General features: G+C 43.6%; 2 protein-coding genes, 1 long non-coding RNA gene and 1 pseudogene across 8 annotated transcripts; 3 read left to right on the top strand and 1 right to left on the bottom strand.

The window, feature by feature from the left end:
• Positions 1–450: 450 nt before the first annotated feature.
• LOC129831415 (protein S100-A1-like) lies at positions 451–2,380 on the bottom strand. Its single transcript, XM_055894792.1, has 3 exons — positions 2,273–2,380; positions 1,120–1,285; positions 451–703 (listed from the first exon to the last, which is right to left on the bottom strand). Exons 2-3 carry the CDS (start codon positions 1,258–1,260, stop codon positions 545–547), a joined length of 300 nt encoding a protein of 99 aa, XP_055750767.1. The 5' UTR covers positions 1,261–1,285; positions 2,273–2,380; the 3' UTR covers positions 451–544.
• A 4,227-nt stretch (positions 2,381–6,607) lies between these two features.
• On the top strand, positions 6,608–8,438 carry LOC129830569 (protein S100-A1-like; annotated as a pseudogene).
• A 21,256-nt stretch (positions 8,439–29,694) lies between these two features.
• LOC129831418 (uncharacterized) lies at positions 29,695–34,660 on the top strand. The gene is made up of 2 exons (XR_008755715.1): positions 29,695–31,194; positions 33,854–34,660. It is a non-coding gene; the product is annotated as an uncharacterized LOC129831418 (long non-coding RNA).
• A 977-nt stretch (positions 34,661–35,637) lies between these two features.
• On the top strand, positions 35,638–53,906 carry LOC129831416 (tripartite motif-containing protein 46-like). 6 transcript variants are annotated; one of them, XM_055894795.1, is made up of 13 exons: positions 35,638–36,195; positions 37,487–37,558; positions 42,334–42,598; positions 42,727–42,880; positions 44,086–44,284; positions 44,377–44,523; positions 44,915–45,010; positions 45,536–45,789; positions 46,721–46,842; positions 47,725–48,063; positions 49,147–49,376; positions 50,838–50,905; positions 51,202–53,906. In XM_055894795.1, exons 3-13 carry the CDS (start codon positions 42,340–42,342, stop codon positions 51,665–51,667), a joined length of 2,334 nt encoding a protein of 777 aa, XP_055750770.1. In that variant the 5' UTR covers positions 35,638–36,195; positions 37,487–37,558; positions 42,334–42,339; the 3' UTR covers positions 51,668–53,906. The 6 variants fall into 6 exon arrangements, with proteins under 6 accessions (XP_055750770.1, XP_055750768.1, XP_055750769.1 ...); XM_055894793.1 differs by lacking the exon at positions 37,487–37,558 and having other exon boundaries at positions 35,638–35,878; positions 36,111–36,195; XM_055894796.1 differs by lacking the exon at positions 35,638–36,195 and adding an exon at positions 37,204–37,284.
• Positions 53,907–69,899: the final 15,993 nt, after the last annotated feature.

Consider the following 69,899-nt stretch of genomic DNA (forward strand, 5'->3'; position numbering starts at 1 on the left):
TGTGAAATGACATGGTGTCTTTACTGGGCAGTCTCCGAAACATTAATCCTAGTTCTGGACCACAACAAAAACAAGCTCAACAGCGATTATCCATTGAAATGGCTTTTTATAAAGGAGAACGGTTCATAATAATGGAGCAAGTTGAATGGCATCAAACACCTGGAAACCATGTGTTTGATACATTTGTTCCCATTCCATTAATTTTGCTCCAGTCATTAAGAGGCCGTACTCCCCAATTAAGGTGCCACCAATCTCCTGTGGCCTAATCTGTGTCCAAGAAACCTCCCCCAAGACTATTATGCATTTTTTTGTAGACAAAGAGAAACACACATCTACAATATTTTGTTACTCTAATTGAATTCCAATAGACTAGCTACAGTATAACACATGTACAACCTGCATCTATAACTACTTTAATGCATGCATGCACACACACAAAATAATGACAACTCCTTGGTCTTTGTGTTTAATGGACAGTGTGATCATTACAAAAGTGGAAAATTAGAACCCTTCTTTTCTCCACGCCCCTTCCTCCTCTCATCCCTCACTTCCCCATCTTCTTCTTGTGCATCTGGTAGCACTGTTCACAGGCGATGGACAGGCCCACAACGAGAGAAACAAACTCCTCAAAGTTCACCTCTCCATCACCATTAGAGTCCAGATCCTTCATGATCTTGTCTACTGTGGCTGGGTCCTTCTGAGACTGAAAGAAAGACAGGGACGTTTTAATAATACTACATGGAAATACTGTAAGTTCACAAACAGTACTAGGGGACAACAGTTGACGTCGCTACTCTTTATTGGGCAGATACATGACAAGTAGTTAGATTTTTTTTTTTGCGGACCACCTGACCAAGGAAAACTCTGGGCCTTATGACCTGGGCCCCTGAGTTTTTCCTGGTCAAGTCACGTGATCAGGAAAAACTCCAGACCCTAATCATAAATGTGCATGATTTCTGTACCAAATTATTAGGGAGTGCTTCTACAGCAAAATAGTATATAGTAATAGAGATAATATACTGTACGTCCCAAACGGCATCCTATTGCCTAAATAGTGCACAACTTTTGACCAGAGCCTTATGGTGCCATGTGATACACAGGCATAGTAGAGATGGCCACCTTGAGGAAGCCAGAGAGCTCGTTCTCCATCAGGTCCCTTAGCTCACGGCGGCTCAGAGTGTTGCCATTGCCCTCCTTAGCAGCATACTTGTGGAACACAGTGATCATGGACTCCATTGCGCGTTCCAGTTCTGATGGCATGGTTGCAGGTCTAAGTTAAGTTGCACTGAGAGAGAGAAATAAGATTTGAATGACAGGGTAGCAAAGCATTCATGTGACTAACATGTATCTTTATTCTGGCATCATTTTTTAAAACATATACTGTACAAGACGTTGACTAAAGGAACTATATTTCATGAGGGAATTTTGTAATCTGAATGTGTGTTTGAAATCAGCACCATGTGCCCTGCCCAGTCTATGAGTAATGCTCACATGAGTAATCCATAAAATCACCAACAAAAGTTGATCACAGCTTCACTACTAAGTTCTTGTCTCTCAAATACAGAACACAAAATACATTCACAAGTCAGATACAGAGAGCACACAGATCATGTGATTTAACTTTACCTGGTTGAATTAGAAGGGAAACGTAAGAGAGAGCCAATGAAAAAAGGGTGTGGTATGAGAGGAGAGGAAATGACTGAACTGGGAAAAAATGTCGTCCAAAACCGAGGAAAGTAGGGTAAAAGGAAAGAAACCACTCGCGAAAGAGGCCACAGTCAGCTCTTAACCCGTATTTCAGTCAATTTCTTTATTGTTATATAATATTACAAACTCAGATTCTTTTAGACCAAAAAAGTATAATGCACACAATTATAACTCTAATTGTTTAGCAAACATTCTAGGTTCTATATGTTGGACATGCTCTTTCGTCCTTACGACAAATGTGATTCTTTTAGTTATGAAACTATAAAGTTTGAAAATCTTTAAGGTACTACTGTAAGTATGGACTGTAAAAAGTGACTTATGTTGACTTATTTACAGATGAAAAGTATGACAACGACCCCATAGAAGACTGCACTTCAAAGCCAATCGCACAAAACCAAGAAGGACTTAAAGTATTTCAAGTCCGCTGACTAGTTCCAGAGTTGGAGGAAGAGATCGGATAGGATTAACCAAACTATTTATTCTGAAGCGACTTTTACATTCGTAGACATTTTTTTTACTACCAGTCGGACAACAAGAGTATACGTATCAGATGCTGAATTCTTACCGTTCACGAGTGTGGAGTTGGCGATTGAGGAGAGTTGAATCGTGCAGAGCTGAGAAAAATATTGCGTCTGAGAATTTATAGACAGGCGCCGCCCTGTACCCTATGCGCTGCCTTGAGTGAAGTAATGATATATTGAACAATATAGTAGGTCACATTGGTAAACCTTGCAAACACAGTCAACGAATAGTTCGCGTTGTGTATTTTAAATTAAAGTGACCTACTCATTTACATGACAAGTAGGCCCAATTTTTATTTTAGAAATTATTAATAGCCCTAAATTTGATTAATCTCCCACTTATAAAAGAGAATAGTGAACATTGAAAGTGAGGTAAAGACAAATAGACAGCCTAGTGTAAATGATAATCGATTGTAATGACAATAGTGCTTTCTCAAACAAGCCTATCATTATCAAATACAATTTTATGTCAACATGCGCCGAATACAACCGTGATATGCTTACTTACAAGTCCTTAACCAACAATGCAGTTCAATAAATAGTTAAAACATTTACTAAATAAACTCAAGTTTTAAAAAAATGACAAGAAATGTACATAACGAGGCTATATACAGGGGTACCGGTACCGAGTCTGTAAGAGGGTGCGTGCTGGTGGCAGGGAAGTCAGGCGCAGGAGATCGAACTTGGTATAACCGAGCAGTTTAATAAGTGCTTTAAAACTCCGAAAACCAAAATATACAAAATAATACCAGTGGGTACAAAACCCTTCGCGCACCAGAACATAACTTGCACATAGCTTACAAACAAACAATCACAGACAAGGACATGAGGGGGAACAGAGGATTAAATACACAACATATAATTGATGGGATTGGAACCAGGTGTGATACAAGACAAAACCAAAGGAAAATGAAAAGAGGATCAGCGATGGCTAGAAAGTCGGTGACTTCGACCTCCGAACGACGCCCGAACAAGGAGAGGGACCAACTTCGGCGGAAGTCGTGACAGAGTCAATGTGCGGGGTACAGGTTAATCGAGGTAATTTGTAAAGTGACTATGCAGAGATAATAAACTGCGAGGGGGGGTTCAATGTAAATAGTCCGGGTGGCCATTTGATTAGTTTAGTTGTTCAGCAGTCTTATGGCTTTAAGGAGCTGTTAAGGAGTCTTTTGGTCCTAGACTTGGCGCTCTGGTATGGCTTGCAGTGCGGTAACAGAGAGAACAGTCTATGACTTGGTTGACTGGAGTCTTTAACAATTTTTTGGGCCATCCTCTGACAACACCTAGTATATAGGTTCTTGATGTCAGGAAGCAAAATAATACCAATTATAGGCCTGCCTAACAAGCCAAGGAAAAGTTAATGCCATCCACAGAGGCAAAAAGGACATTATCTGAGTTTAATTCAAAAAAAGAAAAGCTGCGAAATGGGGAGTTGAAGAGGGAGGGCCAGAAAAGTAATGTTTGTTAATGATTTGGTGAAGTGGTAAAAGAGTATGATAGCAGTGCCTATGTTATGTGTGATGATTGTGAGGCGCCATACAAATTCGACAGTCACAAGACGGGGACTTCAAATAGGCCTATGGCACATCAAGGGAACCGTAGCCTACTGTTCAGATCCGTTAAATGGAAACTGAAATCTGGACACTGACTGTTGGTCCAACACCTCTCACATAGCCTTAATATGAATAATTTCTTGCAGTAAAATTATACACAAAATGTAGGCAACATCTTTACTCGAGTGGAGAAATATGAGAGAATGCGAAAGCACAGTCAGATACTGTCAGTAGGGGTGCTATCTTGATCAGCATCATAAAAGCAGGTCGTTTTTCAATTCAACCAGATATATGCATCCAATACAAACTGAAATCTTATCAGAAACATGTTGGGTCATTTTCACAGCTTTCTATTTCCTTGCAACCGGTCAAACTGATGTCATTTGGAAATTTTGCACTGAAAATCTTTTCCACAATGTTTTTGCTGTTGTTACATTTTCTCCCCAGTCCATAAATGTCTTAACTTCATGAAAAAAACAGATCACAGAGAACTGTACCGATGTCAACTCGTTTGAAGCATTTTATCTATCTATTTGTGACAATCTGGTGAGCAAGGGTTTATTTAGTCTTCTAGGGCAACTCATAAAGACAGAAGAGAAGCTGCATGTATTTAATCATAGACAAGTAAGACTAACAAATAATCTACCTGTCACGCCCTGGCCATAGAGCACAGGTGTCAAACTCATTCCACGGGGGGCCGAGTGTCTGCGGGTTTTCGCTCCTCCCTTGTACTTGATTGATGAATTAACATCACTAATTAGTTAGGAACTCCCCACACCTGGTTGTCTAGGGCTTTATTGAAAGGAAAAACCAAAAACCTGCAGACACTAGGCCCTCCGTGGAATGAGTTTGACACCCCTGCCATAGAGGCTTTTATTCTCTATTTTGGTTAGGCCAGGTTGTGACTAGGGTGGGCATTCTAGTTTCTTTATTTCTATGTTTTCTATTTTCTTCGTGTTTGGCCGGGTGTGGTTCTCAATCAGAGGCAGCTGTCTATCGTTGTCTCTGATTGAGAACCATACTTAGGTATCCCTTTTTTCCACCTGTCTTTGTGGGAAGTTGACTTTGTTTAGGGCACATAGCCTTGAGCTTCACGGTTTGTTTTGTAGTGTTTATTGTTTTGTTCGGCGTCTTGGCTAAATAAAGGAACATGTACGCGCACCACGCTGCACATTGGTCCTCTTTTTTCAAACGGCCGTGACACTACCAAAATGTCAGAAATTAAAGCATAAATATCTAAATCGGGGAGAAAAGAAATCCTGCACAACTGTCTAAAAATCTTTCCGCTGTCTGACGTGTAGCCTACAGCACATTTTGTACATTAGCGGGTTAGCTAATGGAAACCTCTCATGAACATAATTTAAAATAGATTCTTATGTTTTCCTGTACATTTAGATACATTTGAGAAAAGCAGAAGTGTATATCTGGCTGCACCACAACACTGCATGGTTAAATAGCACCATGTAAAGTGGTCCTAAAGTATGGGTAAAGTGGTCCTAATGGAGGGGTCCAGCAGTTTTATTGTGGGACATGACTTTTATTGATGAAATGGACCATCCAAAAGTTGTGTTTTTATGCCCTCTAGTGGAATATCTTTAATGACAGATTACTGTACTATAAGTGAAAGATTTAAAATAAAGTTTTAAATGTGGTTGTTTGGAACTGCAGCGAGAAGGGGAACATGATGAAATGTCAGCGTTCTCTTTATCTCTCCCATTTCATTGCTTTCTTTTTCTCTGTCTTGCTTCCTCTTTTCCCCCAAACCAGACTCTCCCTCTCTCTCTCTCTCTTGTGTGTGTGTGTGCATACACGTGTTAGACATAATTTGCTGACCAAAAAAGACATGTGCATATAAGGAGGGTCACCTAGCGACAACACCCAACTTCCTAATAAAAAAAACATTTTCATCCTACACCCTTTTCCCTCTCAATCTGCTCCAGGCTTGAGTGACATTTGCGGTTGCTTAGGCCCCTGGCCGCCAGGGCGAAGCAAGCCTCCCCAAAAATACTTGTATTTATGTGACAAATAACAGTGTCACAGGCCAGGTGCTCTTCTATATAAGCTCCTTCTCTTTCCACCCCCTCAGCACCTGACAGATTCTCCTATTCTACACACAGGTAAGACCGACAAGAAACAGAATACACTCTTAGAAAATCTTAAAAGATAATACAAGGAAGAGGTGAGGGCCCTGGCGGAGTAGTGCCATGAAAATAACTGCTCCTTCAACATCAACAAAACGAAGGAACTGATCGTGGACTTCAGGAGACGGCAGAGAGAGCATTGCTCGTTCGGATATTTCTTATATTTTTCGGATTTTCGTGTATTGTAAGGTATTACTGCACTGTTGTAGCTTGAAGCATAAGCATTTAGCAGCACCTGCAATAACATCTGTAAATACTGTATGTGTACGTGACCAATATAATTTGATAATAAGGTAGAAAGCAGGAACTTGTCAAATCCATTTTTTAAATGCTTTTGGGTTAGAAATCGTGATGAATGAATGTCATTTGGAACAGTAATCAACATGAGGTACGGTTGCGTGACTGGAAAGAATCATTAACAAAGGTTTTACTGTACAGTAATTCACTACACTACTGTGTCCAAATACTTGGAATATCTCCAACTGTTCATACATTTAAACAAGAGTTCAAGTCAGTAATTTGTGTGATATCATTGGTCTGAGTAAACTTATCAATTTGACATGTCTATTCTTGGTTTTGTAAGTGCTGACTTACTTAGTCCTCTTCATTCCTATAAAAGAACATAAGGCATTCCACCTGTAAGCTACTTATCTATTACTTATAATAGTTTCTACCGCCAGGATCCCCATCACCCTCAGACACCATGGCACAGCCCACACCTCTGGAAGCCTCCCTGGGAGCCCTCATCATGACATTCCACAAGCACGCTGGTAGTGGAGATGCCAAGACCCTCAACAAAAAAAGAGCTAACCAACCTCATGAAGGCAGAGCTGCCCATCATCGCTGGCGTGAGTCATTGCAACACCTCGGGACAGTTTCCCGAACAGAGATTAAGCCTATTGTCCTGGACTAAAAAGCACTTTCAATGAAGAGTATCCATTGAGCTAGCTAGCAGATTGTAACGGGCTAATGTGAGGCTCGCAGGCCTGAGCAATTCCAGTCCTCGGGGACTTGATTGGTGTCACACTTTTCTCCTATCCCTAGCAAACACACCTGATTTAAACAAATTGCCTTTTTAACTGAAGATCATGATTAGTTGATTATTGGAGTCAGGTGTGTTAGTTAGGGCAAAAAGTGTGACACCAATCAGGCCCCTGAGGACTGGAGTGCCCAGTCCTGCGAGAGGATAGGTACTGTTTGGCGTAGCACAGAGAATATTCAACCAACCTTAACTTGGCGATAGTATCTTTCTCGACTCGGCCAAACATGTATCTTCAGAAATGTCAGTGTCCAGTTGCAGGTGGTCTGTTTCAATTTAGAAAATGCTCCGTTATTAAAGTAAATGTTTTGCTCCATGAAGTAATCCAACAATGTGTACGCCACCGTCTTGTCTTTTTTCAAATCTTCTCTCATTGATCGAGACACAAAGTGTTACGATGACACTCACCTGTCTCAATCAATGAGAGAAGATTTGAACAAGAAAAGATGGTGGCGTACACATTGTTAGATTACTTCATGGAGCAAAACATTATAATATTTTCTAAATTCAAACAAACCAACTGGACTCTGACAGTTTGGCCGAATTGAGTTTAGGTTGGTCGAAAATTATCTTTGCTACGCCAAACAGTACCTATCCAGCAATGGCTAATGGAATATCACATTGGCCCGTTGCGATTTGCTAGCTACCACTGAGCATACTTTTTAATTTGAAATCTAGGTCTAGGCTTAATCTGTATCTGGGAAACTGCCCCCTCATGAGATAGTAAATGATATTCTAATGCCCCCTTTTGTTGTTAAAGAGATACTTAAGGATTTTGGCAATTAAGCCCTTTATTTACTTCCCCAGTGTCAGATTAACTCATGGATATTATTTTTATGTCTCTGCATCCAGTACGAAGGAAGTTAGAGGTAGTTTCACTAGCCAATTCTAACTAGCATCACCGCAATGACTAGAAGTCTATGGTATCTACTAGCATGCTAGCAGTTCCGTTAAACTGTACGCAGAGACATAGAAATTGTGCCAACGAGTTCATCTAACTCTGGGTTCTAGATAAAGGGCTTCAATGCCAAAATCCTGACGTATCCCTTTAAGTGTGTTGTGATTTGAATAAAAACTATTTAATTCTTTGTTTGATTGAACTTTGACTGATTCTATATTGCATGGAGTCTCAGCCATTCAGTGTGAATGACAATTAAATACAGAAATGTTAAGGTATTGTCTTACTTTACTTGTGATCCGACTACATGAAAAATCTGTCGATGTGCCCTTGAGCAAGGCACTTAACCCTAATTGCTCCTGTAAGTTGCTCCGGATAAGAGTGTCTGCTAAATGACTAAAATGTAAATGATCCTATATTACATTGGCATGAGCAGAAGGGTGGTCCTAAAGTGGATGACCTGATGACGATGCTGGACCAGGATGCTGACGGCTCCGTGGACTTCAAGGAGTACATTACCCTGATTGGATCCCTTGCCTACGCATGCAACTGTGCCCTGGTGAAGAGTATGTGATTGGATGTAAAGACCTGCCTGCTTCCATCTGCTTTGTACTGTGTATTACATTACATGCCACAATAATAAATGCCTGTTTAATTTTAATTTGGTGGTTCGGGTGTTTACTTTGTGACTTTTTTGTGTGAGTAAGGTTTTTGTTTGTAGAAAAATGTATTTCACATAGTTGCACTGGTTATACTGGTAGATGACTGAAACTGTTTACAATAAAAGTATAGCCTACAGAGGCAGGATCTTAATTTGATCACCCTGTTGCTGGAGAACTTTCCTGCAATGCAGGTTTTGTAGGATCTTAATTTGATCACCCTGTTGCTGCAATGCAGGAAATGTTTAACTTGTAGTGTATTTGAGGCTATACTATATTTGAGGCTTCTGAAGTTTAATTTCCATTTAGAAATTTCAGACTTGCTTTTCCCTTACGAAATCCACATAATTCACATTTCCTCTTACTGCAGGATTATTTTCCTGCTGTAGCAAACTGGCTCAAATTAAGATCCTACATCTGTAGCCCTAGCTAAATGTGTGGCTTTCTGATATTAAGTCAAAATCAGATATACAGGTTTCACATTTTCAGGAAAACATGCACATTATTTTCTGATATTGAGTAACTAACTAGCCAACAAGTTTGTCAAGTAGGCTTGTTGAAAAAGTGCTCTTATTTGTGCAAGCAGGTTGGGAAGGACTGACAGCCAGGGGATTGGGTAAATACCTCCCTCCCGGTGTCAATGCACACACACACACACACACACACACACAGAGCTACGGGTTGCATAACTCTACAATAAAAAGTCAAAAAGTATGTTTAGCTTTCAAAAACATATTGTATCACTGTGCCTTTCCACTTTCTACAGATATAATTTAGCCGTACTGTGTATAAGAATATGCATATGAATTGTTTGTAAATTGTACCATATTTGTTGTCTCTTGGTATCATTTCAATATGTAACTTATTTTATTTTTAAATTGAATGTAATTGTTATTGTCTATAACTGTTCTGTACTTTGTCATGTATTTGTACGTTTTTTGTGGACCCGAGGAAGAGAAGCTGCAGCATGTGCAGTAGCTAATAGGGATCCTAATCAACTAAACAATAATGAGACTGGTCCTCAAATACACCCACATGGATTCTCTTGTCAGAAAGTAGGACCCCAAGAATGCTGCTAAACCGAGCAATTGAGATATAAACAGGCTATAGTTTAGACCTATGCATTTACTGTGTTGTGCATGCCTGGTAATTAAATCAAATGTGAAATCAAATTGTATTTGTCACATGCGCTGAATACAACAGGTGTAGATCTTACAGTGAAATGTTTACTTACAAGCCCTTAACCAACAATGCAGTTTTAAGAAAACACCCCAAAAATAAAAAGATAATAACAAATAATTAAAGAGCAGCAGTAAATAACAATAGCGGGGCTATATACAGGGGGTACTAGTACAGAGTCAATTGCGGCGGGAATTGAGGTAATACGTACATGTAGGTGACTATGCATAGATAACAGAGTAGCAGCAGCGTAGAAGAGGGTGGTGGGTGGGGGACAATGCAAATAGTCCAGTTTGCCATTTGATTAGCTGTTCAGGAGTCTTATGGCTTGGGGGTAGAAGCTGTTTAATAGAAGCCTCTTGGACCTAGAATTGACGCCCCGGTACCGCTTGCCGTGCGGTAGCAGAGAGAACAGTCTATATCTAGGGTGGCTGGAGTCTTTGACAATTTTTAGGGCCTTCCTCTGACACCACCTGGTTTAGAGGTCCTGGATGGCAAGAAGCTTGGCACCGTGATGTACTGGGCCGGAAGAGCTACCCTCTGTAGTGCCTTGCGGTCGGAGGCCGAGCAGTTGCCATACCAGGCAGGGATGCAACCTGTCAGGATGCTCTCGATGGTACAGCGGTAAAACCTTTTGAGGATCTGGGACCCATGCCAAATCTTTTCAGTCTCCTGAAGGGGAATAGGTTTTGTCGTGCCCTCTTCATGACTGTCTTGGTGTGCTTGGACCATGTTAGTTTGTTGGTGATGTGCACGCCAACGAACCTGTTTTGATCAAGTTGCTGGACAGGTTGTTGTCCATGTATCACACGGTCAGGTCTCTGACCTTCTCCCTATAGGCTGTCTCATCATTGTCGGTGATCAAGCTTAACACTGTTGTGTCATCAACAAACTTAACGATGGTGTTGGAGTCGTGCCTGGCCATACAGTCATGAGTGAACAGGGGGTACAGGAGGGGACTGAGCACGCACCCCTGGGGAGCTCCAGTGTTGAGGATCAGTGTGGCATATGTGTTGCTACCTACCCTTACCACCTGGGGGTGGCCCGTCAGGAAGTCCAGGATCCAGTTGCAGAGGGAGGTGTTTAGTCCTAGGGTCCTTAGCTTAGTGATGAGCTTTGAGGGCACTATGGTGTTAAACGCTGAGCTGTAGTCAATGAATAGCATTCTCACATAAGTGTTCCTTTTGTCCAAGTGTGAAAGCGCAGTGTGGAGTGCAATAGAGATTGCATCATCTGTGGATCTGTTGGTGCGGTATACAAATTGGAGTGGGTCTAGGGTTTCTGGGATAATGGTGTTGATGTGAGCCATGACTAGCCTTTCAAAACATTTCATGGATCCAGACATGAGTGCTACGGGTCTTTAGTCATTTAGGCAGGTTACCTTGTTTTTCTTGGGCACAGGGACTATGGTGGGCTGCTTGAAACATGTTGGTGTTACAGACTCAGACAGGGAGAGGTTAAAATGTCAGTGAAGACACTTGCCAGTTGGTCAGCACATGCTCGGAGTACACATCCTGGTTATCCGTCTGGCCCTGCGGCCTTGTGAATGTTGACCTGTTTAAAGGTCTTACTAATATCGGCTGCGGAGAGCTTGATCACACAGTAGTCCGGAACAGCTGATGCTCTCATGCATGTTTCAGTATTTCTTGCCTCGAAGCGTGCATAGAAGTTATTTACCTCGTCTGGCAGGCTCGTGTCACTGGGCAGCCCTCGGCTGTGCTTCCCTTTATAGTCTGTAATAGTTTGCAAGCCCTGATACATCTGACGAGCGTCAGAGCCGGTTTAGTACAAGTCGATCATAGTCCTGTTGTCACGACTTCCGCCGAAGTCGGTCCCTCTCCTTGTTCGGGCGGTGTTCGGCGGTCGACGTCACCGGCTTTCTAGCCACCGCCGATCCACTTTTCATTTTCCATTTGTTCTGTCTTTGTCTTATCACACCTGGCTTCACTCAACCAATTACTTGTTTATTATTTAACCCGCTGTTCCCCATGTTGTGTTTGTGAGTGATTGTTTATTGTAATACGGTCCGTCTTTGTGGGCTCGTGATTTGACAAAAAAAAGGTTTGTCTTTTTGAGTAAAGTACGTTGATTACTCATATCTGCTGTCCTGCGCCGGACTCTCTACACCAGCTACACACAGGACCCTTACATCTGTATTGACGCGTTGCCTGTTTGATGGTTCGTCAGAGGGCATAGCGGGATTTCGTATAAGCTTCCTGGTTAGAGTCCCGCTACGTGAAAGTGGCAGCTTTACCCTTTAACTTAGTGCTAATGTTGCTTGTAATCCATGGCGTCTAGTTGGGGTATGTACATACTGTCGCTGTGGGGCAGACGTCCTCAATGCACTTATTGATAAAGCCAGTGACTGATGTGGTGTACTCCTCAAAGCCATCGGAAGAATCCTGGAACATATTCCAAGTCACTGAGATGCAAAACAGTCCTGTAGTTTAGCATTTGCTTCATCTGACCACTTTTTTATAGACCGAGTCACTGGTGCTTCCTGCTTACATTTTTGCTTGTAGGCAGGAATCCGGAGGATAGATTTATTGTCAGATTTGCCAAATGGAGGGCGAGGGAGAGCTTTGTACGCGTCTCTGTGTGTGGAGTAAATGTGGTCTAGAATTGTTCCCCTCTGGTTGCACATTTAACATGCTGATAGAAATGTGGTAAAACTGATTTAAGTTTCCTTGCATTAAAGTCCCAGGCCACTAGGAGCACCGCCTTTGGATGAGCATTTTCCTATTTGCTTATGTCGGTATACAGCTCATCGAGTGCGGTTTTACTGCCAGCATAGGTCTGTGGTGGTATGTAGACAGCTACTATCTCTAGGTAAATAGTGTGGTCTACAGCTTATCATGAGATACTCTACCTCAGGAAAGCAAAACCTTGAGACTTCCTTAGATATCATGCACCAGCTGTTGTTCACATATATGCATATATACATATACGCCCTGTGTCTTACCAGAGGCTGCTGTTCTATCCTGCCGATAGAGTGTATAACCCACCAGCTGTATGTTCTTAATGTCGTCGTTCAGCCATGACTCTGTGAAACATAAGGTATTACAGTTTTTAATGTCCCGTTGTTAGAATATACTGTACGTGCTTTCAGTTCGTCCCATTTATTTTCCAGCGATTGAACGTTAGCTAGCAGGATGGAAGGCAAAGGCAGATTAGCCACTCGTCGCCTGATCCTTATAAGGAACCCTGATCTTTTTCAGCAAAATCTCAGTTTCCTTCTCCAGCAAATGACGGGGATCTGGGCCTGGTCGGTAGTAAATCCCTCCCATCCGACTCACTGAAGAAAAACTCTTTGTCTAATCTGAGGTGAGTAATCGCAGTTCTGGTGTCCGGAAGCTCTTTTCCGTCATCAGAGATGGTAGCAGCAACATTATGTACAAAACAAGTTACGAACAATATGAAAAAACGAACAAAATAGCATGGTTAGTTAAGAGCCGATAAGTTTCAGCCATACCCTCCGGCGCCATCATGTGCTTACCAATATGCTGTGGTAAAACAGCAGGATACAGGATCAAAATAGTCTGTAGTAAACCAAGGTCACTTATTCTCTAGCTTGACCGTCGCTGGACCCGGGTTCGAGTCCCGGTCGGAGCTACCCCCGAATTCACTACATTGGTGTCAGAAGTGGGATGGCGCCCGTGAGGCCATTGGAGAGGCATGTACACATGAGTGAATTGGTATAGAGAAGCATGGGGACACGCCGTCCCGAAGGAAGGGGGTAATTTGGCAACATTAATCCAACACCTATCAAGAGATTTGTACCTCTTGGTGTAACGATTAGATGTTTGCTTGACAGTCACTGGACCCGTTGGGGATAACCCCCATATTCGCTACACTATATTGGTCTATTACTAACTGCAATCAACTAGCCTGAGTGACAATATATTTGTACTAACATGTCAATTCCATGTCACTCATTGCAAAGCCAAATTTGACAGTGCTAATCATACAAATATTATAGACCTACAGTATAGAGCCCCACAGTGGAGGTGTCATAATACCCTAAACAAAAGCCTACACAAAACACAGCTCTTATTTTAAGTGTTTCTAAAACCCCCTATGGGAAAAATTCATGGTAAAAAAGTGATTGGAACCATTTCCTTGTTTGACCACTAGGTTGTATGGGTATTATGAGTCAAACTGTGGGTATAGGCTAGTAGGACTGTGTGTTTGCAGGAGCCATTTTTGCCTACTTGTGTGGTTGTTGTGTTGTCTATAGTTTGTCTTTTGTATATTCCATTTTGTACACTAGAGAGCATGGGTCATTGGTCACATGCACTATATATAGAAAAGTATGTGGACAACATCTTCAAATGAGTTAATTCGGCTATTTCAGCCACATCAGTTGCTGACAGGTGTATAAAAACGAGCACACAGCCATCAATCTCCATAGACAAACATTGGGAGTAGACTGGCCTTAGTGAAGAGCCCAGCGACTTTCAACGTGGCACCGCTATAAACTCAGAAAAAAAGAAAAGACTCTCACTGTCAACTGTGTTTATTTTCAGCAAACTTAACATGTGTAAATATTTGTATGAACATAACAAGATTCAACAACTGAGACATAAACTTAGACATAGACATGTGACTAACAGAAATAGAATAATGTGTCCCTGAACAAAAGGGGGGGTCAAAATCAAAAGTAACAGTCAGTATCTGGTGTGGCCACCAGCTGCATTAAGTACTGCAGTGCATCTCCTCCTCATGGACTGCACCAGATTTGCCAGTACTTGCCTTGAGATGTTACCCCACGCTCTCCACCAAGGCACCTGGACGTTCCCGGACATTTCTGGGGGGAATGGCCCTAGCCCTCAACTTCCGATCCAACAGGTCCCAGACGTGCTCAATGGGATTGAGATCCGGGCTCTTCGCTGGCCATGGCAGAACACTGACAATCCTGTCTTGCAGGAAATCAAGCACAGAACAAGCAGTATGGCTGGTGGCATTGTCATGCTGGAAGGTCATGTCAGCATGAGCCTGCAGGAAGGGTACCACGAGAGAGGAGGATGTCTTCTCTGTAACGCACAGCGTTGAGATTGCCTGCAATGACAACAAGCTCAGTCCGATGATGCTGTGACACACCGCCCCAGACCATGACGGTCCCTCCACCTCCAAATCGATCCCGCTCTAAAGTACTGTCCTCAGTGTAACGCTCATTCCTTCGACGATAAACGCGAATCCGACCATCACCCTGGTGAGACAAAAAGTAAAGAGCACTTTTGCCAGTCCTGTCTGGTCCAGCGACGGTGGTTTTGTGCCCATATGCGACGTTGTTTCCGGTGATGTCTGGTGAAGACCTGCCTTATAACAGGCCTACAAGCCCTCAGTCCAGCCTCTCTAACCCTATTGTGGACAGTCTGAGCACTGATGGAGGGATTGTGCGTTCCTGGTGGAACTCGAGCAGTTGCTGTTGCCATCCTGTACCTGTCCCGCAGGTGTGATGTTTGGATGTACCGATCCTCTGCAGGTGTTGTTACACATGGTCTGCCACTGCGAGGATGATCAGTTGTCCATCCTGTCTCCCTGTAGCGCTGTCTTAGGCGTCTCACAGTATGGACAGAGCAATAAATTGCAGCATGCCTAAGGCACGTTCACGCAGATGAGCAGGGACCTTGGGCATCTTTCTTTGGGTGTTTTTTTTCAGAGTCAGTAGAAAGGCCTCTTTAGTGTTTTCATAACTGTGACCTTAATTGCCGTCGTTCAGCTGTTAGTGTTAGTGTCTTAACTACTGTTCCACAGGTGCATGTTCATCAATTGTTTATGGTTCATTGAACAAGCACGGGAAACAGTGTTTAAACCCTTTACAATGAAGTTATTTGGATTTTTATGAATTATCTTTGAAAGACAGGGTCCTGAAAAAACGAAGTTTCTTCTTTTGCTGAGTTTAGGATGCCACCTTTCCAACAAGTCAGTTCATCAAATTTCTGCCCTGTTAGAGCTGCCCCGGTCAACTGTAAGGGCTGTAATTGTGAAGTGGAAATGTCTAGAAGCAACAGCGGCTAAGCCGCGAAGTGGTTGCCCACACAAGCTCGCAGAATGGGACTGCAGAGTGCTGAAGGGTGTAGCGTGTAAAAATGGTCTGTCCTCGGCTGCAACACTCACTACTGAGTTCCAAACTGCCTTTGGAAGCAACATCAGTACAATAACTGTTTGTCAGGAGCTTAATGAAATGGGTTTCCATGCACACAAGCCTAAGATCACCATGCGAAATGCCAAGTGTCAGTTGGAGTGGTGTAAAGCTTGCCGCTTTTGGACTCTGGAGCAGTGGAAATGCGTTCTCTGGAGTGATGAATCACGCTTCACCATATGGCAGTCCGATGCACGAATCTGGGTTTGGCGGATGCCAGAACGTTACCTGGCCCAATGCATAGTGCCAACTGTAAAGTTTGGTGGAGGAGGAATAATGGTCTGGGGCTGTTTTTCATGGTTCGGGCTAGGTGAGTGAAGGGAAATCTTAACGCTACAGCATACAATTACATTCTAGACAGTACAGTGCTTCCAACTTTGTGGCAACAGTTTGGGGAAGGCCCTTTCCTGTTTTAGCATGACAATGCCCTCGCGCACAAAACGAAGTCCATACAGAAATGGTTTGTTGAGATCGGTGTAGAAGAACTTGACCTGCCTGCACAGAGGCTGACCTCAACCCCATCGAACACCTTTGGGATGAATTGGACCGCCGACTGCAAGCCAAGCCTAATAAAATAAAATAAAATAAAATAATATTGGTCACATACACATGTTTAGCAGATGTTATTGCGGCTGTAGAATTAATTATCACGTTTTAGGGAAGACCCAGATGAAGACAGTGTAGAAGTAACAAACGTGTATTACTAGAACAGGGGGCAGGCAAGATGACAGGTCAAGGGCAGGCAGAGGTCGGTAATCCAGATTAGAGTCCAAAAGATAGAGAACGGCAGGTAGTCTCAGGGTCAGGGTCTAAACCGGGAAGAATGGTCAAAACCGGGAAAACTAGAAAACAGGAACTAGAAACAGACAGGAGCAAGAGAAAAAACGCGGGTAGGCTTGATGATCAAAACAAACTGGCAACAGACAAACAGAGAACACAGGTATAAATACACTGGGGATAAAGGGGAAGATGGGCGACACCTGGAGGGGGGTGGAGATAAGCACAACACAGGTGAAACAGATCAGGGTTTGACAGAAATGCTTGTGCTTCTATCTCAAACAGTGCAGTAATATCTAACAAGTAATATCTAATAATTACACAACATATACCCAATACACACAAATCTAAGTAAAGGAATGGAATTAAGAATATATAAATATATGGATTTGGCTTTGTCAGATTTCAAAAAGGTTTTACGGCAAAAGCATACCATGCAATTATCTGAGGACAGCGCCCCGCTTACAAAAGCATACAATCATTTTACAACCAAGTAAAGGAATTACAAAAGTCAGAAATAGCTATAAAATTAATCACTTACCTTTGAAGATCTTCATTTGGTTGCACTCACAAGAGTTCCAGCTAAACAATAAATGTTTGTTTTGTTCGATAGTCCCTCTTTATATCCCAAAAACTCTGTTTTGTTTGGCGCGTTTTGTTCAGTAATCCACTGGCTCAAAGGCGGTCAAAACATGAAGTCGAATACATCCTAATAGTACAGGTAAAGTTCGTCGAAACATGTCAAACGATGTTTATAATTAATCCTCAGGTTGTCAACTGTCTAAATAATCGATAATATTTCAACTGGACAATAGCGTATTCAATAGAAAGGAAAAACAACAAAGGGCACGCAGTCGGTCACGTGCGCAAACCAGCTCTGCATTCTTCCTCAGTCCACTGACAAAAAGGGTCTCATTCTTCTTCATTTTTCAGAAAACAAGCCTGAAACAATGTATAAAGACTGTTGACATCTAGTGGAAGCCATAGGAACTGCAATCTGGGTCCTAACCCATTAGATACTCTATAGGCATTCAATTGAAAATACCCACATCAAAAAAATCCCACTTCCTGGATGGATTTTCCTCAGGTTTTCCGCTGCCATATCAGTTCTGTTATACTCACAGACATTAGTTTAACAGTTTTGGAAACTTTAGAGTGTTTTCTATCCAAATCTACCAATTATATGCATATCCTAGCTTCTAGGCCTGAGTAACAGGCAGTTTACTTTGGGCATGCTTCTCATCCAGAAGTCGAAATACTGCCCCCAAGCCATAAGAAGTTTTAACAAGAAATTTGTGGAGTGGTTGAAAAACGAGTTTTAATGACTCCATCCTAAGTGTATGTAAACTTCCGACTTCAACTGTATGTACACATTATTAAAGTGACTAGTGTTCCATTTATTAAAGTGGCCAGTGATTTCAAGTCTATGTAAATAGGCAGCAGCCTCTAAGTGTTCGTGATGGCTATTTAACATTCTGATGGCCTTGAGATAAAAGCTGTTTTTCAGTCCCTCGGTCCCAACTTTTGTACTGACCTCGCCTTCTGGATGATAGCGGGGTGAACAGGCAGTGGCTTGGGTGGTTGTTGTCCTTGATGATCTTTTTGGCCTTCCTGTGACATCGGGTGCTGTCGGTGTCTTGGAGGGCAGGTAGTTTGCCCCCGGTGATGCGTTGTGCAGACCTCACTACCCTCTGGAGAGCCTCACGGTTATGGGCGGAGCAGTTGCAGTACCAGGCGGTAATACAGCCCGACTGGATGCTCTCTATTGTGCACCTGTAAAAGTTTGTGAGTGTTTTTGGTGACAAGCCGAATTTCTTCAGCCTCCTGAGCCTTCTTCACCACGCTGTCTATGTGGTTGGACCATTTCAGTTTGTCCGTGATGTGTACACCGAGGCACTTAAAACTTTCTACCCTCTCCACTACTGTCCCGTCGAAGTGGATAGGGGGTGCTCCCTCGGCTGTTTCCTGAAGTCCACGATCATCTCCTTTGTTTTGTTGACGTTGAGTGTGAGGTTATTTTCCTGACGACACCACACTCCGAGGGCCCTCACCTCCTCCCTGTAGGCCGTCTCGTCGTTGTTGGTAATCAAGCCTACCACTGTAGTGTCGTTTGCAAACTTGATGATTGAGTTGGAGGTGTGCATGGCCACGCAGTCGTGGGTGAACAGGGAGTACAGGAGAGGGCTGAGAATTAACCTTTGTTTGGCCCCAGTGATGAGGATCAGCGAGGTGGAGATGTTGTTACCTACCCTCACCACCAGGACCCAGTTGCACAGGGCGGGGTCGAGACCCAGGGCTTGATGGCGAGTTTGGAGGGTACTATGGTGTTAAATGCTGAGCTGTAGTTGATGAACAACATTCTCACATAGGTATTCCTTTTGTCCAGATGGGTTAGGGCACAAGCATTTAACTACACCCGCAATAACATCTGCTAATAGTGTGTATGTGACCAATACAATTTGATTTGGTTTGACATAGCACACAATTGTGCAACATTTTTGGGGGCCATTTTGGCCAGTGAGCACTATTTTCAAAACTACTGGCTGAAATTATACAAAAGCTCAGTAGCATCACTGTAGCCCTTTCCTGCAGCCAAATGGCTAGTGGCTTCATGGGTGCAATGTTATTAATATTTTGCATAATTTCCTAATTAATAAACTTTTATAACACTTTTTTTAAACAGCTGAAAATCTGGTGTTTCTATGGCAAACGGTTTTGGTATATAAAGTGTAATATTGTGATGCAAACTCAAAATTGAATACATTTCAACTCTATATCTGACATGGTACAGGTGACTTCTTTTTTTCAGCCCATAACCATGTCTGTGAGGTGCATACTTAGGTAGATTTGTTTAAGACTACCAAGAAAGACTCTGTATGACCCTGCTTTAGCCCACTGCAGTAAAAGCGTTTAAGTGTGTCATGATTTTAATAAAGAATACAATTGAAAAAAAGTTTTATTGAACTTTGACTGATTCTATATTGCATGGTGTCTCAGCCTTTCAGTGCGAATAACAATTAAATACAGAAATCCTAATGTATTGTGTCTTCCTAGTGATCTTATATCCCATGCCCACATTCTCTTGACATGAGCAGAAGGGTGTTTGACTGTATTGGTTGTATGTTGTGTGGAGTGTCAGTCATTAAGTGTGAATGACAACAAAATACAGAGATTCTAATGTTTTGTCTTCCTTGTGGTCCTATATTATATTGACATAAGCAGAATGATGACAATGCTGGACCAGGACACTAATGGTTCTGTGGACTTCAAGGAGTACATCACCCTGATTGGATCCCTTGCAAGTGCAACTGTGTTCTATAGTGGAAAATGCCTGCTTCCATATGCTTTGTACAGTGTATTACATTACACTAGTGCATCCTGCTCTTCTGAGCGGTAAATAATTTGAAATTAATCATTTGATTCATTGCAATTCCCCCCTCCTGTAAATCAAATATGTATCTGTTCAGATTTTTGGTATCTGGATAGGCTACCAATGTTATCATCTCTGGAGGAATGTAAAAAAAATCCCATATTTCCCTTTGGATCATGGCACTTGCTTTCATGACCATTACTTAAGTCAGCAAGATGTGCGAAATGGCCGCTTGCTGCCTCGTGTGTCACTGACTTGGTGGAGTGTGTTTTGATAGGCCAACCATGAACCCATGTTATCCATATCTATCAAAAAACGCATTCTACAATAGAAATAGAGTTAGGCCTACTATTGTGATGCATGATTGCAATGCAATTCCCCCATCCTGCAAATCAAAATGTGTCTGGATATACTGGTAATATTCTCAACTCCAGTGCATAAAAAAAAAAACTCCCATTGGCCTATTTCCTGTTGGATCATGGCGCATGCTTTCTCTTTAAAATTCTATGTTTTGATAGGCCTACCATGAACCAATGTTATCTATATCTATTAAAAAAACAGTAGTCCTGTAGGCTAGGGCTGGCCCAGCATGTCTGATGCGCAGGACGCACATCCAAACTAGGAGTGGGATGTACATTTCACCTCTCCAAGGTGGGCTGACTAATCTACCAGCTCACGTTTGTTGCCTATGTTTAGGCCTAGTGCTTGTTTGACTCATTATGTACTGTACCTTGCTTTATTTAACAGCATTATTTGAAAAGCTTTGAGGGTTAGTTTAAGAGTTGGGGAAAACAGGGCAGTGAGCCATGAGATCTGCATTTGAAAATGTTATGCACAGGGAATAGGGTGCTATAAGCGCAGCAGCACTGTTGATAGTATACCTTGGATTGCTGCATGTTGCATATTAATATTACTAATGTGATGCATAATTGTATTGGTAATTTGGAATGTCCAGTCAATGCGCAATTGATTCTACAGAATCATAATTGGGCTACAAGTGCTTACATAATTTATATTGTGACAGCATGGTATCCCAGGGATACCGGACATTCCAAAACACAAAAACCAGGAAAATAAATAAAAAATACAAAACACAAGAGGACGTGCTTCCTTTAAGCCTAAAATTAAGAAAATCAGCGCCAAATCAACCGCAGTTGAGAGGCTTACGGTATTATAATATACTGTAGATTCTACATTAATAAATGGCTGTTTAATTTTCATTTGTTTGTGTTTTCTTTGTGAATAGGTTTTGTGGATTAAGGAATTTATAAGGAATGAAAGGTTTTGTGAATAAAATATGTACTAGCTAGTAGGCTAATTAATATGTAATAACATCATGCTGTGAAACCATTTCCTTGTAGGCTACTATAAGGGTAGTTGAGATCAAATTGTTGCACTGGTAATACCTACTAGTAGATTAATAAAGCTGTTTCCTATAAAAGTATAGCCTAGCCCTAGCTAGAGGTGTGGCGTTCTGACATTCAGTCAAAATCAGCCAAATCATGGTATCTGTCCCATTATGTCGTCTGTGAGCACAAAAGCAGCGCCATTTACACAGATACAACGTTGCGATCTCTATGGGACAACGGGAAAGAATAAGGTAGTGGATAGAATCTCTTTTCTTAGGATTATCAGTGAAATTAAGGAATAATAAAATATGAGTTACTATGTATAGCTTTGTAAGACTATAAATGACCAACCACCCAGTTTTGGAGTAGTTAGAGGGTATACTCCGCTGCTTTTGGTTTGGCCCCTAAAACCCTCACAAATTTTTACAGATGCACAACTGTGAACATCCTGTCGGCTGTATCACCGCCTGGTATGGTGATACCGCAGGGCTCTCCAGAGGGTGGTGCGGTCTGCCCAACGCATCACCGGGGGCAAACTACTTGCCCTTCAGGACACCTACAGCACCCGGTGTCACAGGAAGACCAAAAAGATCATCAAGGATATCAAACAACGTAAGCCACAGCCTGTTCACCCTGCTATCATCCAGAATGCGAGATCAGTACAGGTTCATCAAAGCTGGGACAGAAACAGCTTCTATCTCAAGGCCATCAGACTGTTTAATAGCCATCACTAGTCAGCTTCCACCCGGTTACGCAACCCTGCACCTTAGAGGCTGCTGCCCTGTATACATAGACTTGGCCACTTTAATAATGGAACACTAGTCACTTTAATAAGGTTTGCATACTGCTTTACTCATCTCATATGTATATACTCTATTCTTTTCTACTGTATTTTAGTCAATGCCACACCGACATTGCTCGATCTAATATTTATATATTTCTTAATTCCATTCTTTTACTTTTAGAATTGTGTGTATTGTTGTGAATTGTTAGATTATACTGCACTGTTGGAGCTAGGAAACCTCGCAGTATCCCTTTAATTAATAGGAAGTCCCACCCAGTTGACTACTTCAAAATGGTGAAAGTCCTCAATGGCGCTGCATGCTCTCGGTAGCCGATGTGAGCAAGACCTTTAAACAGGTCAACATTCACAAAGCCGCGGGGCCAGATGGATTAACAGGACGTGTACTCAAGGCATGCGCGGACCAACTGGCAAGTGTCTTCACTGACATTTTCAACCTCTCCCTGACTGAGTCTGTAACACCTACATGTTTCAAGCATACCACCATAGTCCCTGTGCCCAAGGAAGCGAAGGTGACCTGCCTAAATGATTACCGGCCCGTAGCACTCACGTCGGTAGCCATGAAATGCTCAGAGGCAGCTGTTTATTGTTGTCTCTGATTGGGGATCATATTTAGGCAGCCATTTCTTCTTTGTGTTTCGTGGGATCTTGTCTATGTTTAGTTGCCTGTGAGCATTATTTATAGCTTCACGTTTCGTTTGTTCATTTTGTTGTTTTGTTCTTTGAAGTTTTCATTTCCAATATTAAAGGATGGAAACATACCACGCTGCATCTTGGTCCACTCCTTGTAACGATCGTGACACCCATTAACATCAATGAGGCTGTAGTGGAGCGGGTCGAGAGTTTCAAGTTCCTTGGAGTCACCAACGAACTACATCACCAACGAACTATCATGGTCCAAACACACCAAGACAGTTGTGCCCTCTTTTCAGTCTCCCCCTCAGGAGACAAAAGATTTGGCACGGTTCCCCAGATCCTCAAAAAATTCTACAGCTGCACCATCGAGAGCATCCTGACCGGTTGCATCACCACCTGGTATGGCAACTACTCGGCATCTGACCGTAAGGCGCTACAGAAGGTAGTGCGTACGGCCCAGTACCTCACTCGGGCCAACCTTTCTGCAATCCAGGACCTATATAATAGGTGGTGTCAAAGGAAAGCCCATAAAATTGTCAGAGACTCCAGTCCCCCAAGTCATAGACTGTTTTCTCTGGTACCGCATGGCAAGTGGTACCGGAGCGCCAAGTCTAGGACCAAAAGGCTCCTTAAGAGCTTCTACCCCCAAGCCATAAGACTGCTGTACAATTAATCAAATGGCCACCGGACTATTACATTGACCCCCCCTCCAATTTTTTTGTACACTGCTGCTACTCGCTGTTTATTATCTATGCATAATCAGTTCACCCATAGCTACATGTACAAATTACCTAAACTAATCTGTACTCCCGCACACTGACTCGGTACCAGTACCCCCTGTATATAGCCTCACTATTGTTATGTTTTTGTGTTACTTTTTATTTTTTACTTTAGTTTATTTGGTAAATATTTTCTTAACTCTTCTTGAACTGCACTGTTGGTTAAGGGCTTGTAAGTAAGCATTTCATGGTAAGGTCTACACTTGTTGTATTCCGCGCATGTGACAAATAAAGTTTGATTTGATGCTAAAACGGACTTTTGGGCACTAGAGTCCACTGTACATCTCTATGGGTTAACCCACTTGATGGGAATTGTAAAGTGGCTCATATAGCAAGAATCGCTACACTGCCCCCTCTGAATGCATCTTCCAGTTTTTTGACTTCTCTGCCTCTTCACACGTCCCGGCCGTGCGTTTCGGTGGTTTAAAGGCCTCGCACTTCTGACATTAATGTACCGAACCGTGGGGCAGGGAAGAGAACCTGGGTCACTGGCTTGAAATGCAAACACCATCGCGCTAATAGGGTTAACTCACTCGGTGGGAATTGTAAAAATGACTCATATAGTGATGATCACTACAAAATATGTTATCTTTGCTGTTAATAAATGGGAAAACGACCCAAGTACGTTTTGTAAAGCATTTACGAATATTTGCAATCCCACTTGACAGTGGTAAACAGGCATATCCGCCACTGTTATTTTTTTACAGCAGTAATTTCTTCTGTAAAATATAAATTTAACTGAGGCCACTTTAACATAGGCTACACATGCGCTGACTACTGTAGTCCTTCTTACCCCCGCCCCATTATATTGCAGTGTACCAACAGAGACCGAAATCCCTGAATCGTGGCACGGTGTCCAAGGTTGATGCGATTCGGTAAAGGAGGGTGGGAGAAATCTGGGCGGGAAGTAGCCTATCAAGCGCATAATCTGGCAAACACTCTGAACGGTGTGTGCATTTTCATGATCGGATCATCGTTTAGACCTAAATTAAATTTCGTTACAAATTGAATTCCTCTCTTCCATTTGGATTGATTGTTCTATTGCGTTGTATAATGTAGGCTATAGCCTTACGTGCGTGCGTCCACTTCCAATTTTATTGCGCAAAACATATGCCATATTAAAGCAAGGCCTTCTCCATCTAAATAAGGTGATCATCCAGGAGTTATGAATATCTATTTTGCAATATTTGCCTTCATGGCACCTGTTGTTATTGTTATGATAACGGTAGGGGTATCATGTGTAATTCACCGAAGGAGGCACAGTCGGATTGAACGCTCACTTCAATGATGGACGCTCTGGTTCGTGAGTAGCCTGTGTCTGTGATCGTGTCAGTGTCAGTGTGTGATTTGTCTGTGTTTACATGTTTTGTTGTTTTCCCGTTGTAGTTATAGCCTATGACATTTTATAGGCTAATGATGATGCATGCAGACAAATGTTCCCTTCACCCCTCCTTGTGGCGGGCAGAAATACCCCCCCGCAGAAATACCCCCCCCTTCAGTTTCTATCCTCTCCGGGAGCATCGCTCCGATTACCATGGAAGAAACCTTCCTATCATGGCGGCTAGATTCCAGCTGAAGGTAAGAAATGCGCTGTTCTGGAAACCAAGCCGGTAACAGACAGACATCGCATTGCACAGCAATTTGCGCTGTAATAGGCTATTTGGACAAATTGCTTGTGAGTACCAGTCGATTGTGGAGTATCCTGCCTGCATTCTAAAAATGTTATGGTGATTAACTGTCTGCCAGTAAATTAGGGGAGACCAGGGTTGTTTGTAACATAGGATAGTTGTAACACTCTCAATATCTCCAATCAGGAACAAGCTAGAATTATGTGATTGGCTGTGCACATGCTCAGTTTAGTCCTCAACCCTCATGTGAAGAAGCAAGGACCTGTGATAGACAGCAGATTTCATTGACAAGAATCTGATTTTGAGGTAAGAAATCTTTTTTTTTAACCAAAATTGTTTTTGTGATGGCATTACCTGCTTTGTAGTTAGATTCACCAAACTTGTATCAGGTTTATAACCAGTGTGTGTAGATTTATTTGATGTAAGATAACAATGCAAGGGTCAGGGTTAGTTGTAACAAGCCCTCGGAGGTATGGGTTCAGTACTGAGAATGCAAATGATGGGCCTGTCAGGCCAAATAGTGTCCGCCCCCCGCGTCGCAATAGGATTTGTTGTGATTGTCTAACAAGTTGGAAGACAAGGGTTGCTGAAATACTAGTCTAAGTAAATCAGCTCTGTTTTCTTTCTCTCTGTTTCTCCCCCTCTCTCTCTCTCTCTCCATCTCTCTCTCTGTCTTTCACTCTCTTCCCACCTCTCTCGCTCCCTCTCTCACTTTCATCCTTTCTCACTTTCTTCCTCTCCCTCTCTGTATGTGTCTGTCTGTCTGTCTCGCTCTCTGTCTAGCGAAGAAACCTAGTTATGGGCAGTTGGAGCTACTATAATTGCTCACACCTATCCATTTGATTGATCAAGGTTAACTTATAGCTAGATACCTCAATATGACAGACATATAACAAAATGTATAGCTAGCAACATGTAGATGACCAACTAGATGGCTAAGTGTTGAAAAACGGTTGTTCAGTAAATCCTTCCAGTGATCTAATTGAAGTTAACTATTAAACTTAACCCTGTGAATTTCTCTGCCCTACGAATGTTGCGACTGTTGTCGAGATCAGCGATGCCTTCGTAGTATTTCACCTGATTGGAAAGATGAAACAAAATTTCCTCGAGGGATGCCATTAAAGTGCAAGCTACATACAAACAGAACGCTACAATAACAGTTAGCTAGCAATCGTTAGCTAAATAAAACTGTCTGGCTAGCTAGCTGACTAGGCAGGCTGAAGTACAGTGCATTCGTAAAGTATTCAGACCCCTTCCCTTTTTCCACATTTTGTTACGTTACAGTCTTATTCTAAAATGGATTAAATAAAAAATGTCCCACATCACTCTACACACAATATCCCACGATGACAAAGTGGAAACAGGTTTTTAGAAATTTTTGCTAATTTATTGCAAATAAAAAACAGAAATACCTTATTTACATAAGTATTCAGACCTTTTTCTATGAGACTCTAATTGAGCTCAGTGCATCCTGTTTCCATTGATCATCCTTGAGATGTTTCTACAACTTGATTGGAGTCCACCTGTGGTAAATTCAATTGATTGGACACAATTTGGAAAGGCACACATGTCTATATAAGGTCCCCAGTTGAAAGTGCATGTCAGAGCAAAAACCAAGCCATGAGGTCGAAGGAATTGTCCGTAGAGCTCAGAGACAGGATTGTGTTGAAGCACAGATCTGGGGAAGGGTAATTTCTGCATCATTGAAGGTCCCCAAGAACACAGTAGCCTCCATCATTCTTAAATGGAAAAAGTTTGGAACCATCAAGGTTCTTCCTAGAGCTGGGCGCCCGGCCAATCTGGGTAATCGGGGGAGAAGGTCCTTGGTCAGGGAGGTGACCAAAAACCTGATGGTCACTCTGGCAGAGCTCCAGAGTTCCTCTGTGGAGATGAGAGAACCTTCCAGAAGGACAACCATCTCTGCAGTACTCCACCAATCAGGCCTTTATGGTAGAGTGTCCAGACGGAAGCCACTTCTCAGTAAAAGGCACATGGCAGCCTGCTTGGTGTTTGAAAAGGCACCTAATGGACTCTCAGACCATGAGAAAGAATATTCTCTGGTCTGATAAACCAAGATTGAACGATTTGGCCTGAATTCCAAGAGTCACTTCTGGAGGAATCCTTGCACCATCCCTATGGTGAAGCATGGTGGTGGCAGCATCATGTTGTGGGGATGTTTTCAGCGGCAGGGACTGGGAGGAGTCATGATTGAGGGAAAGCTGAACAGAGCAAAGTACAGAGAAGGCCTTGATGAAAACCTGCTCCAGAGTGCACAGGACCTAAGACTGGGGCGAAGGTTCATCTTCCAACTGGACAATGCTTTGGGACAAGTCTCTGAATGTCCTTGAGTGGCCCAGCCAGAGCTCGGACTTGAACCACGATCGAACATCTCTGGAGAGACCTGAAAATAGCTGTGCATTTTCGCTCCCCATCCAACTTGACAGAGCTTGAGAGGATCTGAAGAGAAGAATGGGAGAAACTCCCCAAATATAGGTGTGCCAAGCTTGTAGCATCATCATACCCAAGCACTCAGTAAAGGGTCTGAATACTTAAATGTAATACTTCATTTAAAATTAAAATAAATGCTAAAATTTCTAAACTAATTTTGGATTTGTCATTATGGGGTGTTGTGTGTAGATTGATGATTTAATTATAATTTTTTTAATCCATTTTAAAATAAGGCTGTAACGTAACAAAATGTGGAAAAAGTCAAGAGGTCTGAATACTTTCCGAATGCCCTGTAAATACGTAGCTAGCGATGTCAATCTAAAATCAATCTTATAACAGCTTCAATTATTTCTTCCTATTTGACAATATTATCTTATATAAAGACAAATATCAAATAAATAAAAAATGTCCTTTTCAGTATTTTCGGTCTTCTGAAGCAGTAGCAGTAGTCAGCAGGTATTCACCGTAAAAACAACGTCCTTGTAGAGCGATTCTGAGGTAATATATTTGCGCGGACCGAGCGAGCACTCATGAGGTCAAATAGATCTAGAACGTCGTCCCTCTTCCGCGACGCTACAAGGTAAAATAGAGCCAAGCATCCAGCATAGCAAAGGACACTTTGTTTCATTACGTAGGCCAGTCAGAATTTTGCAAGTTCAAGCAACAGCCCTATCAATGGAACCTAGAGGTCATTGAATCCCAATGTGATGCAGGGGGTAGGGACACTTTTTGGCATAACAGGTCCCACCAAGCCTGTACCCCAGGAATACCATGCCACTGTCACAACTGTGACTCTGATTCAGTGAACATGTCCAAGATTCAGTCATAAACACACACACCGCGCTCTCTCCCTCTCTCTCACACACACACACACACACACACACACACACACACACACACACACACACACACACACACACACCACAAACATCCATCTGTTTTGTTCAGTTGTTGTTTAGTTGTCAGATGTTTTTGTTTAGTTGAGAAGGGACAGTTTAATGGAGTGTAAAAATAATAAACATTTTATTATTTGTATTATTTGATTATTTCTGCCACGCAAAAAGATATGTTAAACATGGCAATGTTGTTCTCATGTTCTGAATAAAGGCTTTCAATATTTTGTTTCATGTCATGATTTATGCAATTTTTCAAACTGTGAAGTTTCACCCCAAGCCCTGTTACAACTGACCTGGGAGGTGGTGTAAATTGTAATTTCACTCCTTGTATTTGAGGAAAAAGTCACACCTTGTCAGTTTGATTTAGAGAAATAACACCTATACCAATTTGTAGCAGACAGATGTAAGTTGTTTGTATCAAATTTTGAATTTAGTACCTCAAACAATCTCTGAGAAATTGACAAAAATGCAAAAAGTGTTACAGCCATCCCTGGTCTACCCTACATACCATTTATTTTTATTTTTTATTATTTACAATGTGGCTATTCCTTTTTTAATCTGCTGATTAGACTGAAGAACAAAATAGTACATTGATCAATAGGGTAGAATGCAGGATATAAATACTTTTAAAACACTTTTGAGAAATGCACATTATCCTTCTATTAATTATTTTTTCCTTAACGTGTACTATTCATATCTGTTTAGTTCTATACCTACACACGCTACTTTGTCATAAAAATACTTAGAATGTCTCAAACATGAACATTCATTTACTGTTCATTCATTCACAAGAGTTCAAATGTCAGTTACTTGTGTGATATCATCGGTCTGAGTAAACGTATCAATTTAACATGTATATTTTGCATGTGGTAGACACCTACATACATTACTGTATGTAGTTTCACTTACTTACTGACTTAGTCCTTTTTATTCCGATGCAAAACATAAGGCATTCCACATGTAAGCTGCTTGCCAAGTAGCCTACTTATAATAGTTTCCACCCCCAGGATCACCATCACCCTCAGACACCATGGCACAGCCCACACCCCTGGAAACCTCCCTGGGAGCCCTCATCATGACATTCCACAAGCACGCTGGATGCCGAGATGCCGAAAAAAGATAACCAACCTCATCAAGGCAGAGCTGTCCAACATCGCTGGCGTGAGTCAGTGCAACACCTCGGGCCAGTTTCCCGAACAAAGTTTAAGCCTATAATCCTGAACTAAAAATAACTTTCAATTAAGATTATCAGTTGAGCATGTTTTGTTTTGAAGATGGAATCCGCATTGAGCACACGGTCGGCCCAACCGCTGTTTTTTTTGTTGTTGCTTTGTTGACACAGCATTGGTGAGGAGCGTCGTTGTCACGACTTCCACCGAAGTTGTTCCCTCTCCTTGTTTGGGCGGTGTTCGGCGGTCGACGTCACCGGCTTTCTAGCCGCCACCGATCCATGTTTCATTTTTCCTTTTGTTTTGTCTGTTTACACACCTGGTTCCCATCTCATAATTATGTTCCTTATTTAACCCTCTGGTTTCCCTTTCTGTTTTGTGCGTGATTGTCTTTTGTGTATTCCGGTGCGTTGTATTTTGTGTTCTGTTTTGTCCTTGTTTGGTAACGGGATTTTGTTACGTTTTTGGATTGAGTAAATCAGTTATTGTTACTCTTTCCTGTGTCCTGCGCCTGACTCCTTCGCTATCTTTTAGATAGACTCTGACAGAATCACGCACCTACAACATGGAGTCAGCAGGTGCAGCCAGCCCTCCGCTTCAAATGGAGGAGCGCGTTCAGCAGCACACAACCATGCTGCAGAGTCTGGGTACAGCCATGGATCGCGTGCTGCAAACCATGGACCGATTGGAGAGAGGGGATTTTCCTGTGAACCCTGTGTCGTCTCCTCAGGTTCCACCACTACCTACCGTGATGTCCACCTCTCCGTCATCAGGATCCGGTGGGATTCAGCTCTCGCTCCCGAGGGCGTATGATGGGACAGCTGCCGGGTGTCAGGGGTTCCTACTCCAGCTGGAGCTCTACCTGGCATCTGTCCAGCCAGCCCCTTCGGGACGCGAGAGAGTGAGCGCCCTCATCTCCTGACCGGTAAAGCCCTGGAATGGGCCAACGCCATCTGGGGCAGGGAAGGTCAGACGTTGGATGATTATGAGGAGTTCGCCCGCCGTTTCTGGGCGGTATTTGATCATCCCCTGGAGGGGAGAGCGGCGGGGGAATGCCTATTTCATCTACGTCAGGGGATGAGGAGCGCTCAAGATTTTGCGCTGGCCTTTAGAACTCTGGCGGCCGGCGTGGGATGGAATGAACGGGCACTGATCGATCACTACAGGTGTAGCTTACGAGAGGACGTTCGTCGGGAGCTAGCCTGCAGGGACACCACCCTTACACTGGACCAGCTGGTGGACCTATCGATCCGGTTGGATAACCTGTTGGCCTCCCGCGGACGTCCTGACCGGGGTCCGTCAGTTCCATCCCCCAGCGCTCCTGATCCAACGCCTATGGAGTTGGGAGGCGCCGCAACGAGGGGGACCGGAGGGGGGACCATTCCCTGCACCCATTCCCTGCACCAACTGTGGCCGCAGAGGGCACACTGCTGGTCGGTGCTGGGTGGGTTCCCCAGGAGGTAGAGGTAGCAGGCGGCGTGCTGGTGGGTCATCCCAGGTGAGTAGGAATTTCCCAAGTTTTCCCCGCGTTCCCAGCATAAGGCGCTAGTAGATTCAGACGCAGCTGGGAACTTTATCGACCGTTCCTTTGCTATGAGATTCGGGATCCCTATTGTGTCTGTTGATGTTCCCTTCCCTATACATGCCTTAGATAGTCGTCCTTTGGGGTCGGGGCTAATTAGGGAGGTCACAGCTCCGCTCACTATGATAAAGCAGGAGAGTCATAGGGAGCGAATTAGTCTCTTCCTAATCGACTCTCCTGCGTTCCCTGTTCTGTTGGGGATTCCCTGGTTGGCTTCGCATGATCCTACTATTTCGTGGCAACAGGGCTCTCAAGGGATGGTCCCGTCAGTGCTCAGGGAGGTGTGTAGGTGTTTCCTTAGGTGCCACTATGGTGGAAAGTCCAAACCAGGTCTCCACCATGCACATTCCCACCGAATAGGCCGATTTGGCACTCGCCTTCTGCGACTCAATTACCACCCCATCGACAGGGGGATTGTGCGATAGATCTCTTGGTAGAAGCTGCACTTCCCAGGAGACAGCGGTATATGTCACTGAATCTCTAGGCCAGGGATACATTCGGCCTTCCATCTCACCTGTCTCCTCGAGTTTCTTTTTTGTGAAGAAGAAGGATGGAGGTTTGCGCCCGTGTATTGATTATCGAAGTTTAAATAAGATCACGGTAAAATACAGTTACCCGCTACCGCTCATAGCCAGTATGACCGAGTCATTACACGGGGCGCGCTTCTTCACAAAATTGGACCTCAGGAGCGCTTACAACCTGGTGCGTATCCGGGCGGGAGATGAGTGGAAGACAGCATTTAGCACCACTTCTGGGCATTATGAGTACCTGCAGTACGGGTTAATGAATGCTCCATCAGTCTTCCAATCTTTTGTAGATTAGATTTTCAGGGACCTGCACGGGCAGGGTGTAGTGGTGTATATAAATGACATTCTAATATACTCCGCTACATGCGCCGAGCATGTGTCCCTGGTACGCAGGGAGCTTCGTCGACTGTTGGAACATGACCTGTACGTCAAGGCTGAGAAATGTCTGTTCTTCCAACATTCCGTCTCCTTCCTAGGGTACCGCTTTTCCGCGTCAGGGGTAGAGATGGAGAATGACCGCATTTCAGCCTTGCGTAATTGGCCGACTCCAACCACGGTAAAGGAGGTGCAGCGTTTTTTAGGGTTTGCCAACTACTACCAGAGGTTTATCCGGGGTTTTGGTCAGGTAGCGGCTCCCATTACCTCACTGCTGAAGGGGGGACCGGTGCGACTGTACTGGTCAGCTGGGGCGGACAGGGCTTTTGGTCACCTGAAGGCTCTGTTTACCTCGGCTCCCGTGCTGGCTCATCCTGATCCCACCTTAGCGTTCATAGTTGAGGTGGACGCGTCCGAGGCAGGGATAGGGGCTGTGCTGTCTCAGCGCTCGGGTACGCCACTAAAGCTCCGCCCCTGTGCATTCTTTTCGAAGAAGCTCAGCGAAACTATGATGTGGGGGACCGGGAGTTGTTGGCTGTTGTCAAGGCTCTGAAAGCGTGGAGACATTGGCTTGAGGGGGCCAGACACCCTTTTCTCATTTGGACTGACCACCGCAATCTGGAGTACATTCGAGCAGCGAGGAGACTGAACCCTCAAGCCATTTGGGCCCACACTTCACCCTCCTCTGGTCATCCTGGCATCGGTCGGACAGTGCGCTGTCTTGCTGGGAAGTACTGGTGGCCCACGTTAGCCAAGGACGTGAGGGTTTATGTGTCCTCCTGTTCGGTGTGCGCACAGTGCAAGGCACCTAGACACCTGCCCAGAGGGAAATTACAACCCCTTTCCGTTCCACAACGACCGTGGTCACACCTCTCGGTGGATTTCCTGACGAATCTTCCACCCTCGCGGGGTAACACCACGATCCTAGTCGTTGTGGATCGGTTTTCTAAGTCCTGCTGTCTCCTTCCTTTGCCCGGTCTCCCTACGGCTCTACAGACTGCGGAGGCCCTGTTCACCCACGTATTCCGGCACTACGGGGTGCCTGAGGATATAGTTTCTGATCGGGGTCCCCAATTCTCGTCTAAAGTCTGGAGGGCGTTTATGGAGCGCCTGGGGGTCTCGGTCAGCCTTACCTCAGGTTTTCACCCCGAGCGCAACGGGCAGGTGGAAAGAGTCAACCAGGAGGTGGGTAGTTTTCTGTGGTTCTATTGCCAGGACCGGCCGGGGGAGTGGGCGGTGTTTCTCCCCTGGGCAGAGATGGCTCAAAACTCCCTCCGCTACTCCTCCACTAACCTGTCACCTTTTCAGTGTGTGCTAGGTTACCAGCCGGTCTTGGCACCATGGCATCAGAGCCAGATCGAGGCTCCTGCGGTGGATGAATGGTTTCGGCACTCGGAGGAGACATGGGACGCTGCCTATGTGCATCTGCAAAGGGCCATCAGGCAGCAGAAGATGAGTGCCGACCGCCACCGCAGTGAGGCCCCGGTGTATGCACCGGGGCATCGGGTCTGGCTCTCGACCCGAAACCTGCCCCTTCACCTGCCCTGCCGGAAGCTGGGTCCGCGGTTTGTGGGGCCATTCAAAGTCCTGAGGAGACTGAACGAGGTTTGCTATAGGTTACAGCTCCCCCCTGATTACCGTATTAACCCCTCGTTCCATGTGTCTCTCTTCAGGCCGGTGGTGGCTGGTCCGCTCCAGCAGTCTGAGGTGCGGGAGGTTCCTCCGCCCCCTCTGGACATTGAGGGGGTCCCGGCGTAAACAGTGCGAGCCATTATGGACTCAAGGCGTCGGGCGAGAGGCCGTCAGTACCTCGTGGAGTGGGAGGGGTACGGCCCGGAGGAGAGATGCTGGGTACCGGTGGGGGACATCCTGGACCCATCGTTACTCTAGGAATTTCACCGACTCCATCCGGATCGCCCTGCGTCTCATCCCCGGGTCGTCGGCGCGCTGCTGGAGCCGCGCGTCAAGGGGGGGGTACTGTCACGACTTCCACCGAAGTTGTTCCCTCTCCTTGTTCGGGCGGTGTTCGGTGGTCGACGTCACCGGCTTTCTAGCCGCCACCGATCCATGTTTAATTTTTCCTTTTGTTTTGTCTGTTTACACACCTGGTTCCCATCTCATAATTATGTTCCTTATTTATTAACCCTCTGTTTTTGGATTGAGTAAATCAGTTATTGTTACTCTTACCTGTGTCCTGCGCCTGACTCCTTCACTATCTTTTAGATGCAATGTGGTAAAAAGGAAAATGCAGTACGTATTGTGCTGTTCTATAGGGTGCGCAAGGATATCCGACTGAAAAGTATAAATTGTTTGCAGTAACGTTTTTGTTCTAATATCGCAAATGTTCGTGCCAGTTTTAAAGTCCAGTACTAGGCTTAATCTGTGTCTGGGAAACTAGTCCTTCATAAGCCAGCAAATGCTATTCTAATGCTATTTTTTATTGTTATGCGTTGTGATTGTAATAAAACATTTACATGAAATATAGTTTAATTGAGATTGACTGATTATAATGCACGGAGTCTCATTCATTTAGTAGCCTACTAATGACAGCAAAGTATAGATATCCTAATGTATTGTCTTCCTTGTGATCCAATCGCCTCCCTTCACGTTCCCTTGACATGTGTGAAGTGTCAGCCATTCAGTGCGATTGACAACAAAATACTGCAATCCTAATGTATTGTGTCTTCCTTGTAATCTTATACTATGTTGTCATGAGCAGAAGGGTGGTCCTGAAGCGGATGACCTGATGACGATGCTGGACCAGGACGGAGCTCTGAACGTCATGGAGTACCTTACCCTGATTGTATCCCTTACCTGCATGTGCAACTGCGTCCTCGAAGGGAAAAGGGGTTTGCATTTCATGAAAAGACCTGCCTGCTTCCATCTGCTTTCTACAGTGTATTGCATTAGGCCTACATGTCACACTAATGTCTCATATCTCATTGAGTAAATTCGATAAATGCCCTCCTCCCTGTGTCCACACGCATGCACGCACGCACACATAGACACAAAGGTTTGCATAACTCTGCAATAATTATGAGACTGATCCTCAAATACATGCACCCACATGGATTATTTGTCATTAAGTAGCTCAGTTGGTAGTGCATGGTGCTTGCAACAACAGGCTAGTGGGTTTGATTCCTGGGAACACCCGTAGTAAAATGTAGGCGCGCATGACTAAATCGCTTTGGATAAAAGCCTCTGCTAAATGGCGTATATTGTTCGATTATATTAAGATCTCAAGAACGCTGCTAAACAGAGCATAGCATGTGAGATAGTAAACAGGGTGTGTAGGCTATGTGTAGGCCTAAGTATTTACCGTGATATGTTTTATCTTTGCTGCTAATAAATGGGCAAAATACCCAACCAAAGATCCACGTTTGGAAAGCGGTTTGTTTTTTACACGTTTATGAACATTTGCTATCCCGCCTGTGCTATAGACTCCATTGAACTTTTTATTCTGTTTATAAAGCTGTAGCAATTTAAGTAAAATGTTTTAAAAAATCGAGGTCACTCTTTAGTAACAGGCCGGGTTTATTACGCATGCTCCGACTACTGTAGTCCTCACCCCGACAGAGACAAAAAAACTGAATCGTGGCAGAATTTCCCGAGGCTGATGTGATTCGATAAAGGAAGTTTGAGAGACGACTAGGTGGGGAGTAGCCTACCAAGCGCATAATCTGGCAGCATTTGGAATGGTGTGTGTATTTTCATGATCGCTTTCATTTCATTTCGTTACCAAATTCCATTTCTCTCTTCCATTTGGCTTCATTTTTATTTTGCAAAGGTTTTTTTTGAGGGTTGTAGGCTCATGCGCATGCGTCCATTTCCAATAATGCGCAAAACCGATGTCTATTATCGCTATATTGATCCAGGAGTTATGAATATCTATTTTGCAATAACCAGTTGTTATTGTTATGATAACGGTAGGCCTATCATGTCTAATTCATCGAAGGAGGCACAATCGGATTGAACGCTCACTTCTTCAATGATGGACGCTCTGGTTCGTGTTAGTGTGAGTAACATCTGGTCATGTCAGTGTTTTGTATATGTTTACATGGTTTGTTGTTTCCCCGTTGTAGTCTACTAATAGCCTATTACATTTTATATGCTAATGATGCAGGCAGTAGCCTAAAGCCTAGCCTAAAGCCTAGGCTACCAGAAACAGATCACCATTTATTTTCAGGTGTCTGATTCTCCCCCATATGCATCTGTCGGACCCCTCGTATTAGTCTATGTAATAATTTACAACATTTAACACGGCTCAATGTAACACATTGATCTCTTTTTTTATATGATATAGGCCTGTCTATACACTGTTTTTTGGAAAAGCTATTCCCCTTCCACCCCATTCCTCTATCTTGATTGTGGTCATTAATTCGTTATGATGGCCGAAATAGTCTTCAACCTAGACCAAAAGGAAACATATATTTATGTTTTAAATAACACCCACCTTTACCATACTATTCCCATTAGGCAATATTCTAATTTCCATTGAATTCACCTGCAAATATGTGGATGCCTACCAAATGTATTGAACCACTTATAGGCCTTTTATAGGCGTTAACCTTTTTGGGGAACATTTTTGAGAACTAGGCTATAAGGTGCTCTATCATGCATATATATTTTTGGGGTGGAGAACAAAAAGGCTAAAGAAATGTAGCCCATATGCCTATTCAAATGCAACATTAGACACACTGGAAACAAATAAAGAAGCCGTGCAAGTAAAATGCTACGCGTTTTGTGCGTGCTCCGGGGATGCGCAGGGACCAGGGATGCTCGTTACCATGGAGACGGGATGCAGGAAAGCGGCGCGGTCTTGCGCTGCAGAGGGGGAGATAAAAAAAAACTAGGGTACCGAATATTGCACAGCGCAATAGGCTAACCTAGTTAAAAAAAAAATTTTTAACAATGAGAGACTCTTTTTACGCACTATATTAACAGGAATGAAAAGGGAGTCCTTAAATATTTGCATCTCACAAATCTCCCATGCCACACCTCGTGGCGGGGCAGAAGTAGGCCTACCCTTCTACTATCCCCTCTGGGTGCGTCGCTCAGATTACCATGGAACCTTCATATCATGGCGCCTAGATTCCAGTTGAAGGTAAGAAATAGGCTGTAGAACAACGCGTGTTCTGGAAACCAAACCGGTGACAGACAGACATCGCATTGCAAATCAATTTTCGCTTTAATATGGAATATAGGTCTTATTTGGAAAACTCATTTGTGGGCGTCAATAGATTGCAGCCAGTGTAGCATAGAATGTCTAGCCTATTGCTAATTTAGTCGCCGGCTGTTTTGAACAGAACAAGAAAGGACAGGACGGAGTTGACATTGGTGAATGACAGCGAGACAGGATCTCTAACCACGTCCTGCTGGTAAATTATAAACGATCATTCTTTAACCTCCAGGTCTGCATGTTTTTTTATGATGTGATGTGTGTGTGGATTGTTTGGTATTGCTTCATATAATACAAAAAATAATCACTTTGGTGCAATTTTAACAAGTAGGCTATGTGGTACATTTTCACAACTGTAAGCACAACAATCCAAACGAAAATGGCTCATGTTTCAAAACTCTAAGCACATTTTAAATTGACTGAGTACAGCAAATTAATTCACAGTCACTTGTTAGCTGCATCAAATCACTCTTTCAAGTTGGATACATATTCAATCGAAGTATCTGCTTTTCAAAATGCAATAGGCCTACTTTTGATATGATGTTCTTGTCATTTGTTAACAATACAATTAACTATCACTTAATCAAACTGCTCAAAACTGTTAACTGCTCAACCAAAATTATGTAGTGTCTAGTTAACGTGTATACTGTACACTGAACCAAAAAATAAACACAACATGCAACAATTTAAAATATTTTACTTACATACAAGGAAATCATTCAATTGAAATAAATTCATTAGGCGCTAATCTATGGATTTCACATGACTGAGAATACAGATATGCATATGTTGGTCACAGATACCTTAAAAAAAAGGTAAGGGTGTGGATCAGACAACCAGACAGTATCTGGTGTGATCACCATTTGCCTCATGCAGCGCGACACATCTCCTTCACATAGAGCTGGTCAGGCTGTTGATTGTGACCTGTGGAATATTGTCCCACTACTCTTCAATGGCTGTGTGAAGTTGCTGGGTATTGTCAGGAGCTGGAACACGCTGTCGTACACATCGATCCAGAGCATCCCAAACATTCTCAAAGGGTGACATGTCTGGCGAATATGCAGGCTATGGAAGAACTGGGACATTTTCAGCTTCCAGAAATTGTGTACAGATCCTTGAGACACTGGGCCGTGCATTATCATGCTGAAACATGAGGTGATGAATGACAAGACAATGGGCCTCAGGATTTCTTCAAGGTGTCTCTGTGCATTCAAATTTCCAATCGATAAAATGCAATTGCGTTCGTTGTCCGTAGCTTATGCCTGCCCATAACATAACCCCACTACCACCATGGGGCACTCTGTTCACAACGTTGAAACCACTCGTCCACACGGCGCCATACTGCCCGGCAATCTGCCCGGCATAGTTTAAACCGGGATTCATCTGTGAAGTGCACACTTCTCCAGCTTGCCAAGGGTCATTGAAGGTGAGCATCTGCACAACAAGTCGGTTATGACACCGAACTGCAGTCAGGTCAAGACCCTTGTGAGGACGACGAGTACGCAGATGAGCTTCCCTGAGACGTTTTCTGACAGTTTGTGCAGAAATTCTTTGGTTGTGCAAACCGAAGAACCAAAAAGGGTTCTTCAAAGGGTTATCCTATGGGGACAGCCGAAGAACCCTTTAAGGTTCAAGATGGCAACTTTTTTTGTAAGCGTGTAGTGTACAATGCACTGCTGAAAGATCTGGGTTGTATATAGCAATATATTCCACTCACTATCTGAATGTCATTGATGCACTGTAAGCTAATACAGTTTGTCAAGCAAATAGATAGGTGGTACTGCGTCAGTTGACAAGTCACAGAACATGTGATCTTGTACAGTGTTGCATGGGGTAGAAAACACTATGCTACGTTTTTAGCAAACTGCTTTACAATACCCCTATTTCTGATGATTTGTCCTACGTATGTACTGTATAAGGATAATACAACTGTAAGACTGACATATTTCTAAACGTCCTCACAACCTGCCATTGGATACAAAAAAAAAATGCTGCATGCCAATTTATAGTCAAGTACTGTATGGACAATTCGATTGGATTAATTGGTAGTTAAAATGACTAAACGGTAAGCCTATCATTATCTGATGTATTGGTGACTAAACCAAATGTGCTGATGGTATTTCACGGAAAAACTTAGATTTTTCATGAATGGCTCAGGGGTGAAAGATGTGAGAAACCCCAATGAATGCACAGTCAAAGGTTCTGAACATAAGATAGGGGGCATTACAAGTGTTATCAGTTAAGAGTTTTTTACTTAACATTTTGAAAATGTACCACTTACATCTGAACATTTTTCCAAAGTGATTGAAAAAAACCCTGTAATGTGGGAAATGTATCAATTGATTTAGGCTGTGCTATATTTAAGCAATAAGGCACAATAAGGTGTGGTATATGACCAATATACCACAGCTAAGTGCTGTTCTTAATCACGACGCACGTGGTATATTGCCCATATACCACAAAACGCTGAGGTGGCTTATTACTATTATAAACTGGTTATCAATGTAATTAGAGCAGTAAAAATAAATGTTTTGTCATACCAGTGGTATATGGTCTGATATACCACGGCTGTCAGCCAATCAGCATTCAGGGCTTGAACCCTGAAGTGGATGTGATTAGTTTAGAAAATTCAAAGGGAGGTTGTTATCCTCTTCCTCTCCCCTCTGCATGAGAGCAATCAATATAATGGATATCTGTTAGGTTAAGTGGTTTTCAAAGTAATCCGTCTGATTAAAGTGTGTGTGTGTGTGTGTGTGTGTGTGTGTGTGTGTGTGTGTGTGTGTGTGTGTGTGTGTGTGTGTGTGTGTGTGTGTGTGTGTGTGTGTGTGTGTGTGTCTGTGAGTGAGTGAGTGTGTGTCTGTGAGTGAGTGTGTGTTCTGTGAGTGAGTGTGTGTCTGTGAGTGAGTGAGTGAGTGTCAGTGTGAGAGTGAGTGTGCCACTGTGAGTGTCAATGTGTGTGTGTGTGCGCTATCAGTATTAATGCATTCCTGCAGCAGTTACACTCTCATAAAAAAAGGGTTCCAAAAGGGTTCTTTGGCTGTCCCCATAGGAGAACCCTTTTGGGTTTTATGTTGAACCCCTCTGTAGAAAAGGTTTGACCTGCAATCAAAAAGGGTTCTTCAAAGGGTTCTCCTATGGGGACAGCCGAAGTACCCTTTAAGCTTCTAGATAGCACCTTTTTTTCTAAGAGTGTAGGCTCCTGATGCTGCTGCAGTTTACAGGGGGATTTCCTTCATTCACTCACTCACTCATTCGCTCATTCATTCGTTCATTTCCTTCACTCAGAGTAGGAATGCTGATCTAGGATCAGGTCGCCCATGTCCATGTAATCTTACTCATTATGATCTAAAAAGTTAAACAGCTAGAATCTAGCCGCTAGCTGTTTTAGCCAGAGCTTTATGTCTCTGACCTCTGCCAAGGGCAACCACAGAAGCAACACACCTAGTCTTGGACCTATCAGTGTCCACTGTGTAGCTCTAAGGGACACGCTATCTTCAGCATTACAAATGCATTTCCTCCATTCATCCTTCCGATCTAGGTCTGTATTCATAAAACGTCTCAGAGTAGGAGTGCTGGTCTTGGATCAGGTCCCACTGTCCATAAAGATCTTATTGATTATGCTCTAAAAAGGCAAAACTGATCTTAGATCAGCACTTCTGCAGGAAACTTTATGAATACACCCAGGTATGGTGTGTGTGACAGCAGGGAGCACCAGTCTATACAGTAGAGGTGTGTGTAATGAACTCATTGGGACCAGGGGTCACACACACACACACACACACAAACTCACACACACTCCGGATCAGGCGTGTGCAGGAATTACAAAATGTCTGCTCCTCCTTCCTTATTGATATTTAACGAGTCTCACACTGTTCTGACAGCCCATTGAGGACAGCTATTTATAAAGCCTGCTGTCATAATGTCACATGTTAACACTTAGCTAGAGAAATCTGTGCCCTCTCTCACGCTAGAGATGCATCCCAAATGGCACTCTATTATCTATATCCGGGGTATTCGACTCTTACCCTACGAAGTCCGGAACCTGCTGGTTTTCTGTTCTACCTGATAATGAATTACACTCACCTGGTGTCCCAGGTCGAAATCAGTCCCTGATTATAGTTGAACAATGAAAAAAACGCTGTGGAATTGGCTTCGAGGCCCAGAGTTCAGTTTGATGGCCCTATATAGTGCGTTCTTTTTTTTACCAAGGCCCATAGGGTTCTGGTCAAAGTTAGTGCACTATATAGGGAATAGGGTGTCATTCGGGATGCCAGCCTACCTCTCCTTCTTCAGCCTCTTAGCCTCTCTGTATCTCAGCCTCTCTGTATCTCAGCCTCTCTGTATCTCAGCCTCTCTGTATCTCAGCCTCTCTGTATCTCAGCCTCTCTGTATCTCAGCCTCTCAGCCTCTCTGTATCTCAGCCTCTCTGTATCTCAGCCTCTCTGTATCTCAGCCTCTGTATCTCAGCCTCTCAGCCTCTCTGTATCTCACTCAGTTTACCGAGACCGTTCATCTCCTGTGCTCTGTGTTCTCGTGACTTGCGTGTTTATGGATCTTGAGCTCTGCGGTTTGTTGTAGTTGGTGGTACAGCTCTTTGTTTTATTTCTGTAACTCTCTTAAATATTCTTCATGTGATTCCTCTGTTTCTGTCCCGAACATACTTCGGTCTCTTTAAAAAAAAAAATATTATAAATTCATCACCGGACCCCCTCTTTTTTTGTCTTGGTGGGTTCATTTTAGTTCAATGAATTACAGTAATTCCCTTGAATATCAAGGTAGTAGAGACTCCCCATTCACATTACATTTAGGTAATTTAGCAAACACTCTTATCCAGAGCGACTTACAGTAGTGGCCCACAACCCTGACCTTGCAAGCACCATGCTCTACCAACTGAGCGACATGGGGCAACCTTAGGTCTGTCTATCTGCTGTACCTGTGTGATTCATCGACTCTCTACCTCTCCCTCCTCCCCAGTCTAACATGAAGAGCATTGAGTGCGAGCTGCATTGCCCAGTGTGTAAGGAGATCGTCAAGCAGCCCGTGGTCCTGCCATGTCAGCACAGCGTCTGTCTGATGTGTGCCTCCGAGGTCCTGGTTCAAAATGGCTACCCTTCTCCGGAGCTGCCGCCCGAGCCCAACTCTCCTGCCTCCACCCCCAACACCCGCTCTCCCCACCAGGCACGCAGGCCCATGCCCAGCAAGGCCGACCATCGACCCATTGACCGCGTGCTACGTTCAGGTAATGTTTGTGTGTGAGTGTGTGCACGTGAGAGAGTGTGTGTGTCTTTAGATTCAATGTCGAATGTGACTTTTTTTACTCTATTCTCCTCCACCCTTTACCCATCCCCTCTTCCACCCTGTATCCAGGATTTGGGACCTATCTGTCGCCGGGGCGACGGCGTAAGGAACCACCCCATGCAATGTTATTTCCATGCCCGTCCTGTGGGAGGGAGGTAGAGCTGGGAGAGAAGGGCCTGACTGACTGCCTGCGTAACCTCACCTTGGAGCGCATCGTAGAGAGGTAACACACACGCACTTATACACACTTACACTTGTACATGCACACACGCACGTATGCACAATCATATGGAGTGGAGGTGTCTGTTCATGGTCTTGTGAGCCCTTACGTGAAAAATCGAGAATTTCACGTGATCCCGTGTGATCTTATGTGAAGTTAATGTGATAACATGTAAAGCAACATGCAAAACACATGATCACATTTGGTGTTCCGAAATGACGTTTTCACACGATTTTCTGAATTTTCCGTGAAATCGTGGTTTTTCTGTAAGGGAGGACATAGCCCTCTCTGCCTGCAAAATCAGTGTCGCCGTCGGGAAGGAATTTCTGTTTAAGATTTTTGTTTCCCAAGAGGTTCAGATCTCACATTTACATTTGAGTCATTTAGCAGACACTCTTATCCAGAGCAACTTACAGGAGCAGTTAGGGTGACGTGCTTTGCTCAAGGGCACCTCAACAGTTTTTTCACCTATTCGGGGATTTGAACCAGCGACCTTTCGGTTTTTGGCCTAACCTCTTAACCGCTAAGCTACCTGCTGCCCCTGACACACACACGCACATGCACGTGGACAAACACACTCACACAAAGATACATATAAAAACAGCATTCACACGGTGTTGTGGTCGGTTGTTACATGCCTATATGCTGCACGGTAGGCTATAGTGTAACATTTCAATTAGTAGCAGCTTTAGCCCCTTAAATAGTGAGTGAGGGAAAGTGTCCAAGTCCTGCGTCCCAAATGGCACCCTGCTAAAAAGTAGCGCGGACCCTGGTCAAAAGTAGTCAACTATATAGTGGAAATAGGGTGCCAAGTGCTGACTCTTGTTAATCTGCGTGAAGCTGCGCTAGAGAGGAAACTAGCAGATCTCCCAAGCTAGCAGAGCTCCTGCAACCTACTGCAGCATACACACACTGCACTTCCACGGGACTACTGCAGTGTAACTGCAAACAACTTATTTTCCCCCTGTACAGTAATCTCTTTATGATATTTGACACCATGTCTACCCATCCACTCTCTCTCTGTCTTGGCACCGTTTTCTCCTTCCACCGTATTTTTTTTGTCTCTCTTTTTTCCACCTCTTTTCGCCCTCACTCACCCCCTTTCTACTACTATCCAGCCCTAATTCGCCCAATGCTCTCTCTTTCTCTCCCCTACCCTCCTACCTTTAATCATTCCCCCCACTCCCTCTCTCCCCTCCTCCTCTCAGGTACAGACACACAGTGAGCCTGGGCAGTGTGGCTGTGATGTGTCAGTTCTGCAAGCCTCCCCAGTCCCTGGAGGCCACCAAGGGCTGCGCCGACTGCCGAGCCAGCTTCTGTAACGAGTGTTTCAAGCTATACCACCCCTGGGGGACGCCGCGCGCCCAGCACGAACACGTCCAGCCCACCCTCAACTTCAGGCCCAAGGTGAGGCCTGCCTCTCTCTCATCCCTCTCTGTCCTCTCTCATCCCTCTCTTCTCTCCTCTCTCTCTCATCCCTCTTGCCTCTCCTCCTCCAGGTTCTGTCGTGTCCGGAGCATGACCAGGAGCGTCTGCACTTCTACTGTAGGACGTGCCAGCGGTTGCTGTGCCCGCTCTGCAAGCTGCGCCGCGTACACGCCGGGCACAAAGTGGCGCCAGTCGCCCAGGCCTACCAGACTCTCAAGGTGGGCATCTGGGTGCAATAGCTTAATTGGTTATAGCATGGTTCCTGCATTGGCCTTATACTGTACAATATACTGAATAATGTATGTAATACTTTTTAGCTGCTTTGCATAAAAGTACCTGCTAAATGGCAATATTTGTTATACTCAGTGGCATTAGTGGATATCACACGCAATGGAGATTGGCCCTCAACGGTTGGTGGTTAGTTGAGTAGTACAGTGTATGACAGAAAAGGGGTAAGAGTCGCCATTGAACTGTGGTTTTAGATCATCCAGTGTGTAAGAGAAGAATACAGTTCAAATGTAGGGTAATACAGAGCTACTGTTGTGCATTAGGATTGAAGTCTGGTCTGGGCGTTAAACTCTTTGTTTTCTGTCACTGTTTATTTGTCAGGACAAGATTACCAAGGAGATGAACTACGTTCTGGCCAACCAAGAGACGGTGCTGGGCCAGATCACACAGCTGGAGAGTGCCATCACTCAGACAGAGGTGACTAAATAACACTGCAGTCTGCAGAGCTCCAGAAATAACCCACCAGAGGAATACCCTACATAGCAGGATCAATGAGTTAGCGAGCTAACTTTGATAAAGAGCCAGCAATAACTATAGATTTTCTGGTTTGTGAAGAAAGTTCAACTTAGATATGTGTTTTTGGTTGTTGAGTCAATAAGACCATGGCCATTTCAAGTTATTTCAGAATATTTAGGCAAATTAGGATCATTGATCCTACTGACCACACCACGATGGACAACATTGTTTACCACAGTTAACATCATATTCTACTGTATACTGTATATAAAATATCTTGCTCTATGGTCCTAACCTGTGTGATGCTGTGTAATACATCATCTCTGTGGTCCACCTAACCTCCCTGTGTGTTGCTGTCTGACTGTTGAACAGCGTAGCCAGTGTTAATCACAGAATGAAATAGAACACAACTCTAGAATAATATAGATTCATAGACAGTATATCTCTATGGTCCTAACCTCCCTGTGTGTTGCTGTCTGTCCCCAGGCGAACAGCGTAGCGGCACGGGAGCAGCTGTCTCAGAGCGTGAGGGACCTGACTGCCCTCCTCGCCGAGCGCCACGCCTCATTGACCGAGGCCCTGGAGAGGGCGAGGCAGAAGCGGGGCGAGGCGTTGGCGGGCCAGGTGGCGGAGAGGCGGAGCCTGCTGGAGCATGCAGGCCTCATGGCGTTGTCCCAGGAGCTGCTGAAGGAGACGGACCCGCCCTGCTTCGTCCAGGCAGCGCGCCAGACACACAGCAGGTACACACAATAGGTCTGACTGTTTGGACAGCGGACAGCGTGGCAACTTATACAAATAGCACCCTATTGTTATACAAATAACACCCTATTCCACATAGGGCTCTGGTCAAAAGTAGTGCTCTGTAGGGAATAGGGTGCTATTTGGGACGCATACCCCAGGGCTCTTTAACTTCCTAGTTTTGTTTGTTTGTTTTTCTGTTCTTCTTGTTCTGTGTCTCCTCCCACTCCTATCAATGTCCATTGTCTATGCTTCTTTCCCTTTTTCGTGTGTTTTCACTGCTCATCCCACATCCCCAGCAAAATAACACATGGACACATTATACCTGTTAGATCAAAAAATAACATGGCGTTGTTTTAGTGATGTTCTTTGTAAACTCAGCAAAAAAAGGAACGTCCTCTCACTGTCAACTGCGTATATTTTCAGCAAACTTGACGTGTAAATATTTGTATGAACATAACAAGGTTCAACACCTGAGACACAACTGATTGGCTCAAACACATGAAGGCACACCTGCACACAATTGAAATACATTCCAGGTGACTACCTCATGAAGCTGGTTGAGAGAATGCCAAGAGTGTGCAAAGCTGTCATCAAGGCAAAGGGTGGCTACTTTGAAGAATCTCAAATATAAAATATATTTTGATTTGTTTAACACTTTTTGGTTACTACATGATTCCATATGTGTTATTTCATAGTTTTTTTTGAATGAGTAGGTGTTCTAAAACTTTTGACCGGTAGTGCACATGTTACAGAAATCCCGCCCATCTCTGTGCGTGTTACCCTAATAATAAAATTGTAATGTCTGCAAAGTGCATTCCTCCCTCCCCCGACTTGTTGTATGTCTCGTCTACTCCCAAACAATTCATCTAAATGTCTCTCCCTTTCTCTCTCTCTCTCCCTCCATCTCGCCCCCTCCTCGCTCTCTCCAAGGTTATCCACTTCCATCGAGGGGCTGCAGTGTTTCTCTCTGGCCGCTGATCCCTCCTTCAGACACTTCCAGCTGGACGTCTCCAAAGAGCTCAAACTCCTCACAGACCTGCAGTTCATCCAGGGTGAGACAGAGGAGGAGAGGAAGATGAAGGAGGGGATAGGGGGCTAGGGAGGAGTAGCGGGACAGAGTCCACCAGAGAGAGATGATAAGAGGAGGATAAAGGAGGTGGCTGGGGAGGCATAGAGGGATAGTCAGCCAGAGAGAGAGGAGGAGAGGAGGATAAAGGAGGTGGCTGGGGAGGCATAGAGGGATAGTCAGCCAGAGAGAGAGGAGGAGAGGAGGATAAAGGAGGTGGCTGGGGAGGCATAGAGGGATAGTCAGCCAGAGAGAGAGGAGGAGAGGAGGATAAAGGAGGTGGCTGGGGAGGCATAGAGGGATAGTCAGCCAGAGAGAGAGGAGGAGAGGAGGATAAAGGAGGTGGCTGGGGAGGCATAGAGGGATAGTCAGCCAGAGAGAGAGGAGGAGAGGAGGATGAAGGTGGGGTCTAGTGGGGCATAGAGGGATAGTCAGCCAGAGAGAGAGGAGGAGAGGAAGATGAAGGTGGGGTCTAGAGGGGCATGGAGGGATAGAGTCAGCCAGAGAGAGAGGAGGAGAGGAAGATGAAGGTGGGGTCTAGTGGGGCATAGAGGGATAGTCAGCCAGAGAGAGAGGAGGATAACGGAGGGTGATATGAAGGTGAAGTAGGACAGAGTCAGCCAGAGAGGGTTAAGGCAACATCATCTCGCTGAGTCTACCTTTAATTATGTCATATTACTGCGTCTTCAACTATGTATTTCACGGTAAGGTCTACGTATTCGGTGCATGTGACAAATAAAGTGTGATTTGATTTGTTTACAAACTGTAATGAACATCTGGTAGTATTGCATATGTTATCAAGCCAGAGAGAATTGTATGTTTGTGAATCTAACATCTGACTGACAGCTGTAATCTTTTCTCCCATCAGCCCCTCTGGCCCCTGTCATTGACACCCAAAAGACCCTGGCCTATGACCAGCTTTTCCTGTGTTGGCGGCTGCCTCAGGAATCCGCCCCCGCCTGGCACTTCTCTGTGGAGTTCCGTCGCCGTGGTGTGGTGCCAGGAGGCGGGGCCAGAGGTGGTATCCAAGGACGATTGGCTGCGGCCCGCTGGGGCTGGCAGCGGCTGGAGGAAGTGGGCGGGACCAGTGCTGTGATTGACAGGTTGGAGATGGACAGTGTGTATGTGTTGAGGGTGAGAGGCTGCAACAAGGCGGGCTTCGGGGAGTACAGTGAGGAGGTGTACCTACACACACCGCCAGCACCAGGTGAGGTCTATACAAGGTTCCAAAGGCTCACACACACTATACACACACACTTGGCCTCATTATAAGTCTTGGTATAGCTGATATGCATCAGAACCGTATCCATGGAGAGCATCTTAATGACAAATGTCTCTCTTTTTCTGCCCATTCCCATCCTTCTCTCTGCCCATACCATCCATCTCTCCTTCCATCCCTCTCTTTACCCATCCCATCTCTCTATCCAACCCATCCTCTTTCCCCTTTACACTTTATCTTCACATATCTCTCCTCATCTCACTCATTCCGCTCCTAGGTCCAATCTCCCAGTCCACATTTCTCCCTCTGCCTGTTAGTGTGAGCATCTACACCCTTTCTCCCTTTTCCCTCTCGTTGCTTCGCACATATCTCTACCTCTTTTACATTTATACCATGCATCTCTTGTTCTCCCAGCCACCCTCTTTCTCCCTCTCTCCCATAATGAAATCTCAGAGTGTGTTGATGAGGTTTGCTGTTTGTTAAGACCTGAGGCTTAACAAATCGATTTGGTTGGTTGAGATCCATGCTAATGGGTCTGAGAAGTCCTGAGTGGTCAATGTATCCCTCGTCTCCCCTGGTGAATTATTCTATCCTGTCATATTTCCCTCAGGAATATTAATCCCCCAAATTATCCCAGTTTAGGAAAGATGCATCCCCTTCTCCTACTGCTCTTTTGACTGACCTTTTGCTTTGAATGTTTTCTATTCGTTTCCAGTTTGTTGATGAAGGACAGTTTGACTCCCTCTCTATTAGTCCTTGTCTCCTCTCCTCATTCCAGAGGAGTTGCATGTTGTCTATACCTCTCCTCCTCTCTTAACCCTCTCAGTTCTTTCCTTGTCCTGATTCTAAGTCTTACTACTCTATCCCTGTATTTACCTCCTTTGTACCCTTATCTTCTACCTCTCTCCTATTTCACTTCTTTACTCCATCCCATCAAAACCCTCTCCTTCCCGCTTCTCTCTTTCCTAAAAATGCACTCCTCCTTCCACCCTCCCTCCCTCTCTCCCTCCATCTCCCTCTCCTCCCCTGCCTCCCTCCATCTCACTCTCCTCCCCTGCCTTCCTCTCTCAGTGTTAAATTTTTACCTGGACTCTCGCTGGGGTCTCCATGCCGACCGGCTGGTGGTGAGTAAGGAGCAGCGCTGCGCCCGGAGCGTCCCCGGTCTGTCCCTGCTGCAGGCCGCCGACCTAGCGCTCACTTCCTGTCACCTGACTGCAGACCTGCTGGTGGGCGATGTGGCCATCACCCAGGGCAGGCACTACTGGGCATGCTCAGTGGAGCCCGGCTCCTATCTGGTCAAGGCAAGTGGAACGGCTGGAAAGAGAGTTTTGCCCAATCCCATATCGTCCCCAAAGCCCCGTGCCCTATTCAGCTGTGGAGATCTGAGAGGATTTGACAGGTGAAATCCATTTGGTAATAACTCCACCTTGCCCTCTGATAGGCTAGGTGGACGTTTACTTATACCAATCAAATCCTCTCAGATCTCCGCTACTGCGTAGGGTTTAAAGAGCAATTTGGGATTGGCCCTTACTGTACTGTAGATGGTGTGGTGTATTTTGTATGGTTTTTGTAGGCTATATACAAAAATGTGTATGAAAATGAATATGTGATCATATGTGTTTTTGCATGTTGACCTCTTGGGAAATAATGTACTCTGGGGTCTGAAATTATTGGCACCCTTGATAAAGATGAGCAACAAATACATAATACAAAATACTGAGCTATATTGTACGCAAAACATATATGAAAATAATCATATTGTATGATAATATTATTGCTCAGAGAAAGAAACTCATATTTTTCTCAAAAAGATAGGGGTCAAAATGATTGGCGCCCCATTTTCAATACCTTTCAATAACTCACCTTGCAAGTTATTTAAAAAATATATTTTATGAGATTGGAGAACACACTGGAAGGGATTCTAAACCATTCGTCCATACAGAATTCTTGATATCCTTTGTCTGTGCTTATGGATTGCCCTATTCAATTCAAACCACAGGTTTTCAATGGGGTTCAAGTCCGGAGACATCGCCATTGAAAAATTTCGATTTTGTGGAAATTTACCAGTTGTGGATATCGATGTGTGCTTGGGGTTATTGTCTTGCTGGAAGATCCACTTGCAGCCAATTTTTTTGCCTCATGGCAGAACCAACCATTTTTTCCGCCTAAAATGTCCTGGTACTGTGTAAAGTTCATTATGCCTTTGACCTTAACAAGGGCCCCAGGACCAGTGGAAGCAAAATAACCCCATAACATCATAGATCCACCACCATATTTTACAGTAGATATGGGGTTCTTTTCTGATTATGGTTACTTATTTTTCGACAACAAACCCACCACTGGTGTGCGTGGCCAAAGATCTCTATTTTCATGTCATCCAACAAATGTAAATGTCTGGAGTTTGCTAAACGGCATTGGCACTTTGATTGGAACCGGTGCTATGGTCAGATTAAATGAAAATAGAGCTGTTTTACCACACACACCAGTGGTGGGTTTGCCGTCAAAATAATGATGACAAAAACAACATTTTAAATGGAGAAAAAATATATATTACTTGTTAAACAAAATCTATTTCTATTAGTATTGTATTAGTATGAAATAATGTAATTTAAAAATATTCTGGAGCATACAATATAGCTCAGTATTTATATTATTTATTTTATACGATCTTTTTTGCTCATCTTTATCAAGGGTGCCAATAATTTTAGACCCCATTGTATGTTGCTGCCCGTTTTCAGTGCCTCTCTCTATCTGTTCCACAGGTGGGGGTGGGCCTAGAGGCCAAACTACAGGAGTGGTTTCACCTTCCTCAAGACATGGCCAGTCCCCGGTGAGTGGTGCTGGAGGTTAAGGCTGTAAAGTGCATGGAGGACAGGAAGTAGTCAATGGAAAATATGTTGAGGAGAGACTGACCTACATCAGGGCTTGTATTCAAAAAATGTCTCAAAGTAGGAGTGCTGGTCTATGATCAGTATTGCCTTTTACAGCGTAATGAATAAGATTACATGGACAGGGGGACGTGAAGATCAGCCTTCCTACTCTGAGATGCTTTATGAATACGGGCCCTAGTTGTGTGTGTATGTATGACTCATCTCTCTCTGTCTCTCTCTCTCTCTCTCTCTCTAGCTATGACCCAGACAGTGGTCATGACAGTGGGGCGGAGGATTCCCTGGACTCCCCTCCCCCCTTCTCCTTCCTCACCATGGGGATGGGCAAGATCTTCCTGCCCCACGGTCCCAACCATCATAACAACCATGGTTGCCCCGCCAACGGCACCAGCCCTCGCCGCAGCCCCACCATCTCCAACGGAAACATCCCCGCCTCCTCGCCTACGGGCCTCACCTACCCCCTGCCTCCCAGGCTCGGGGTGTGCCTTGATTTCGAGAAGGGTCGCGTCACTTTCTACGATGCCCACTCGCTCCGTCCACTGTGGGAAGGGCCTGTCGATTGCTCCGGCCCCGTTTGCCCGGCTTTCTGTTTTATTGGCGGAGGAGCGCTGCAGTTACAGGAGCTTGTGGCCAATCGTATGGCAGACCAGACTCCAGTCAGGAGGGTCACCATCCAATCACGTGTCACTAATCTGAATAACTAGGCCAGATTCAATCTGAAACCACTGCGTAGCGCGCTTGACATTTAAAGGTAATTTCCAATTGTGACAACATCTGCAACGTTTACCTTGAATGCGATCTCCGCAAATGCGGTGTAAAGGTTTTCTTCCAGGGGTGAAGGAGAGGACCAAAGTGCAGCGCGGCTAGTGTTAAACATGTTTAATTAAGAACAAGTGAACACTACAAACAACAAACAAAATAACAAACCGTGAAAACCGAGACAGTCCTATCTGGTGCAGAACAAACACAGAGACAGGAAAACAAACACCCACAAAATCCCAACACAAAACAAGCCTCCTATATATGAGTCTCAATCAGAGACAACGACTACCATCTGCCTCTGATTGAGAACTCACACTAGGCTGACATAGAAACAGACAAACTAGACACACAACATAGAATTCCCACCCAGCTCACGTCCTGACCAACTAAACACATACAAAACAACAGAAAACAGGTCAGGAACGTGACATGCGGTAACATTGCCTTTAAAACGCGCATCAAACATCTGAGGTGATTGATTGGACATAGAATGTAAAGTTAATTGTAAGCTATTTACTTGGCCGGTGCAAAAAGTTAGTAACCTCAGAGATTGTTTTGTATTTCATTTGTATAAGAAAACTTGTTTTTATTGCAACCAATATGCAAATGTGTTTAACTTTACTACATAATGTTTTGGGGTTTGCACATTTTATTTAGTCGGAAATACTACATTGCTTAAGTAGGGGCTGTCAAATTACACACACAGCAATTATGTAATGTCTCATTATATCTTTGACACTTGCGCTATTAACCACACTATACTGTATATATTTACAGTATATATGTTTATATTTACGCAAGAACATATATAGTTTAGAAACACTTTCTCGGTCATGTTATGTCTGGGTGTTCATCTATGTCAGGGGTATTCAAATCTTACCCTCCAAGGTCCGGACTACTGTTGGTTCCCGTTCTACCTGATAATTCATTCCACCTACCTGGTGTCCCTGGTGGAACTGGCTTTGAGGTCCAGATTTGAATTTGAACGATCTATGTTTTTTGATACTTCATGTAACAGGTTCCCCTTCATTGTGTACTAACACTTTTTACACATCTACGTCTGTGCATCTCCAATGGTAAAAAGTCCTGACTGTTATTGAAATCTTCCCACTCACTCCATCACAACCCTAACCAAAGTGATTTCTCTGGACTAAATACTGTTGTAATTGAGTAGACAGTAGATTTAGTTAGGAGGATAACATGAACATGAGGCAACACTGTAATGAGGAACTGAATGACATGCTTCGGCTTCAGCCACCTTTATCACTTGCTTCTTGATTAATACGTTTGTGCATTGATTGTTTTTCCAATGTTTAACTTCTGCAGTGTGTGCGTGCGTGTGTGTGTGTAGGAGAAGGAGCGAGAATGCAGTAATTAACTTGTCTGATAATTATATTGATCACCATTGGCTAATGATAATTTTGGCTTTTAGGGAATATTTTGGAATATTTCAAAGTGGGCTTGATTGTAAATAATGAGCAGTGCTCCTTATGAATGATAAGCTTTCTGGAAATGTAGGCTGTATCCGAAATGGCACCCTATTCCCTATATCGTGCACTACTTTCGACCAACTCGATTTTGGGACGCAGACGAAATGTAGACTTCTCCTGCTGGCAGAATGTTTGTAAAAAATAAAAAACATAGACCAACAATTAACTCTAAATAAACACAAATTCTGAAATTAAGAAAAACCTGTCCTCCTTATTGTTATGGGTGGTGGTAGTAGTAGTAGTCAAACCAGCTTCAGTTCATTGTCCTTTGCATCTGTATGTGTCACATTTTCTGAGTTACTTTCATGTCAAAACAGACTCTAGCCATTCACTTTTTATTTAACATTTAACATTTTATTTAACCTATTTTGTGAGGGGAACCTAAAAACTGCATAGGGGTGACTACTGCAAGTATTTTGACCAATGATGTACAGTACCAGTCAAAAGTTTGGAAACACCTACTCATTCCATGGTTTTTCTTTATTAGTCATATTTTCTAGACTGTAGAATAAGAGTGAAGACATCAAAACTATGAAATAACACATATGAAATCATATGTGTCTTGAAACACAGGCACGGCACTACTGGTACCATAATTTGCCTCATAACGCCAGCCGGGCCCAGTCACTAATTGAGGGACAAATCAATCCATGATTCACTGATTAAATAAAGTACATTTATTTGAAATTCATCCTTATCTTTGTGTGTCATTTGGTCATGGTTGACAATGTATGGAGGCCTGGGGGTCTGAATGACCTGGGTGTTACAGGGTACCAGGTGCACCGAACTGAAGTGACAGGCCGAGAGAGGGCAGGAAGGCGGGCATGCAGGGCAGAGAGAGTAAGCCCAGAGGCATGGAGATCTGGAGACACCCGGTAACCCGTTCAATCACCAGGCGCACAGTCTGGACTGAGAGAGAAGTATAACTCTGACATTTGGTTCCCCGGCACAGATGCTTAAAAACAGCTTAAAATGCCCAGTGGCGCCCTCTTGTGGACAATCCCGGGTGGTGGGTAGGGGGCCACCTATAGGGTGCACCCTACCCGGGCATGGACCTCCATCACCCCCCTGAAGTCATTAAGAACCATCCCAAAATATTGACCTGGTAACCCGTTCAATCACCAGGCGCACGGCTGGACAATTTTAACAGTGCGATTTCTGAGAAGTCTGGACTCCGTCGTTTTTCTGAAGATTTGACTTGGCCCCCGTAGTGGGGTGCTCCCTAACCGGGCATGGAGGCCTGGATCCCCCCTAAATGCATTGAAAACCCTTTTGAAAATCTATGCCTGGTAACCCGTTCAATCACCAGGCGCACAGTCAAACATAGCGCAATGACAGAGAAGGGTGGACTGTTTTTCTGAAGATTTTCTGAAAACGTTCAAAAACGAACAGTGGAAAGGAAAAAGTGGGCACTCACTTTTTTGAACATTTTCTGACTTTTAAAAAAAATTATAAAAAATACTTCCCGAGGGGCTAGAGGTCCCAAATTTTAGCTAGTACCCTTTCTGGGCAACAATTACCCTTGGTTTAAAACATTTAGAATCTATAGGGAGCTATAGGCCCTGCCACCTATACATTTTTTCCTTTTGCTCCAGAGACTATGTCCAGCTGTGCGGCTGGTGATTGAACAGGTTACCAGGCGTATATTTTCAAAATGCTTTTTAATCCATTTAGGGGGGTTCCAGGGCTCCATGCCTGGGTAGTGAGCAACCCCCACCCAGGTTCTGCCTGTGGGGGACGCCTCTTGTCATTTTTGAACGTTTTCAGAAAATCTTCAAAAATCATGTCCAAACATCTCAGAAATCACACTATGTTTGGCAGTGCGCCTGGTGATTGAACAGGTTACCAGGCGTATATTTTCGAAATGCTTTTTAATCCATTTAGGGGGGATCCAGGATTCCATGCCCGGCTAGGGAGCACCCCATTATCGGGCCAAGTCACTGGAGGGCGCCATTGGTCAATTTATGTGGTTTTGAGAAAATGTTCAGTAATCAGGCTATGTTCAACTTCTCAGAAATCGTACTATGCTTGACTGTGCGCCTGGTGATTGAATGGGTTACCATGCATAGATTTTTAATATGTTTTTTACTGCATTTAGTGGGGATCCAGGCCTCCATGCCCGGCTAGGGAGCACCCCACTACCTGGCCAAGTCACTGGAGGGCGCCATTGGTCAATTTATGAGGTTTTGAGAACATTTTCAAAAATCACTCAATGTCGAAACTTCTCAGAAATCAGGCTATGGTCAACTTCTCTGTTCATTGCACTATGTTTGACTGTGCGCCTAGTGATTGAACGGGTTACCAGGTGACGATTGAGGGGATGGCTCCTGGAGCCACCAGGGCTGGACTGAGTGTCCATACACGTGTTTGGGAGACCCCATAGGGGGGCCCCACACCCCCCACCAAGGGAACCTGGTAACCCAATGTAGTCATACCCAGTCATACTTCTCTCTCATTGTACTAAGTCCAGCCTGTGCACCTGGTGATTGAACTGGTTACCAAGGGAGCTCCAGATCTCCATGCCTCTGGGCTTACTCTCTCTGCCCTGCCTGCCCACCTGCCTGCCCTCTATCTCGGTCTGTCACTTCAGCTCGGTGCCCCTGGTACCCCATAACACCCTGGTCATTCAGACCCCCAGGCCTCCATACATTCTCAACCGTGACCAAATGACACACAAAGACAAGGGTGAATTTCAAATAAATTTACTTTATTTATGGATTGATTTGTCCCTCAATTAATGACTGGGCCCGGCTGGCGTTACGAGGCAAATTATGGTACCGGTAGTACCGTGCCTGATTTTCCAGAGAATGACACATATGGTCAGCCACGGTTCCCCGGTTTTTAACCGACCCTTGATTAAAGTTCATTGTAGCAACGCTTCATCGAATTGTACCGAAGGTCACTTTACTTCCAATGCCGAACTCTGCAAATATCTGACTCACATACTCACTGAGAATACCGTTCGTTTTCCCGCAGGACGTGAAAAAGAACAGTTCTGTATCTGAGGTGATTCCACTCAGATGAGGCCTGATCTGATGTAAGGGAATACCACCCTGAAATGGACAAAAATTAATGGGAACTTATTGGCACCGTACAAAACATATACACAATGTACAATACCACTCAAATGGACGCCGTTTCATTCTAAACTTATTGCAAATGCTATATGGCAAATGCCCAGTGTCACACAGCAAAAACACAATAGATGAAGAGCTCGCTCCACGGTACATTTTCATATTGCAAATGCACATCAAGTCAAGACCCAAGGGTCAAACTTTGAAAATTAGATTTTTTCCCCAAAAACTTATCACCACCTTAACTTCTTGTGGGCAGGGGGCAGCATTTTCACTTTCGGATAAATAGCTTGCCAGAATTCAACTGCCTGCTACTCATCCCCAGAATATAAGATATGCATATTATTGGTAGATTTGGATAAAAAACACTCTGAAGTTTCTAAAACTGTTTGAATCATGTCTGTGAGAATAACAGAACTTATGTAGCAGGCAAAACCCTGAGGACAAACCATTCAGAAATTTTGTTTTTTTGATGTCACTGTCTTTTCAATGATATTTCTTAGAGACACCAGATTTCTAATGGACTTGCTTGCAGTTTCTACCGCTTCCACTGGATGTCACCAGTCCTAGGAAATCGGTTGAGGTTATTCCTTTGTGTAATGAAGAAGTAGGGCTATCGTAAATGAGGGTCACATGAAGTAAATTTTTTGAGAGAGGCACGTTACAAAAAAAGTTGCGTCAGTTTGTTTTCTTTTTGTATTTAACACAGATCATCAAATTGATCGATTATTAACGTTTAAAAATACCTAACGTTGTATTACAAAAGTAGTTTGAAATGTTTTGGTAAAGTTTTACATGTAACTTTTGATAAATTTTGTAGTGAAGTGGCGAAAGTTGGAAGCTGTGTTTTTCTGGATGAAACGGTCCAAATAATTTGACATTTTGGATATATATCGACGGAATTAATCGAATAAAAGGACCATTTGTGATGTTTATGGCACATATTGGAGTGCCAACAAAAAGAATTTCGTCAAAGGTAAGGCATGATTTATATTTTATTTCTGCGTTTTGTGTCGTGCTTGCAGTGTTGAAATATGCTTCTCTATTTGTTTACTGTTGTGCTATCATCAGATAATAGCATCTTATGCTTTCGCCGAAAAGCCTTTTTGAAATCTGACATGTTGGCTGGATTCACAACGAGTGTAGCTTTAATTTGGTATCTTACATGTGTGAATTAATGAAAGTTTGATTTTTATATCATTTTTTTTGAATATGGCACGCTGTATTTTCCTTGGCTATTGGCCGGTGGGACGATTGCGTCCCACCTGCCCCAGAGAGGTTAAAAAAGTGCTTTCTGGACTGTTTTTCGAAATTCTTTCGATTTGTTGTGTCAATTATACATGTATAAGAACTGTATGAACATACTTTAGTCATATTTTATTGTCATATTTTTTTTACTTGTCCATAAGGCATATGTTTTGTCCATTTGCAATATGATTTCATAGGGAGTCAAAAGTCAAAGTCAAAAGTCAGTGAACCATTGCCAAATGCCATAAGAAATCAGGGTGTTATGTCCATTTGCAATGTACGATCATAGGAAGTCGGTTTCCAAACCCAAAAGTCAGTGAACCATGTACAAATGTCATTTATATTGCCCAAATGATATATAGCCCTATGTTAAGCCATGAATCAACCTAGATGGTCTATTTGTCATGTATGATGAGGGAGAAGTGGGACTCTGTTGTTTTTTAATGATTTTTTGAAAGAAATACAGCAGAAACGCAAAATTGACTGGCTTGATGAACTCGGGATGGCCGGGCAGTGATAGTGGTTCCTCTCCATCGCTCGATGGTGACATGAGAGAAGTGGGACTCTGTCGTTCTTTAATGATTTTTTTTTTTTAAAGTCCAAAATGACCAGGGGCACCCCCTATTGGATGGGCACGGGTGGGGTTGCTCCCTACCCAGCTGTGGACCCCTTGCACCCCCCTAAAGGCATTAAAAAAACATTTTAAAAATGTGCTCCTGGTAACCCATTCCAATCACCAGGCGCCCGGCTGTCCATTTACAATATGTTTCAATGAGGCATTTACCATCACGAATTTGACATGCTAAAAAAAGCTGCAGGAATGCAAAATTGACTGGCCCGATGAACTCGGGATGGCCGGGCAGTGATTCTGGTTCCTCTCCATTGCTTGTTGGTGTTGATTTCAGAATATAAATTTGGTGATGGTTCATCAATGTTTAAACTTATTGCAAATGAACAAAGTCTGCCAGCAAGTCACCGTCCATCAGTCAATTAGATATCATTCGGACACCAAACTGATACAAACTGACACCACACCCACTTTTTCCAACTCATTTAGAAGCCAACTATCACATATTTCAGAGCAGGCCCAATATTCACAGCGCCTTCTGTTTAATAGACGTCCGCGAATGTTTTTATAAAATTCGAACGAAGTCTCTCGGACATTCGGTTTCTGTTTTATACATTTTTCCCATTTTGGTCATTTTTCCGCTGTCCCGGTAAATCCCGCCAGATGGTGAATGGAATCTTATTGCAAATGTACAAAATATCACCAATAATGACATGGCTATTTCTCCTAAACGGAAAAGACTTTGAAGACGAAAATTGGTGAGCATAGGTTTGGAATAATGGGCTGTTAGCCCCGAAACAAGATGGCGTCGAGGCCTCAATGCTTTTTGAGTTAAGGCCATTTTTCTTGGATTAAGGGTCAAAAACGAAAATAGAGCACTAATTTGACCGCTTCACGTCAAAGTGCATGAACGTACGATGTAAGGAAAAAAAGAACCGTCCATTTATCTATCGTAATTTAAGAGAAATTGTACAATGTACAATTGGATATGTTCAAAGAAATGTGTTTTTTCCCCCAAAAAAAGTTACAGATCCAGTTGCGGCATGTTCAGACGAATCTGCTAAGGCGTGTTTCGGAGCTCTGTGACATTTCTGTGATGTTCTGAAGTCACACACACTCATTTAACCCTCTGTAAATCAGTAAATTCTTAACGTAAAGACTTTAACCTCGGGATTCTGTAAAAGCCTACCCCAATCAGAATATGTGTTTACTTTCAGCTTCCTGTGCCAACCGGAAGTCTCTTAAATTGGGGTCATAGGGGCTATTTCAAAGGGTTCAAAAAGTCAGATCTTTACAAAACTTCATATGTGTGATTAGACAACCCTCGGGAACTGTAAATCAGTCATTTCTCCCATCAGATTTCCAAGAAAAACTCACACACACACAAAGCAAGGATGGAGTGACACAGTGTGGTGCTTAGAGACACACAGAGCCTGCAATAGTTACCTTCGTTTGAACTATCAAAGAACCGTCAGACCTAGAGCTCTGAAACTTGGGAAACCTGTTCTAGAGCTCAATTCGATAGTGCACGGTGAGTTATGTGGCTCTAGAAGGTTCTCAGACCGAGAAACAGCCTCGTACATTTGCAATAACTTCAATTCATTTTGACCATCACGAAAATTACAACATTTAGAAAAGTCCCAGAGTCGCAAGACAAGGTGCATTGAAACCACTTCTGCCCATAGAGACGGACCCTAATATTTCTGTCCGATTGCTCATTCAAGGACCCCGTAGCAACGCCCGGAAAATTTGGATTTTCAGCACAGATTAAGGTTCCTGCTTGGGCTCCAAATTACCTATCAAGCCGAAACTTGGGATTCGGGGTCGCCTCAGCTAGGCCTATACATAATGTCAGAACTGGACCCGCAGCTAGAACTTAACTACGTGTTTTATGTTTTTATTATGGTTTAACTTCTTATGGCTGGGTGGCAGTATTGAGTAGCTTGGATGAAAAGGTGCCCAGAGTAAACTGCCTGTTACTCAGGCTCAGAGGCTAAGATATGCATATTATTAGTAGTTTTGGATAGAAAACACTCTGAAGTTTCTAAAACTGTTTGAATGATGTCTGTGAGTATAACAGAACTCATATGGCAGGTAAAAACCTGAGAAAAAAATCCAACCAGGAAGTGGGAAATCGGAGGTTTGTAAGTTTGCCTATCCAATATACAGTGGGATATTGGTCATATTGCACTTCCTGAGGCTTCCACTAGATGTCAACAGTCTTTAGAACCTTGTTTGTTGTTTCTACTGTGAAAAATGAGGGAAGGAGAGCTCATTGAATCAGTTGTCTGACATGAGCTGAACATGCGCGCTGACGTGAGAGCGACCTGCTTTCCATTGCATTTCTGAAGACAAAGGAATTCTCCGGTTGAAACATTATTGAAGATTTATGTTAAAAACATCCTAAAGATTGATTCAATACATCGTTTGACATGTTTCTACGAACTGTAATGGAATTGTTACACTTTCGATTGACCTGCGAGTCATGAATTTGGATGACTGGACTGAACGCGCGAACAAAATGAAGGTATTTGGGCATAGTTGATGGACTATATCGAACAAAACAAACATTTATTGTGGAACTGGGATTCCTGGGAGTGCATTCTGATGAAGATCATCAAAGGTAAGTGAATATTTATAATGCTATTTCTGACTTCTGTTGACTCCATAACATGGCGGATATCTTTATGGCTTATTTGGGCTCTAAACTCTGTATTCAGATTATAGCATGGTGTGCTTTTCCCGTGAAGTTAAAAAAAAATCTGACACAGCGGTTGCATTAAGGAGAAGTTTATCTAAATTTCCATGTTTAATACTTGTATGTTTTATCAATGTTTATTATGAGTATTTCTGTAAATTGATGTGGCTCTCTGCAAAATCACCGGATGTTTTGGAGGCAAAACATTACTGAACATAACGCGCCAATGTAAACTAAGATTTTTGGATATAAATATGCATTTTATCGAACACAAATACATGTATTGTGTAACATGAAGTCCTATGAGTGTCATCTGATGAAGATCATCAAAGGTTAGTGATTAATTTTATCTCTATTTCTGCTTTTTGTGACTCCTCTCTTTGGCTGGAAAAATGGCTGGGTTTTTCTGTGACTGGGTGCAGACCTAACATAATCGTTTGGGGTGCTTTCGTCGTAAAGTCTTTTTGAAATCGGAACACTGTGGTGGGATTAACAACAAGCTTATCTTTAAAATGGTGTAAAATACTTGTATGTCTGAGAAATTTTAAATATGAGATTTCTGTTGTTTTGAATTTGGCGCCCTGCACTTTCACAGGCTGTTGTCATATCGATCCCGTTAACGGGATCTCAGCCGTAAGAAGTTAACCTCTTTGGGCTGCAGGGGCAGTATTGAGTAGCCTGGATAAAAGGTGCCCATTTCAAACGGCCTCGTACTCAATTCTTGCTTGTACAATATGCATATTATTATTACTATTGGATAGAAAACACTCTCTAGTTTCTAAAACCGTTTGAATTATATCTGTGAGTAAAACAGAACTCATTTTCCAGCAAACTTCCTGATAGGAAGTGGAAAATCTGAAATCGATGCTCTGTTCTAGGGCCTGCCTATAAATGTGTTTGATATGTATTGGTATACACGCACTTCATACGCCTTCCACTAGATGTCAACAGGCAGTGAGAGAAGAAATAGAGTGTATAACTTGATCTGAGGTCGAATAAAAGCTCTTGGCATGACGTGACACCAATTTCCTGTTTTCTGGAACGGGCGAGAAGGGACCGGGTATTGTCTTCTGAAAAGCTGTCGTTATAGACGACTAATATCTCCGGCTTTGATTTTATTTGATAAATGTGACAATATCATCGTAAAGTATGTTTTTTCAATATAGTTTTATTAGATTATTGAAATTTTTTCGGGACTTTAGGCGTGTTGCGTTGTCTGCGTTTGTTCACGAAGGAGAGCTTCGCGCCACTTTTCTAGCTTTCTGTGCTAATTGACTGGAGAAGAGGACATTCTAAAACCAAACAACGATTGTTCCCGACAAAGGACCCCTTGTACAACATTCTGATGGAAGATCATCAAAAGTAGGACCCATTTTATGATGCTATTTCATATATCTGTCGAACATGTGTACTATTAGTTTGCGCCCAGATTTTGGGCACTCTCTCGCTATAACGTAAGCTGGATGTCGTAATGAAGTTATTTTTAGAATTCTAACACGGCGATTGCATTAACCTCTACCTAGCACCTACCCCGGGTCCGGGATCACCCCCCACCCCCCCCACACTGATTAGCATCGCTAGCATAGCGTCACAATTAAATAGTAGCATCTAAATATCATTAAATCACAAGTCCAAGACACCTAATGAAAGATACAGATCCTGTGAATAAAGCCACCATTTCAGATTTTTAAAATGTTTTACAGGGAAGACACAATATGTAAATCTATTAGCTAAACACGTTAGCAAAAATCACAATTTTTCTTGTCCACCATTTTCTATCAACACCAGTAGCTATCACCAATTCGGCTAAACTAAGATATTGATAGCCCCTAACCAAGAAAAAACATCCTCAGATGACAGTCTGATAACATATTTATGGTATAGGATAGGTTTTGTTAGAAAAATGTGCATATTTCAGGTAGATGTCATAGGTTACAATTGCACCCACCGTCACAAATGGACTAGAATAACTACATAGAGCAACGTGTTTACCTACTTACTAATCATCAAACATTTCGTAAAAATACACAGCATACACTAATCGAAAGACACAGATCCTGTGAATACAGACAATATTTCAGATTTTCTAAGTGTCTTACAGCGAAAACACAATAAATCGTTATATTAGCATACCACATATGCAAACGTTACCAGAGCATTGATTCTAGCCAAAGAGAGCGATAACGTAAACATCGCCAAAATATATTAATTTTTTCACTAACCTTCTCAGAATTCTTCCGATGACACTCCTGTAACATCACATTACACAATCCATATAGAGTTTGATCGAAAATGTGCATATTTAGCGGCACAAATCGTGCTTACACAATGGAAATACTGTCCAACTACTCAAGCAATCTGCCCGGCAGCATCATGATAATACAACTATTTTTATCGAAAACTATTCATAAACTTGACTAAAAAAATACAGGTTGGACATGAAATGAAAGATGTATTAGTTATTAATGCAACCGCAGAGTTAGATTTTTAAAATTAACGTTACTAGACATACAGTGTGCGTTACAGCCAGACTAGTGACGCAATAACGGCGTCACTAATCACCATTATTGAGTTTACATTTTTCCACATAAAAACGGAATAACATCATAAATAGCTCTTACTTTTCGACGAGCTTCCATCGGAATCTTGCCATGGTGGTTCTTTGTCCAAAAGAATCGTTGCTTGGTTGTAAAACGTTGCACTCAACTTCTGATATAGCAGCTAACTATAGCTAACAATTGCTAACATTAGCTAACGTGTCCAAATCCTCAATACGCAATACTGAGGAAATTCCGAAAAATAGCAATATACTCGCATAATCTGATATAACTCGGTTTCAAATAGCTTCGTTATGATGTTTCTAACACCTATATCAAATTAACCTGTCTAGGATGAGAGTGCCGCTAGCGGCACTCCCCCCCCACCCCCACTGAAAAACCAGTGCCGCGAAATTCAAAAAAAATATATTTTTTAAATATTTAACTTTCACACATTAAAGTCCAATACAGCTAATGAAAGACACAGATCTTGTGAATCCAGCCAACATGTCCGATTTTTAAAATGTTTTACAGGGAAGACACAATATGTAAAGATGTACATCTATTACCTAAAAACACATTAGCATAATCCACCATCTTTTATTTGTCCACCAACACCAGTAGCTATCACCAATTCGGCTAAACTAAGATATTTATAGCCCCTAACCAAGAAAAAAACTCATCAGATGACAGTCTGATAACATATTTATGGTATGGGATAGGTTTTGTTAGAAAAAAGTGCATATTTCAGGTAGATGGCATAGGTTACAATTGCACCCACCGTCACAAATGGAATAGAAAAACTACTTAGAGCAACGTGTTTACCTACTTACTAATCATCAAACATTTCGTAAAAATACACAGCATACACGAATCGAAAGACACAGATCCTGTGAATACAGACAATATTTCAGATTTTCTAAGTGTCTTACAGCGAAAACACAATAAATCGTTATATTAGCATAGCACATAGCACATAGCAGCCCAGCATTGATTCTAGCCAAAGTGAGCGATAAAAGTCAACATCGCCAAAATATATTAATTTTTTCACTAACCTTCTCAGAATTCTTCAGATGACACTCCTGTAACATCATATTACACAATCCATATAGAGTTTGATCGAAAATGTTTATATTAAGCCACCAAAATCATGGTTAGACAATGTGAAATGTAGCTCAGCTGGTCAGAAAATGTCCTTGCGCCACTTAGACAGTGATCTACTCTTATACATAAATACTCATAAACGTGACTAAAAAATATAGGGTGGACAGGGATTGATAGACAATTTAATTCTTAATACAATCGCGGAATTACATTTTTTAAACTATCCTTACTTTTCAATACAGTTTGCGCCAAGCGAAGCTACGTCAAAAAACATGGCGTCCTAAGCCACTAACATTTTTCGACAGAAACACGATTTATCATAATAAAAATGTCCTACTTTGAGCTGTTCTTCCATCAGTATCTTGGGCAAAGGATCCTTTCTTGGGTCCAATCGTCTTTTGGTGGAAAGCTGTCCTCTTGCCATGTGGAAATGCCAACTGCGTTCGGGATGAACTGGAAGCGTGCCCAGCAATTCACAGCGTTTCATAAATAAATGTCCCAAAATCGCACTAAACGGATATAAATTGCTATAAAACGCTTTAAATTAACTACCTTATGATGTTTTTAACTCCCATAACGAATAGAAACATGACCAGAGTAATATTACTCCCTCCACTAATGCTTGGAACAAGTGCGGGTCGATGTCCTCCACGCGCATTACGCAGCAAGAAAAGACTTGCTAGCTACAGGTTTTTTTAATTTATAGTGCCTGTGAACGCGCAATCGACCCCATTCAAATCGTCATCACGTAAAGGCATCCAGGGGAAGACGTAAGCAGTGTCCGTATAGTCATAGCAATAACAGTGCCCTTTTAACTGACTCCAGAACAGTGGCCAAAATTTCTGAAATCTGACTCCATGTCAGGGAAATTGCTGTAGAATGGGCTCTGTTCCACTTAGAGACAAAATTTCAACTCCTATAGAAACTATAGACTGTTTTCTATCCAATAATAATAATAATATGCATATTGTACGATCAAGAACTTTGTGGGAAGCCGTTTCAAAAATTACACGATTAGCATAAATAGTCACAACAGCGCCCCCATCCTCAACAGGTTAAATTACAGACTGATATATCTAAAGTTCATTACTGAGCGCTCGAAAATGGCATGCCCAGGTCTCTCTCTGCGTAAAGTTCAACGTCGAAAAGATGGCGTACCTCACTCCTTGGTCTTTTATAACCTCTGAGAGTTACGTAGGAACCCCATTCCATTTCTCATTGCTTACTGACATCCAGGGGAAGGCGGGTGCAGTTCGTGTCGTTCCATAGGATATACACACCCCTTTAAACTGAACTGAGATCAGAGCTTCGCTCTCAGACCTTCGCAAAACCTGTCATGGATTTCGCTGTAGAAAAAGTTCTGTTCCACTCAGAGACATAATTCAAACGGCTATAGAAGCTAGATAGTGTTTTCTATCCAATAATAACAATAATATGCATATTGTACGATCAAGAATTGAGTAGGAAGCCGTTTCATCTGTAGAGACAATTATGCTAATTTGAAACAGCACCCCCTATAGTCGCAAGAAGTTAAGAACTAGTGTATCTATCATTTCCTATACAACATGTATTTTTTAGTAACGTTTATGAATAGTTATTTGGTCAGAATAGGTGAGTGTCATAAAAATATCCGGACATTCTGGGAAAAAGATGCGACGTTAGCACAATGTATAACCACTGATTTCAGCTCTAAATATGCACATTTTCTAACAAAACATAAGTGTATGTATAACCTGATGTTATAGGACTGTCATCTGATGAAGCTTATCAAGGTTAGTCAAAAATTATATATCTTTTGCTGGTTTGTTACGATCGCTAACTTTTGCTGCTGATAAATGGCTTGTGTTTCTGGCTATTGTGGTAAGCTAATATAATGCTATATTGTGTTTTCGCTGTAAAACACTTAAGCCAGTGGAATTAGAAAGGTGTTACTCTGCTTGGCAAAGATGGATCGGGATTCGCGGCAGACTTTGGCAACGCACAGGGCAAAATTTTGCAAAGCTGTAGAGACGAGGTGCTTAGCGCTGCGGAGTTAAGCCGGTTTGTCGAGCTAAGTAATCAAGCTATTCCTTCGGTTCTTAGTAGGCTGAAGGTCCGAGCCACCTGCTCTGACAGATGTAGGTTTGCGGCTCTCATGTCCAGCCGGTTGGCCATATTTAATGGCACTCAACGATTCCCAGTCACCATGTTCAGTGAGAGTGATTTTACGGAAGTAACCCCGGAAAGTGGGGGTTATCAGCTGTGTGTTGCAAGCCACAAAATGAACTATAGCTTCGGGGAGTGTAGAATTGTGATGTCGGAGGAGGAATACACTTGGCTTAAACGATTCCATACATGAAGGGCACTTTTTGGCATTTGCTGTATGATCGATGAGAAACCCCATAATGCACGGTCCCTTAAGCCTGCAGACTATTTGGCTGGAACTGAATAAGATAATTCAGGACATCGCCCGAACATCGGCTGCGTAGATTTTTAATGTGGATGGTGCCAAACCACGGTCTTCACACTGGCCATACCACTCAGACACACGTCTGTAATTATCCACGGAACACAGTCCTTCACCGGCCTATCCCTCTGACATGATGCAGAGGAATTCCTGTACTATGGATAGACTGGTGTGACTATTGTAAGGGTTTTTTACCCAGAATAAAGTGTTCATATTCAGTCAAAATTGCATTCCCCCAACCTTTAATTCTGGACGACGCACTGCCGACTTCATAACTCTCGCTCTCCGTTGAAGTCGCCCCGATGCAGCCTTGCTCCCTCGGTTCCGAGCGTGGTTCACAACCACTCTGACTGGTTGGCTGCACCGCCGCCGCCGCCTGATCACTCTTGTCCCCCAGCTGCTGCTCCACGGACCACTCACTTTCAACCCACTGCAAAGTCCCAGCGTTCTCCCTGGGCTCCAGCCGCGGTCCACCACCGTTGTTACGCTGTATATACTGCCCTGATTCGGGCTGCTGTCTCTCAGTCGAAAGCCGGCTAGATCGCGTAGCATACTTCCATTCGATAGTACCAGACTTAAGAGGAGGGGATAGAAAAGAGAGGCTCAACAACAAAGACCTCTCTGAAACAGGACATCTCATCTACAAAACTTCATGAACACCACCGGACCCATACAGGTATGTGTTATCCTCACCTCCTATGTGCCCACTCAGGTAAGTATTCCCTTTAGCATGGGTAGCACCACCAACGGATGGACAACTCAGGATAAAAGAGACCACTATCCCCAACACCAGAGCAGAGCTACTACCACTACTACTTCATCCTTCTATAGCCCCAGGATTTGGACACACACCACTGAGAAGCTTAGACCTCAACACACTGATATAGCCCACTGCTCTCTACCGGTACAATGAATACTTTTGGGAAACCAATAACACAGCACAACTACCTGAACTTCAACCACAGTGGAAAAATAGAAAAACACCTCCCAGGAAGGAAACGATGGGTGGACTACAACCCCATACGGGTAAAATTCATCCCATTATAGCCTCAGAATGAATTTTGGCCCACACAGACAAGGAGCAAAAGACCAACAGAACAACAGTATAGCCCACCACTCTCTTTCACTACAATGGAAGCCTATGGACAATCGATAACTCAGACACCAAACTTCAAAGGTAAGTATGAACCACTTTAACACCTCCAAACAGGACCCCTTTACAGGAGCACCTACCTAGGAAGGTGGACATCTGCCCTAAACACCATTTGGACCCTAGGAAGGCTCACACTCAATATCGAAATGAACCTACTACAACCAGAGTTAACCACTCCCAAACCCCATACAAGTCAATGGGAGAGAGAGAAAAGACAGCTTCATCTTCATTTGCTTGCCATGACCACAAAACACCTCAGAAAGATCTCTACAGGGGCTGGCTCCAACCCCCCAAGTGTACACCCTTGCTTCTGACACCTCCTGGACCTGCCACCCTCAGAAAATTAATATGGCAGAGAGGATGAGCCTACCACCCCTTAACGCTAACACACAGGTCTATGGCAGAGCAAAGGTCACGACTACCATCTTTGGAGGACCAGTTGAGGGACTTCTTCACCAGCTAGGAACCTCATCAATGACTCTTTCTATTCCCACAGACTTCGACTCTTACCTCCAACACCGCTCACTCACCCACAGCAGAAACAGCACCCCGAAAGAGAAAAGTCACAAGGCCTAATGCAATTTTCCATTGTAATGGCCTTCACCATTGTAATCAATGGAGCTAACTCTCTACCCCAGACCACTTGACCTCTAGATGACATGGACATCCCATGTAGGCCACTACAGGTACTGCGATCTGATTGGATGAAACAGCCATACCCCTCACATGCACAATGCATGCTCTCATCATGATCCAATGAGCATCCTCGACACCTGGTGACCACACCCCCTTTCTCTATAAAAGAAGGGCATCATCTCAGACTCAGCACCATTTGGTCGAAGCACTTCAAGGAGACAACTTCATCCAGATACCAGCAAAGAGCAAGAGACCCACTGTAGAAGATTCACCACACTACTTCACAGACACTATACCTGCAGAAGACCCACCCCGCTACGGCTAGATCTACCAGACCTCCACTCCCAACGATCTGAGCTACTAGACCCTCGCCTTCACCAACTAGATTTTCCAGACCTCCAGCCCCACTAACACTACACCTGCAACACACACACCTTTTCCAGTCCGGAACAGGTAGCTCCCTAGTACCGACTAGGTGTACCTTTTTGCACACTTTTTACTTCCTTTTTCTCCCTGACACCTGAAGAAGCCTAGCAGGCAGAAACGCGTCGTGGCTGGGACCCTCCTAGATCCGTTGTGCAGCTGTAAGCAAGGCAGGATCCGCAACAGACTTTGGGAGGGCCTCTTTTTGGCTACTATTTTCTTGATTTGTACCTTATGCTCTCCTTAATTAGAGTTTTACACAGCCCCCCACGCACACAACACAAGACGGCGATGGACGTGACCCAAAGGAGGAAGACTTCCAGCACTCCAGCGACCTCCACACCCAACATGAAGAACACAGACACCCCCAAACCTACGGCGGACCTCCAGCAACGCTAAGAGGAACAACCAGAGGCCCCACCCGGCCCACAACAATGCTTCCTACCCTCCACATCCTACAAGAGACGATGCACCGAAGGGCCACCCCAAAAGAATTTGAGGTGGGCAACTCTGTTTCACCACCGAAACGTCACATCTTCAACGAAATCTTCAAACACCTCTCCAGACCAATCTACTTATCACGGGAAGATGGAACTAGCTTTCTACCGGTACAATGAATCCTGTAAGGGGGTCCAACGTAACTACCGCACTCACGGACCACCTGAGACCACTTCACTCCAACAGCCCGACATCACTACCAGATCTTTGGATGGCACAAGCAGAACAAAAGGACCACAGGACAAACTCTCCAGCCGGATCTCTGAAACCACCTCTACCAGACCCAGCACCCACAGAGG

Source organism: Salvelinus fontinalis, chromosome 32 (genome assembly GCF_029448725.1).
Source record: "Salvelinus fontinalis isolate EN_2023a chromosome 32, ASM2944872v1, whole genome shotgun sequence".
Classification (NCBI taxonomy): domain Eukaryota; kingdom Metazoa; phylum Chordata; class Actinopteri; order Salmoniformes; family Salmonidae; genus Salvelinus; species Salvelinus fontinalis.

Bases quoted from the DNA above. Each gene is read 5' to 3' on its own strand.
- LOC129831415 (XM_055894792.1), bottom strand. From the start codon at position 1,260: ATGCCATCAGAACTGGAACGCGCAATGGAGTCCATGATCACTGTGTTC. The intron at 704-1,119 runs GTGGCCATCTCT...TCTTTCTTTCAG, and splicing joins AGCTCTCTGGCTTCCTCAAG to TCTCAGAAGGACCCAGCCAC.
- LOC129831416 (XM_055894793.1), top strand. From the start codon at position 36,169: ATGATGGACGCTCTGGTTCGTGTTAGT. The intron at 44,285-44,376 runs GTGAGGCCTGCC...CTCCTCCTCCAG, and splicing joins CCCTCAACTTCAGGCCCAAG to GTTCTGTCGTGTCCGGAGCA. The intron at 48,064-49,146 runs GTGAGGTCTATA...TTCCTCTCTCAG, and splicing joins ACACACACCGCCAGCACCAG to TGTTAAATTTTTACCTGGAC.